General features: G+C 38.4%; 1 long non-coding RNA gene across 1 annotated transcript; it reads right to left on the reverse strand.

Moving 5' to 3' along the window:
* Positions 1–12,959: 12,959 nt before the first annotated feature.
* On the reverse strand, positions 12,960–15,594 carry LOC130707067 (uncharacterized). The gene is made up of 3 exons (XR_009007062.1): positions 15,372–15,594; positions 13,333–13,409; positions 12,960–13,032 (listed from the first exon to the last, which is right to left on the reverse strand). It is a non-coding gene; the product is annotated as an uncharacterized LOC130707067 (long non-coding RNA).
* Between the last annotated feature and the right edge of the window lie 56,495 nt (positions 15,595–72,089).

Genomic DNA, 72,089 nt, shown 5'->3' on the forward strand with positions numbered 1-72,089 from the left:
TAAGCTAGTGATTCTCAAGCGTTGCCCAGGAAACTTGTAGGGGGTCAAAACAGTCTTTATAGTAATACTAAGACCTAACTTGCTTTTTGCTTTGTGTAGACATTTGCACTAATGGTATAAATCCAATGGTGGGTAAAACTGTTGACGTCTTAGCACAAACTCAATATTATGTACTCATAGTACAAAAAAGGGCTAGTTTGAAGTAATGTCTTGATAAAGCAGTCTAAAGGATTAATTGACACATGAATAAACATCCTTGTAATATTCTGTGTGACAAAGTGGGAAGTACACAAACACTTCTGCTGCAAGTGAAGTATGATGGTTATCCTGAGGAAGAGACATCTGATTTTTTTTTTTTTTTTTTGAGTTGTGAGTTGAACTAGCACCTTCTTATTTTTAAGAACCGTATACTCTTATTTGAAAGTGTAACTGACAAACTATGGTTACTTAGACCTAGGTTTATTTTTTTAAATAAAATTTATGCAAAATACCACTTCAAAGAAAACAACTGACAGTGTTGCTGATGATAAAAATTTAAGCTTTCAAATAAAAATTATTTGAAAACTTCAATCTATCACTATGATAGATTCAAGTGGCATTCAAAAATGAGCTTGACATTTTTGAAATACTTAAAGCTTTTTCCTATGACATTGATGTTAATATTAACAAATGTGATTTCTATTGATAAGGTATAATTGATAAGGTATAATATGCTAACATTTGGAAGATCTACCTCTGAACACAGGGATCTAATATTTTCAAAGTGGCTGATGCGTGACTTCCAGAACCTATCAAGTAGATATAAAGGATCCATTCCAAGTGCAAGACAGACAAATGGATTTTCATATAATAAAGCATGAGAAATTAATTTCTATCACTTCAAATTTCCAAATTGCAACTACCACTTGCCAGGTTTTAGTGGGGTATCCAAAAATAATATACACAATTATTTTTCTAATAAGGCTATATTTTCTTACACTTCCATCAAAACAACATGTTGCAATAGACTGAATGCAGAAGCAAGTAAGAAAATACAATAGAAAGCTATCTCTTATTAATGCAGACATTGAAGAAATTTGTAAAGATGTAAACAGTAAAGCAATGCCACCCTTCTCACTAAATTTTTTCATTTTGAAATACTTTTTATAAAAAGATCTTATTTGTGGTAACATGATAGGTTTATTAAAATTTATGAATAAAAATTTTAAATAGTTTGTATTTCAAATATGGTAAATACTGAGAACCCATGTAAAAATGCTCTTTGAGGAGCCTCAATAATTTTAAGGATAAAGACAACTCCAGTCCAAGGAGTTTGTGGTATTAGCATGTGCTAGCAGGTCTCAGTTGCAAATCTTCCCTCCCATCGATACCTCTCTAAGCCCTGACTGCATGATTCGGTCTGAAATAAGGTCCCCCACCTCCCAGAGAGAGTTATGCTGCCTAATAAGGAGCTCCCATGAATTCCTGAGTTTCTCCTCCATGTCACATGGACCTCCCTTCAGGCTGCATTCACTCCTGCTGCCATCTTACTATGTTAAGGAGGTCTGTTTCTTGGGCTTCCTAAGTGTTTAAAAGGGCATTTGAATCTAGTTTTAAAATCTGGAGCAGAGGGCAATGTTAGCCTTGCTGTTAATTAAGTTTTAGATCCTCTCAGAATACATGGGTTTGGTTTTGGAGTATAATTCAAATACCAAACTGTGATGATTATAACTGATATGGTTCTATTTCAGCCTCACCTTATTCTGTTATTGGTCACAAAGGCTTCTTTCTTCCTTCTTCCCTCTACCCTCAGTAGTAGTGTTATCAAGTGTTGGAGTATCACAGCACAAAAAATGAGGTTCAGACTCATGGTGGTTAAGTCAAGCCAATTTGTATAAGCATCAGGGACTAGAGACTATTGCTTCTTACCTTCTCTACCGTCAAGTGCAGGTCACTTAGCAACCTGGAATAGGTGCTAAGAGTCTATGGAGAGAAAGCAATTGGTTAGTTTAGTTCTGATGATGAGATTACCATGAGTTAGCGAGGCTCTTACAAGGATTCTCTACCATCATTTTTCTTTTCTTTTCTTTTTTTTTTTTAAATATACTCCGTCATCCCCATTTCCAGCTTTAGGTTCTTTTTTTTTTTTTAAATTATTTATTTCTTTATTTATTTATGGCTGTGTTTGGTCTTCGTTTCTGTGCGAGGGCTTTCTCTAGTTGCGGTGCGCGGGCCTCTCACTATCGCGGCCTCTCCCGTTGCGGAGCACAGGCTCCAGACGCGCAGGCTCAGTAGTTGTGGCTCATGGGCCTAGTCGCTCCGCGGCATGTGGGATCTTCCCAGACCAGGGCTCGAACCCGTGTCCCCTGCATTGGCAGGCAGATTCTCAACCACTGCGCCACCAGGGAAGCCCCATCATTTTTCTTAATAAGCTTCTTGCATTGTGAATCAGAGGGCTCTCCCACTCTTAATGTACCCTGATAAATGAATTCGGGTGGGTGAGCACATTTCCGCCAGGAATAAAAGTCTCACTTAAAAGTGAAATGAAAACCGACCAATAACAAAGACATGATTAATTTCAAGTAGAAGACATAATTCACAAAGCTAACATCTGTCACTTCTCATGGGTAAAGTATTTCCTTTTATATACTTTGGTAACCCTAGTATATATTAGTATACAGGAACCAACCAGAATAATATTATTTAACGCTCTTAGATTTTCAACACCACCAATCCCATGAGCTGAAAATGCTACAAACTTCAAAGTGTACCCATAGGTACATCATTACTCTTCAAAACACCCTTCCTCAGTAGCCCACAAACTTCCCACCCCCTGGGTAGGTGAGCAGCAGTTACACCATATGTAAGTTCTTGTCTTCTTGGCAAGGTGCCACCTCCTGTGGTTGAAGGAAGAAATACAAAAACTTAATAAATACTTGTGAAACTGCATCACTCAGTGTTTTTTTATGATTTGTATGGAAATGAATCATAACATAGAGTACATTTTCCCTCAAATTCAAATTATTTGAATGAAATGAAAGAGAATTGTACATGGCACAGATGTAAGCTCCATGTAAATTCTTTCAATTAGTTTTTATGAAAACTCACCATTGTCTATTTTATTCACTCCCCAAGAATAAACTTAGAATATGATTTTTAAAGTCAACCCATAAGACTATTAGTTTTTTTTTTTTTTTTTTTCTTAAAGTCAGATGTACTGGTGTTTCAAGAACACTTCACTTAAAAATCTGAGTATCTTGGTCTTCTGCGTCTTACTTTGCTTTTTCAAAGGGGAAGATTTAGTTCATTGCTGAAAGTTACTTGAAAGTTGAAGACCATTCCATGTGGAACTATATGTTGTTGCACACATGTTTATGTGTATATGTATATTTAAAATATGCATATACATATAAATGTACAGTATGTATATTTTTCCTTTCTCTTTCATGTTTATTTCAAGGGCTTGATAAACCTTCCAATGTTAACTTCTAAGTATGAGCTTCCATAAAATGAAATGTCATCATAACAGATTACATACTCAAATCAAGATTTCTTATAAGCTTGTCCTTCTGAGTGTTTAAAGTATTTCTCCAAAGTGTAGTCTGTTTCCAATATGTTTCTTGCAAAGGCTGCAATTAAATGGAATATAACACATAGGGGATCTGAACTCTTTGGCTTATTATAACTCTAAAGGCTTTAAGACCTCCTTTTATACAAGTCAAAATATGCAGCATGGTGAATGGTGAGTGACACTTTGTGGTCTTGACGCGACTTTCCCCTGATCATCAGATTTTGAAATTGCTTTGCCAGAATTCTGAATAGCCCCCCACCCTTTTGCGTTTAAGCACCATATGGGGGAAGACTGGATGTTTGATACCCATACTTCTTGTCATCACGTTATGTACACTGGGAGAAACTGACTCTGAGGTTGCCTTTTTCCTGGATAGAAATAAGAGCTCACACATCTAGATGCCCATCATCTCTCTGCTAGAACTTAGATGGGGGCATATCTTTATATACTGACTTGAAAAGAGAACACAAACACATATGCTTTTCAGTTAAGTAAGTGTTTCTCCTGCACCTGCTTGATGCAATTCAAATCGTGAATGTATTGTTCGATGGCTTAATCTTCTTAGAATGTTGAGATTATGTCTCCTAAGTCAGTGTCAGAACTCCCTCATTACTGAACACGTAGGAAGTTGAACACAACTCCTGAGAAACTTATGTATTAAAAGGAACTCATCCAAGCGCAAATAAAAATGTCATGTGAGTTTCTCTGTGGTTACTGTGGGTATCAGGTTTGAATAAAAGGAGTTTTGGTGGCTGGACTGTACAGTAGGAAAAATCAGATCAACTCAAGAAATGAGGTCCTGAGAGAAATGGTTCTAAACTACGTCACAACAAACTAGGTTGGGTGGGTAGGATACACAGTTGACGATGTTGAAGAGCTTGGTTTTGGGACTGTCAGTATTAATACCAAAAGTTACTTTAAAAGAATCAACTTAATGCTCTTAAAAAACAAAACAAAGCCCCCCCCAAACTGAAAGGACAGCTCCCTTCTGATGGTCTGCTTGATAATTCTTTAATGCTGTTTTGAGCTTGACATATTTCTGGCTAAAGACACTCTTAAAAGAATATCTGTTCGTTTGAAATTTCTCATCCACCCCATTTCTTCCCATTGCATAGTTGCTCTCTGCCCAGGGAAGGGCATTCTCAGCTGTGGCTGACAGCTCTCTTCTGTCTTAAAGATGCTCTGGCGTCTCACTCAGGGCTTTGAGCCACTATGTGCAGGAAGGGAAATGCGGGAAGTATGTTAGTTAACGTGGGAGAAAAGAGATTATTTCAAAAGCAGCATGCTAGTAATTTATAAAAAGCTACTTAAGGAGCCAGTTTCCTTCAGTGCCTAAAACACTCCCTTGAGTGAGTTAAGAAGCAGCTTTCTGGTTTTGTGTATGTGGTTTCTTAGCCTGAAAGAGTTAAAAGTTTTTGAGGAAAAGCGGGCATGTGTGTGCTCACATGTGTTTTAGTTATACCAATTGACTGTTTTAATCAAATATAATAAATACCGTCTTAATTTCTACTCGACAACACAGACCTAGTCTTCTCTAACAGAATGTTTATAAAAGGTTCACATTTTATCAACTATCGTGTGTCATGAGAATTTAAACATATTTAAACATATTTAAAACCAATTATTTCACTGAACTGATACAATGTATTCACTATGTGCTAAGCACATGTGGGTTTTGATAATCTTCCTAATTTTATCTGCAAACTGCCTTATTTTTATAATCAGAACTCAGGTCAGATTAGGTAGAATACGGCTTGAAAAGCATTAACACGTGGAATATGTAGCTTCTTAGTAACTTTGAAATGAAAAACCTGTCTCTTCTATTTTACCTGTTGGTTCTAATTGTTCATAACCCCTCTGGCTATACAATAACAATGTTACCTTCAGCAGATTGATGGAAATAGAAGGTAGGAAATGCCAGTTTTACAATTGCCTTGAAGTGGATTGAAATAGAAGAGGGGGTGTAAACCATCAGCCATGCCTGTCTTTCCTCTCCCTTTGCTAGTGCCCTTTATCTCCCATTAGTGCCTGGTAGAAGTCCTGTATGTCTTGGAGCTGTCTACCATAAAGGTGCTGGCTGTGATCCACAGTGGTGAACCCAGCTAACAGGGGGAAGTGTGGAATGAACTTAGGTCTACAAAGTCTTATTCTCTACCTGAGGACATCCTTGTGGGTGCAGGTTGCAGAAAGCATCTTCAGTGAACCTGCTTTAGGTTATTCTGTCTTTTCAGATTTGTTGCCTCCACCGTGCTAATGACTTTAAAAAGCCAAAGAAGATTGTGTTCTCTTGTGTATTAACTAAAGATAGAAGTATGGGCTAAGAAAGCCAGAGAAACTTCAAATATTAGCTGACTTTTTTTGGTTTTTTTTTTCAGAATAGCACTCTCCTTCTGATTTGGTATCATTTTTGTCTATAGAAGTAGATCTTTCAGGGTCCAGTGACCTGAGAAGTGCTGTTCGTTGTGAGGTGGTTGGTGTCTCAGATCAGCCTTGTTGGCATGGAATGGAATGTCCCAGCGATGGCAGCTGTGCTTGTCTCTTTGCTTGGTCTACACAGTTTTTGCACATATATCTGGTGATTTATTGCAAGCCCAGCTGCTTTGCTTATTTTTTCATTACTTGAAATTAAAAAATTCATTTGTAATTGAAACTCAGAGAGAAATTATATTAAAAATGACTTTCCCTCAGCCAAGGAGCAGAATGTACAAGTTGGTCTCGTGATTTACAGCCATCTGCAGACAGATGCATGGTTATTTAGAGTAGACCTCTGGATGCTGGCTGGAATGCATTTTTAGCTGTAGGAGGTGCTTACTCTTGGGACTTAAGCTTAAAAACAACTGTATGGTTTTCTGATTAGCATGACTAGCACTAGCAATCCAGAAATAAAATGAGACTTTAAAACACATGTGCAGACATTTACGCCTACACACCTTCGCTCCTGCCTTTACACACACACACCCACATGCACACAGTTACGGTATTGTGTGGATTCAGAACTAGAGTTAAAGAGAACCAAGTAGAAACATTTCCAATAGATCTAAATGAAAGGAACAGTTGAGGTCAAAAGAAAGATGTCTAGGAAAGGAGGGGAAAAGCTCCAGAAGCCTCTCTCTTAGCAGTTTTTACAATTACTGTGTTCTTCACAGTAGAGAATTGGTGTCCCATTGGACTCCATTCAGGCATTTTTTTTCAAAGCACCATTCAGTTTCTTCATTCATCCATGATTTTCATTTGTTTGTGTATTTATCCTACTTTAACAGTTCATTTTAATGAGAGCCTTAGGTGTTCCTTCCTCTTTGCAGGCTCTGTGGTAGTATCTGGATGACCCAAAATTGTTAGGACTAAGCCCCTGCTTTGTGTGAGTGTATGTGTGAGAGACAGACATAATACATTATTTTTGTGATGACTGCATGTAACTAGGAGAATAAACAAAGTGTTATGGGACCACAGGAAAAAGAGTGACCAGCAGCTTTACGAAAGAGAGCAGTGGGTATGGTTCTTTTCACTGAACTTCCCTGAGAATTCACTTTTTCATACAATCCTAGGTCCTCTTTCCACTTGATCCTAAATAACAGGAGAACCTCTTCTATTTTCCTGTATCCACTCATTTTCCTTCTTCCCTTCCTTTCTCTAGGCTTTATTTCCTTTTCCCATTCATTGAAGACTTAAAGACTTAAGAATTGACTCTTCTTTTTTGGTGGATATTCTTAATATCAGCTTCCAGTATGGCCAACTTCTGGCCATGGCCTTTCTTTTTTAAAATAAATAAATAAATAATTAATTAATGTGGCTGTGTCGGCTCTTTGTTGCGACACTCGTGATCTTTCATTGTAGCGCAAGGGCTTCTTTCTATTTGTGGTGTGTGGGCTCCAGAGTGCGCGGGCTCAGTAGTTGCAGCGCACGGGCTCTCTAGTTGTGGTGCACGGGCTCTAGAGTGCACGGACTCAGTAGTTGTGACATGTAGGATCTTAGTTCCCTGACCAGGGATCAAACCCATGTCCCCTGCATTGCAAGGCAGATTTTGAACCACTGGACCACCAGGGAAGTCCCTGGCCGTAGTCTTTCAAACATCTTGTCAGGTTTCAGCCAGGACAAACAGTAAACATCCCTGGCAGAGTATTGAACAAACTCATGGATGCCACAGGCATCCTTAAAGAGATACAAAAGATGCTACCTTCCCAAGATCCAGAGCCACTCCCAGAGATAACCAAAAGAAAGACAATTCTCCTGAGAGCCAGCAACAGTCAGGAGGACCTGAGCCACAAATGGGGTGCAACCCACATTTCTCTTCCTATTTCTGGGCCCCACCTGATGTGCCAGGTCAAGTTCTCAGGACACAGAGTGAGGCCGGAAGGCAGCGCTGTCCCTGGGAGAGAGGATCCATAACCAGGGGGCACCCGAAAGCAAATTCAAAGGTCTAATTTTTAATTTTTTTTGGCCTGCCAATCTGAATTTGGGAAGGTAGGGACAAGTGAAATTTTACCTTCTTCTCCCAACCAAGCTCCACAGATAAAGATCTGGAGAGAGCTGACTTCGTTAAGAATTGTCACCCTTTGCTAGCTTCTGCAAGTTTTCCCAGGATCCTGTCTACAGCTTTTGAGTGAGTGGGGTGTCCCAGAGGGATTCCTCCTTATCTCCAGAAACTGTAGAGGAGGAAGCAGAATTTTCCTTCTGCTCTTTATGGGGAGGGCTTTGCTGAGACTCCTTTTTCTCTTGGGCACCTCATAAATGGATGAATTACCTGGGTTGAAAGTTCTTCACTGTGGCCACTGTGGTCCAAGATCATCCTTGGTAAGGTTGATCTGCTTCTTGAGGCTAAAATTTAAGGCTCCCTTGTGTTGGGCCCCCTTGTGTCATGCCCTCCTGTGTCAGCAAGAAATGCTCCAAGTTGGAAAGCTCATAACACAAAAACTGAGAAGTTAGGGTCCATGAGGGACTTGGCCACCACCTCCAGTGGCAGTGAGCAAGCTGTGAGCTCAAGGGGCTCAGCATGTACCTTCACCTGGTTGCTCATTGCTTGTGGGGGCCATTGCGAGTCTGATGTTTCTTCTTATAAAACTAGAGCTGTTCAAAGAAACTGAGGCATATTAAAAATCTTAGGAGTTTATTTGAGCAAAAATTAATTCAGTCAAGAAGCACCCCATCTAGCAGGTTGAAAGGAGCACTGACTGAGGAGCAGTATGAAATGGAAGACTTGTATAGGCAAAAGGAAGTGGGAACAAGGAAGCTGTCATAATCAACCTACTTCTGATGTCTAGGGTAAGGTTACTTTCTTTAGGGGATGGCAGGGGGCTATGAAGCAGATTACCTAGCTAGTGCTGATCGGGGGATTCCTGATGGACTCATTTAAGATTCAGTTTCTCGGAGAGTCAAAACTGTAAGTCTTGGTTTGGTGACGTGGGGTTTAGCATCAGTGACTCAATTTCGGGCCTGGTATCTTGTTTTTAACAGTATATATTTTGGAGATTAACCCCTTATCAAATACATGATTTACAGATATTTTCTCCAGTTTCATAGGTTGCCTTTTCATTTTGTTGATTGTTTCTTTTGCTGTGCAGAAGCTTTTTAGTTGGATGTAGTCCAACTTGGTGTTTCACTTTTCTTTGCACTTTTTGTGTCATATCCAGGAAAGCACTGTGGAGACCAGTGTCAAGGAACATTTTCCCCTTTCATTCTAGGAGTTATATGATTTCAGATCTTAAATTTAAGTCTTTAATCCATTTTGAGTTCATTTTTATGAGAGGTATAATAAGGAGCCAATTTGATTCTTCTGCATGTGGTTATCCAGTTTTCTCAACATCATTTATTGAAGACTATCCTCTCCCCCACTGAATAATCTTGGCTCCCTTGTTAAATATTAGTTGACCTGAAAAAATTCTGGAAAGCTATCACCAAGAGACTGTTGAAATAAGGAAACAAGCAAAACCACTATTCCCTATAATAAAAATAAGGAAAGGTCTAGAGATAAGGGACTCCTTTGGGTTCAAAGGCAACATCCCTGTCACTGTGTACCTACCCCTTATTAGCTACCTGAGAATGAGGAAAGCATTTCTTCAGCCTCAGTTTCTAAATCTCTTAACTGGGGAGCTTGACTAAATCAGCCTTGGAACTTACCTTTTCTGCAGCAAATGAGAAGTATGATGACCTGCCCAGTGCGAGTCTCAGGGCACTAACTGTACCTGAAGCTCTTTCTCTCCTATAAAAGAAATCTTAGCAGAAAGCAATCAAGTACCACTACTCTTGGATGGTGTTGAATTCTCATTAATTTATGTAATTGAATTGTGTGATTTTAATGATTATTAGTGCTAAGTTACTTGGGATCTTCTCACATTTTTACAGACTACTCCTGAAAAGGAGAACTCCAAGAAGCTGAAAGGAACATTCTAGATATCATATTTTATTTTGCCAGTGCAGAAAAAGGTTAACATAGCCAGGCCTGAGATTGCTGTTATTGAAAGGTCTGTTTGTAAGGGTGGCCTTTGGCTGGCATCTGGGAACTTGACTGAAAAAGAGTTCCCTACGCTGATTAGGAGGACTTTCCTAAATGGTAAGGGTGGCTCAATGTGTCTAGACTGTGCAAACAACACACTTTATGTGGAAAAACTGCTTTCTTTCTGGGAGTCTGGAATTGTGGTCCATGCTAGGTAGAGGGTATCTATGTGACCAGCCTCCAAAAAACCTTGGATGCTGAGTCTCTGAGCTTCCTTGTTAGATGACATTTGGTAGCTGTTGTCACAATTTGTTGCTGGTGGAATTAAGCATGTCTTCTGTGATCTTGCTGGAGAATTTTTGGAAGCTTGCACCTAGTTTCCTCTGGACTTTACCCTATGTGCCTTTTCCCTTTGCTGGTTTTGCTTTGTATCCTTTCACTGATGTCTTTGTGCTGGGTCTTGTGAGTCAGCTGAACCTGGGGTGGTCTTGGGGATACCTGACACAGGACAACTTAATGATTTCTGTTTAAAAAATCATTTCTTGAACAAATAATGCCTACGGAATTTATTTCGGGATGAGAAGACCGAGTAATGGGAGAAGAACAAAGATGAATAACACATAGACATGCCCTAGGTCAGTGGATGAGATTGACTTATTCGGGGGACAAATGCAGTGGGAACGATGGGCAGGTGGGCAGATGAGAGGGCCTGGGGGGCTGAATGTGGGCTGAGTATCTTGGAAGCTAATAAGATTGAAGATGGAAATAAGAGGGCTGTGATAAGTGCTTCTTTTAAACTTGTGCTACAATGTCTAAGTGATCTAGAAAGCCTGACCTGAGTTTGGGTATAAGGAGAAACCCCAGGAGATGTTAGGGGAGAGTAATGTTATGTTTCAGAAGGGCTACCCAGGATTGTATTTAGTCTTCTCCTACCTGAGAGAGAAGGTATTAGCATTTAGTGAGGAATACCTTTTGAAAGAGTCTTCAGGTTGGGGCCCCAGGAATTTCAAGTCAGCGGGAAAGAATCTGTATCCTGAAGTGCAATAAGCATTAGTTTGATGCTTGTGAAAACAATGACTAAACTTAGTGAGTGCTTGCTTTGTGCAGTTACTGTTGTAAGTTTTATACACATTAAATATTTGAATCATCTCAACAACCTAGGACGTAAATACTTTTATCATCTTCCCTATTTTATAGGTGTAGAATAGAGAACCAAAAGCTGTTCTTCCCTGGGTTATAAAGCCGGTAGACCCCAACTTGTAACTTCTGTGCTCGACTGCTCTGCTGGAGGTTAGCAGAGAGTTCATTCATGGGAGGCAGAACTTGTTTCCTGTCAGCATACGCCTTTCCTTGGAATACTCCAGAGCCCATGCAAGAGCAGTGGAGCGCTGGGGAGAAAGAAGCAGTCTCTCCTCCTGCCTAAGACCACGGTGATAGAGCTGTAGGGAAGCAGGCAGTGCAATGTTTAAGTGCCTGGCTTGGAGTCAGGAAGCTGGACTGGATCTACTCCGCTGTTACTGGCTGAATGATTTGGGACAGGTTCCCTAGATTTCTCTGTGTCTCAACTTCTTTCCTAAATCGAGGAAACCTAGTGTCTACATTTATGTGGATGATGGGAGGACTAAATGCCATAACATGATGGCTCTAAGTCCTTGGCACACTGCCTGGTACGTAGTAAACACTCAACAAATGGTAGCTCTTATTAATCCGTAGGGGATAGGTTATTCTCACACCAGTTTCCGTTTCATGGCCACTTTGAATTTACCACTAATTACATTTTGATGGCATTTGCATACAGTATTTAGTTGACGGAAAAATCCCATTAATACTTCATAACAAAGTACACAAATTATATGGGGAAATCATTGTTAGGATATTACAAAGGAAGGCCCACTTTTTCCTTTTATTAAACATTTACGTCTCATGAAGATGACTGTATCGCAACGGTAACTTTTATTTAGTGGGACCATTAGGTTCCTCATGAGCAAGGGATGCAGTCATTTCCTAGCCTTACTCCATTCTTAGTGTACCACCCGGAAAAGTGCAACTCCCCAATTCAACCCCTTCTCTACCCCCACCATTACCATGTCAATCTGCTCCCTCCCCTACGGTGGTTTTTTGAGTCACATCTTTGTTCACTTGTCAGCATTACTCTTAGCATTCCGTAGGCCATCAGCTCTCATCTTCTGAATCTTAGTTGCTGGTTACACACACATGAATTGGTTTTCTACCATCTTCATGCTGCTTCTACCAATGTCCTGAATGGTGTTTCTCAACCACATGTCACTGGCTGCCTTCTCCTCCCCATTCTCAACCTAGTCTTGAAAAAGGTGAGAAAAATTGTGCCTAGACCCACTCATGGATTTCCAGTTCTTTCTCTCCAGTGGCATTTGGTGACCTAAAATTGTGTGCCCACCTTTGAATCCTCGTCACGTGCATCAACATAACATTGCCTCTCACAAGGCTGGAGGGGAGGGGTGTGAAATGAGCTTGCTAACATTTCCACATAAAGGGACCTTTTGAATATCCATTCTTGCTGTTATTTAAGTCCACTGTGTTGCCTAGATATTTTCCACCTGTACTTCTGTATAGCCTTTATTTCTTAGTCTACTATTTGCACTGCAGGTGTTTGTCTTTAGGTATTACTTCACGCTTGTCCTGACTGAAATCCATCAATTGTTATTGACATTTAAAATATTTTCTGTTCCAGAGTTCTAACTATAGCACTTTATCAACTATAGCACAATATCAAAAATATTATATGAAAATTTTATGAGAAACACTGAGAAAATTTTATGGAAAACATTGTCTATTATTTCATTCATTCATATGTAACATCTTCCAAACTCTTTGCTGTATACACATACCTCCTCTACTATCGCTTAATATGTTTAAAGTCAAATGTCCCCGGGTGGGCAGAATTGCTGACGTGATTCACGCGCATGGGAGAGACCCAAGCAGATCTCCTTGTCTTGATACTTACTCTTTTAGTTCAAATCTCGGGTTGGTTAGTCACATCAACAAGACTGTAGTTGGACCATCCTTACTTGTTCTGTGATTGAAAAGGTCACATGAGACGTCAAATCAGACTGCACGTATTGTTTATGGAGGCCATCAATGCTGTCACAGAAGGAAACTAGATAGGTTTGCTAAGATTTATCCTCTTGTTAGCTATGCAGTATTTAAATCAGGGGTCTGTTCTTAGAGGGGCTAGAGAGGAGCTATTCTTTGTCTCACTTGATTCATCACAAACAGAATGGGACCCTGACATGGGGAGGTGCTACCGATTGCCTGATAAGTCATGGGAGGGGTAGACAGATCACAGATCAGCAGATGCTACTGCAGTCCTTACCTTGTTTCTAGGTTCTGCAGCTGTTCCTGTGATAAGGCTGATGCAAGGAAAATAATGCTCTTTCCCTCTCTCTGGTTCTGTATTGGTATAAGAATTTGAAGTATCATAAGAGAAACATACCCATCCATACAATTAAAAAATGTGTTTTTTTTTTTTGCTTAAGTCACATTTGGAAGTGGATTTGGGAGGTCCCCTGAGGCATCTGTTCTCTAAGTGCTTACTCAGGAATCTCAGTACTGCTGCCTTTTTGACTATGTAGTGAGAGCATCTTGGGTCAAGAGCTCTGAGAAGGTCATCTGGGGTATTTCGGGCCAGGCTTGGAAGTGGCAAACTTGACTTCTCTCCATAATTCATTGTCCAGAATAGTTTACCAAGATGTAATATGGGTAAAAAATACACTTTTTTTCTTTTCCTCCTCTGGAGGAAAAGAAAATTCTAAATAGATAGCATTAACCTTTACCCTGCTACCTCCATGTAAAGACGTGGTCTTGCCTCTGGGTTTGGGACTGATGACTTTAAAAGTCAGGGGAGAAAGGAGAAAGTGTAGTCCATACCCACAGTATAGACTCAACATGTATCTCATTCTTCTTACCGGCTCCTGCCATATAGCTGAGTCCAAGTCCTCACCTTGTAATAATCACAATGTATTTTCTATTGTCGCTGTAACGAATTACCACAAACTTAGTGGCTTGAAATAACACAAATGTATTACTTTATAGTTCTCTAGGTTTGAAGTTAACACAAGTCTCACTGGACACTACAACAAGGTGTTGACAGGGTTGTTCTTTCTGGGGATTCTAGGGTAGAACTAGTTTCCTTCTCCCAGCTTCTAGAGGCCACCCACATTCTTTGGCTTGTGGCCCCTTCTGTCTTCATATTCAACAATGTTGTATCTCTCTGACCTTTCTTCCATGGTCACATCTCCCTCCCACCCTGACCTTAGCCAGGAAGGGTTCTTTTGAGGACCCAAATAATTAGGTAGTCTAGGGTAATCTTTCCATCTCAAGGTCCTTAACCTTAATAATACCATCAAAGTCCCCTTTTCCATATAAAGTAACATATTCACAAGTTCCAGGGATTAGGATGTGGATATCTTTGGGTGGGAGCCTTATTCTGTCTACCACTCCCAGCAAACACTTACATAGTGGTTACTATCTAGCAGGTTCTTAATGTTCCTTATATATACTTCTCTCATTTAAACCTCATAACAATTCTCTGAGATAGATCCTAATTATATGCCCATTTTCAGGTGGATTTTTAGATGAGTAAACTATGGTTCAAAGAGGTTAACTCATCCAAATTCACAGAGCTAGGAAGTACAAGAGGTCAGATTCCATCCTAAGTAGCAGACTTCAGAATCCAGGCACTTAATCATAACCTTATACTAGCTATATACTGTAACATAGTAATGTATAGTATATAATATATACTTCATAGTGAGTATATAATAATATATAATACATAGTGAATCATACTAGAGATCTGGTATATATTCTAACTTATCACTGGAACCCTCCCTGTTTCCTCTTCTGCTACTTTGCTTCCATTCTTTTGCAAACCAGCCCCCTCCCTTGTTCTAGAGCCCTGCTTATCTACAGGCCTGGAGTCCTGTTACTGACTTGGTGTGCATGCAACGTGCTACTTCCTGACACGCTTGTTAATGCTAAGTCTGGAATTTCCCAAGTGTGGATTGGGCAGACTATTGATGGTCCACGGATGGGCATTGTCTATTTCAGTCGGCTTTTAACATTTCCATATAAATCCAGGAGAAAGTTGCTGCTCAGCTTATGTTTTTCAAACACTCTAAAACCTGTTAATCTCTTGTTCACAAAGAGAGAAGATCTCATTTTGTTAGAGGTCTATAGAGCAGGGTAAAGGCCTGCAGAAAAACAGGGTTGGCCAGCATTTAATAACATTGATAATTTTGGTTACCTACTAATGATGGCAGGTAATTCTGTGTTCTCATTTACAAACATAAAGTTCTTTAAAATTTTATTTCAATAAAGTATACCTATTTCAAGAAAATAGTAAGTACTTACAGTGTGGAAAAGTAGGTCCATGGTGATGACAGTAATTGTGAGGGAGGCATATGAGTGGATGCCATTTGCCAGATGAAGTGCCTACGGCCTCCCTGCATCCTGGCCTCTCCCATGCTTCTAGATGACCATTGCCTGTGGGATCCTCCTGACTATTCGGATCATAGGCTCTGGGTACCTGTCTGCCTGACAGGACTCCTTGCCGTGTCCTGTATTGCTTCCCTGATGTCTGCCCCACCTCAACTCCAAATCCCAGCCACTCCCACCCTCATCACTCAGTTACACAGTCCCTTTTCTGGTCCTCTGTGTGACAAGATACGGCAGCTGTATGGGCTCAAACTGTTCCACTGGGATTATAGTCTGCGATCTCAGACAATGAACCATGACTCTCCAAAGTTACAAGCCCAGACATTCCAACGAGAAGGAATGTTGGGAAATGCCTTCTCATGTCAGATGAGATTTTGCAAATGCGAGAATATACTTTGAGAGAAATGTGAGGTTTTATTTTTAATAGTATGCCTGTTAGAGATGGAGTTATAACTAAAATAAGGAGATTTTCTCCATCAGCAAAACCCAAAGCCACTCTCGCTACAGTCTGGTCACCCTTGACAAAGATGAAAATGTAAGAACAGTTTTGACTGTTTTCATTATGAGGTTTATAGCCAGGTATTTGCATAACATAGTGGACTTACATAAAAACGCTAAAAAACCCAAACAAACCCACAATTGTTTGTGTGAAGATAATGTGAAAGAAAATCTTAAACTCAAAAGTTGCATTTTTACTCTCTTCTCTTAGCAATGTTTTTTTCCTTCATGAAGAGGGCAACAGTTTCTCTGCATCTCTTGTACTCATCATACCTAGAAATACTGTTGTTGATGTTTTATATTTTGCTTAATCAAATAAAACTTGATGTTAAGCAAAATTGTGAAAGAGGCAAAATCTATATTCTAGCCACCCCATTCCTCTGCTTTTAACTACACGTCTAGGTTCATGTTTCCCTCAGATGCAAATATTCTAGAGCTGTTTTTGTAGGATGGGGATGCTGTCGATCAAAGGTAATGGGTGTGGTTTCTTTGTAATCCTCCAGTTTGTCTACACAGGGATTTTAAAGAGCAGGGTGTGAGCAATAAATGTTGGTCCCATTGATGTCTGCTTATCCCTTGCCTATTGGCTTTGTTTTTACTGCCATTCGGGGAAAAAAATTATCCAGTGAACCAAATATACATCAAGGTGTTAGGGGACTAATATATTGCTTCCCTTAGGAGAAAATTTTTATGTCCTTTACAAAACTAGGATGTTTTATTTCATGTTAAGCTATTTAGAAGAAAAAGCAAATGAAAACTCTAATTCCATATATGTATTGGAAACTGAGATGGCTCGGAGCACACCAGCCTATGGAGGTTAATAGACGAGCAGCAATCATAAGAAAACTTGAAGAAACATTTTTTTGTGGCAGGGAGGCACTTCACCCTCTCATCTTTGTATTCAGTAACTTTGGGGTTCCTCAGGGGAATCCTTCCAATCTTTGTCCTCATGGCCATTAGGCCTGCTGTTTATCCTGTTTCTGGAGCCAGTAAGGTCCTCTAAGGCCCAGTATCCGATACCCTTAGCTTCTGATTTTCGAGGTTTTTCCGTCCATGTTTTCACATGTTCCAATCACAAGCCCCAAGCAGAAGAGTCCTCTTCTTCCTCAGCCCTCTGAGCTTTGGAATGCTGTTCTTTAGTGAAACAGATGCTGTAGTGAGTTGAATGGTGGCCCCTGCAAAAGATATGCCTATGTCCTGATTTCTGTAAACTGTGAATGTGACCTTACTTTGGAAAAGGGTATTTGTTAAGGATCTTGAGATGCAACCATTCTGAATTACCCAAGTGGGCCCTAAATCCAATGACAATATCCTTATAAGAGACAGAAGACACAGACAAAAAAGAAAGGCCATGTGAAGACAGAGGCAGAAATCAGAATTTTGCTGCCACAACGCAAGGAATATCTAGAGCTGTTGGAATCTGGAAGAGTTTCGAGAATGTTCTCCCTTAGAGCCTTTGGAGGGAGTGTGACCCCGCGGACATCTTGATTTCAGACTTGTGGCCTCCAGAACTGAGAGAATCAACTTCTCTTTCAAACCACCGAGTTGGTGAAAATTTGTAAAAGCAGCCCTAGGAAAGTAATACAGGTGGACTTTTCAGACATTATTTATTTCAACCTCTTGGCTCCATTCCTGGGGATTGGGTTTAGGGCATGGTATATGACAGTCTCAAAATCAGGCCTCAATCAGATGCTGACTCCTTGACCCTGAGCCATACTATATGCCTCAGTTTTCTCTTCTTCCCTTAGGTTCAAGTTTTTGTGATTACCCTTCAGGGGCTTCCCTAGAACCTGTGAAGGGACTCTGGGTGTCCGTACAGGGGGTGTGTCCCTAGCAGCCATGGTCACTTACCCTGCTTTAATAGAGAAGTTCAGAGGTAGACACCTGACTCTGACTTAGCCAGTCAACTGAGATGGGGGAATTGGGACCCAGAGCAGTGGGCAGATGGAGTAGTCACATGTAAATTCAGGAGTGGGTAGGACCACACTGCATGGAGTAAACTGAGGCACAAAGGAAGTGTCTGCAGATTAAAAAAAAAAAAGGGGACCCACAGATAGGAGAATGAAGCATGTTCCCAAGGCTGTCCACTTTCTGGTCCTTCCTGAGGCCTGTATTTTGGCTCTTTGTTCCCAATCATGAATGTAACAAGTTCCCGTTTTTTTTTTGCTTACATAAACTTGATTTGGTTAATATTATTTGTCATGAAAGAGTCCTACAGACCCAAACTGTGGGTTCTTCAGTCAAGCCTAGGAACAGTGAGGCTCAGACCGGTTCCCTCCTGGCTAGCATTTGCAACCTGCAAAATATTTTTATCACATTATCTCATTCCAACCTTGCACGGGAGGATGAGCTACGAGGCACTGGGGGCAGGAGCTTTGACCCGTACTTGGCGTACGAAGACACTGAACTTAAGAGAGTGGTAGCAGCTCTGGATTCCCAGTGCATTCTGCTCAGTACAATTCTGTTGTATAAAACAAACACCCACAATAGAACTAAACAACCCCAGCAGGGCCGGGTTATGAAAGCTGCTTCACCATAGAAGGTTCTGAGCAGGAGAAATAACGGGACCAGTGCATTTTGTGACTAAATTCAGGTCAGACAGTGGGAAGGAAGGGGTTGGAGCAGGACAGAGAATGGCCCAGGCTGAGAGCTGTTACGAGCTCTCAGCCCCGCCCCCAGAAAGGATGACAGGGAGCACTAAAGAGGTAATTAGGCCCCTGATGTGAGAAGCAGTCACAAATAAGCCGACAAAGCCATAAGTAAGCCAGGGGCATCCAGCGAGGATTAAGTACCATTAGCTAACCTGTTAGTTTAGAAGTATCTGGCTTTTAGAAGACAGTTTTACTTTAACTCATGCGTTGACCTATACCAGTTAATTCTAAAATGGAAAGCAGGCTTTGTGGTTACATGTTTCAGGTTTTAACATTTTAAAAAGAGTTTGGGAGCACAAATGATGAATATCAGAAGGCTCCTGCAGTTTCTGTCCTACTCATTTTCAAACCTAGCTCAAATTCTTCGGGGGTTTTTTTTTTTTTTTTTTTTTTTACACTATAATTATCAGTCACTACTCTTTTTGCTACAGCCTGTTTTTCCTCTCTGAGCTTTAGATTTCTAGCTGTTCGCCCAGCAGGAACAAGGCAAGTACAATGAAGAATCCTCCCAGTGGTCTGGTCATTCATTCAACCAACTATGTGCCAAGCATTGTTCTAACAGCTCGGGATATATCAGTGAAGAAAGATTGCTGCCTTTTTGGAGCTTACATTAAAAAGTTTGGTAAAAAGGAAAAGTGCAATAGAGCAGGAAAAGGGATGGGAGAATGGGTTGGAGTTTTCCGTAGGGTAGGTTATTTCTATTTTGACCCACACCCACTCTGCTGATCTTATGTAAGATCTCCTTTGATCGGCCCTTTGATCTGCTCCTCTACAACCCTTAATGTTTTACGATGGAACCATTCTCCTGATTTTAGGTTTCCTACTTAAATCTATTGGAATTGAGGTAACACTTGCCAAGGGCTCAGGATTCGGGCTATGTGGCAAGTAAAGAAATTCTCAGCCATGAGGCTGATATAATATTGTGTCCATGTGTTACCTACCTGCATTATAATTATTCCAAAGGCTTAGAAAAGAAAAGGACAACCTTCTTTCCTCTTTATCATATTACAGCTGACATTAATTATGCTGCCTATTTGTCCTCCATTCACCTTATTAGGAAAATAATTCAGAGTAGAGGAAAAGTCTGTCTTAAATAATCAATCTGGCTATTTCTGACATGTTTAACAGGAACAAAATAACTAAATTATCTATTTTTCAGAAATAAAAAGAATTTTCCATTTGTTTTACCTTTCTTGCCTTCTCCACCTTCTGCAGAATTGATACTAGTAGGGAACTTCCTTTGAAGTCAAGCAAATGAATCCTTGAGATTTCAGAGTGTGAACTTTGTTAAACTTCACTATTTGGAAAGCCTTTCTACCTTTGAGTTCTTAGCTTGCCCTGGAGGACCAGCTACATAATTTTCAGAGCCCAGGGCAAAATGAGTACTTGGAGCTGGTGTTCAAAATTAAGAATTTCCAGATGGCAATAGCAGGGCATTAAACCAAATGTGGGACCCTGCTGACCTGGCCATCAAGCTGGCTGTACCAATTTGTATTACTACCAACAGTACACAAGGATTCCCTTTTCTCCACATCCTTTCCAACACTTGTTAGAATGGCTATTACTAAAAAGACAACTAAGAGGTGTGGGGTGATACTTCATTGTGGTTTTGATTTGTTTTTCCCTGATGATTAGTAATGTTGAATGCCTTTTCATGTACCTCCTGGCCATTTATACATCATCTTTAGAAAAATGTCTGTTCAAATCCTCTGCTCATTTTAAAATTTGATCACTTGAGTGGTTTTGCTACTGAGTTGTATGAGTTCTTTATGTATTTTGGATATTAACTCTTTATCAGATACATGACTTGCAAATATTTCGTTCCATTCAGTGAGTCGCCTTTTCATTTTATTGATGGCTTCCTTTGCTGTGAAGAAGCTTTTTAGTTTGATGTAGTTCCACTTGTTGAGTTTTGTGTTTGGTGTCAAATCCAAAAAATCATTTCCAAGACTGTAATCAAGGAGTTAACTGCCTGTGTTTCCTTCTAGAAGTTTTATGGTTTCAAATCTTACATTCAAGTCTTTAATCCATCTTGAGTTAATTTTTCTGTATGGTGTGAGATAGTGGTCCTATTCACTCTTTTGCATGTGGCTATTCAGTTTTTCCAGCACCATGTATTGAAGAGGTTGTCCTTTCCCCATTGTATGTTCTTGGATCCTTTGTCATATTAATTACCCATATATGTATGGGTTTGTTTCTGGGCTTTCTATTCTGTTCCATTGGTCTATATATCTCTTTTTATGCCAGTATCACGCTGTTTGGATTACTATAGTTTTGTAGTGTATTTTGAAATCACTAGGTAGTGTGGTGCCTCTCACATTGTCCTTTTTGCTCAAGATTGCTTTGTCTAGTTACAGTTTTTTGGTTTCATATGAATTTCGGGTTTTTCCTTACTTTTGTGAAAAATGCATTAGGATTTTGATAGGGATTGCATTGAATCTAAAGATGACTTTAGGTAATAAGGACACTTTAACCATATTCTTTCAATCCATGAACATGGGATAGCTCTTCATTTATTTGTGTTTTTTTCATTTCTTTCATCAGTGATTTCGAGTTTTTAGTATAGAGATCTCTCACCTCTTCAGTTAAGTTTATCCCTAAGTAATATTTTATTTTTTTTGATGCTATTGTAAGTTAGATTTTTTTCTTAGTTCTGTTTTGTATAGTTCATTGTTAGTGTATGGAAATAGATCTGATTTTTGCTTGTTGATTGTGTATCTTTCAACCTTACTGAATTTATTAGTTCTAAAGAGTATTTTGGTGGAGGGTTTTTCTATATATAAGATCACACCATCTTCTTCCTTTCCAATTTGGATGTTTTTATTTCTTTTTCTTGCCTAATTACTTGTTATGACTACCAATACCATGTTTAATAAAAGTGGCAGGAGTGGACATCCTTGTCTTATCTCTAGTCTCAGAGGAAAAGCACAGCTTTTCCCTGTGGGTATAATGTTAGCTGTGGACTTGTAATATATGTCCTTTACCTATGTTGAGGTACATTCTCTTTATACTCCCTGAGAGTATAGTATTTATTTATACCCAATGAGAATTTTTATCATGAATGAATGTTGAATTCTGTCACATGCTTTTTCTGCATCTATGAGATAACTGTGTGATTTTTATCCTTCGTTTTGTTGCTGTGATAAAGCTCATTGATAATGCAAATGTTAAACCATTCTTGCATTCCTAGAATAAACCCACTTAATCATGGTGTGTGATCCTTTTAATGAACTGTTGAGTTGAGGATTCAACGATTAAGGAACTGAAACTTTTCGTTTAACCTTGCCTAGGTGTTGGTTGTCTCTCCAACATTTGTGATGACCCAAGCAGCCTACTTTGTTGCTAGTAGTTGAGGGTGTGCCAAGACCTATCAGTGTTCCTCAGGGGAGGATCTCAGTAAGCATATAGACTCAAGCTAATTGGTTGTTGGATCCTCAGGCTGCAGCTTATAAAGTTTGCAAATATATCTATTTCAGGGCAAGACTGGGAGATGGGTGTTTCTGTCTGTTCCTTCTGCACTGAACCCTGGTCTAATAGCTGGTTAAGAACTGTTTCCTTGTTTGCTCCCATCCCAATGAACCCAAGTCCTGCTGGCCACCAGAGCCAGGCTATCAAGGAGTGTGTCTTTTGGACGGCAGCCACAGAAGCTAGGGTGCCAGATACATGTACAAGCTCCTTTCTTGGAGATACCACTGACCTGGGGTAAGGCAGAGAAAGAATGCAAAGATGGTACTTGCTAACCTCTGCTCTTTTGGAGAGTATTTCAGTAGGCCCCTAGTTGTGTGTTGAATTGAATGCCTGCAACTTGGGCCGAAGTGTTGAGATAAGCAAATAGGCTTCTTCCACAGAAAGACGGCACATTTCAGTGTGCTGCCTCTGTACTGGGCCCTGAGGGGTAGCCAGGTGAGCCCGTGCAAGCCCCTTAAGAACTGTTCCTCAGTTGACTACACATTCAGTTCTCTCATAGCATGTGCCTTTGATGTCATGTTGATATCACTTTTATTTAACTTTATTTAAAATAATTATTTAAAACTAGTTCATATTTATTTAAAATTTTAATAATTTTAAAATAAAATTTAAAAAATTCTTTTGGTAATCTAAGCATTTAACATTACTTAAAACTACATTATTCAAGTTTTAAAATTATTATCTACTAGGTCTGTCAAATGTGTATAGGGATCTGCTAAAGACTGTTTTCTCTAACTTTGTTCTTATATTTTGGGGCAAAACTATTTGAAATATGAATTTTCATGGCTTTTAAATTTTTTTAAACAAATTGTCATAGATGTATACACCTGTGTAACTACCACCTCAATCAAGATATAGGGCATTTTAATCATCCCAGGGAGTCCCTTTATTCTCCCTTGAAGTTGATCCTCAATTTCATGGTCAACTACTTCTTAACTCTATCACTATAAATTAGTTTTGTCTTTTTTTTTTTTTTGCTCAGCATGTCTTTAAGGATCATTCATATTGTGGTGTATATAAGTAGTTTCTTTTTATTGCTGAGTAGTATTCCTTTATATGAATACCATAAAGTGCTTATCCGATCTCCTATTGATAGACATTTGGGTTATTTTCAGTTTTTTGCCATTACAAAAAAATCTGGTGTAAACATTCTTCTACAAGACTTTTTACAGACATGAGTTTTCATTTCTCTTGGGTCAATACCTATGAGTGAAATTCTGAGTTGCAGGAAAATGTTAACTTTATAAGAAACTGCTGAAGATTGTTTTAAAGTTTTCACAGCAATTTAAAATCCCCACCAGCAATGTATGAAGGTTACTCTACATGCTTGTAGGTAAAAGACGCTTGATTCTGGTTGCCCTCAGAAATGATTCTCAGAGTGTTCTTTGTGTCAGTTGGTTCTTTTGTTGAACTCAACAGAGAGTTCTTGGTAAATTAAGGAAGAGGGAACACAGTCAACACTGTAAGTGGCTCAAAGAAGCAGTGGGATTGGAACGAGCCACAGTAACAGGCTGATGGGAGGAGCCATCAACTGATGGCAGGGATGGAAATTTTAACCACCCTCGAAGATAGAAATACCAGGCAAGAGTATCTAATTTATCCTAACTGAGTCATAACTTGCCTCTTGGCTAGGGACCAGCAGGACCCCCAAACACATTTTCTGCCACGAAGGTATTAGTTCCTCAAATGTTAAGGGGATCTGTTAAGGAGAGGAATTAGATCTTTGGTAGTCAAACCCAACAAATAGCCATTATAATCTTCTGAATTTTCAGGATGATAGTTCTCTCATTGTCCTAATGTATATTTTCTTAAGTATCTTTTTATTTTTGCTCTTTTCTTGCTTATTCATCCTGGAATGAGGGAGAATCTCTGCAGACCCAGTGTTTGCCAGTGGACATAGTAACAACTTTCCTTCCCATGTTACCACCAGTTCTTTGGCAGTCTGATCCAGCAGAGCATCTGAAAATACATCATCTCAGGAATGTCCTGCTGTGAGGCTTTTAAAAACTCTTGACTTTCCAATTCTTTGAGTACTCTTCAGGAATTAAACCTATGCACACGTAAGGGGACATGACCCCTTCCTCCCTTCGCTTCCTATTTTATTATTATGCGATTGTTGAAACTGTCCAGTGGCTATAAGAGGGATTTCTATTAGATGGTACTTCTCTAGCCACCTCTTGGCTGTGGGACAGTGGCTGAACTGACTGGTACAGAGCTGGTTTACCTAGTTAGGGGACAGGCAAAAGAATAGCCCAACCAAAGGAGTCTCTCTGACTGCTTTCAAGCTGGTGAATCAGATTGCTTTCTGCTTGGGAAGCCTGTGTCCGTTGCCAATAACTAATCCAAATTCACTCCATAGATTTTATAGCTCTTTCTTATTTTTACTAGTTTTTCTCCCAGTGTTAAGAGTTTGATCTCTCTCAATGATTTTATACCTGTTATATCAGAAAATTGGAAGGGATAGCAGTAGCTGACAACCATTTTGGACTGAATATGCATTTATCACAGATTGTGTATATTAATAGCACAATTAAACATAGTTGTTTAAATAGTCTTCTGTATCAATTAGTGGTACCTTCAGTATTGCAAAGAAAAGTTGAAAACTAAAACATTTCTACATGGGAATCTTCTAGAGTGTGTCTACTACTTCCCTGGAGAGTGCATTCAATGGTTCATTCACCAGACATGTATCCTGACAGGCCTGTGATCAGCTTTCCTAGAGGCATGAACACCAACAAACTATAACAAGATTTTGGACTCTAATTTTGGAGAGATGGTTATTTTCTGAAGAATAACAATTTATTTTAGGTACATTCATACAACTACCTCAATCAAATGGTGTGTTTATGCCATTGTCTTCCTTGTAACGGTATTTAAATCTGTTCTATTTAATAATAGAAGTCTGAGTATGTGTTTTTTGTACATATAAATTGCTGTAGAGGTTTATCAAAATAAGTAGGGCTACAAAAAGGGCAAAAACTAGACTGACAAACTCATAGCAGGATGGATGAGAGAGCAGCAAATGAACAAAGTGAAAAAGCAGGTTTCTCTGGTTTCCCTGACTATTCATAAGTAGCTAATACAATTTGTTCCAGTGCTGAGGATAATCAGAGTCTATATCCCTAAACTCTTTGACTGAAGTAAGCTGTAAGCAAAGAAAAAGAGACAAGATATAACTCAGAGAAATTTAATCCATTCATCAAAATTAATCCACATGAATAAGTAAAGCTAGGCATAAAGAAGAGAGAATACATGTCATGTTTATCTTTTTCTCCAAGTTTGCAGTCAAATGCATGGGAAGAAACTTGGTGCATTTCATTTGTGATGCTTTTGAAGTCTTTGCTTGAAACTGCAAATTATTGCTTTGCTTCTTAACATCAAGCTCTAGAAGTGATTGTTGTTAATTTTGAAAATATTTTGTTTATTTTCTCTTTCAAAGAAGAATAAATCCTGATTGACAGATGACAGGAACTACTGCTCCTTCTTATAGAGACATGTACCAACATGCTTCTGAGTAACCAAGTGACATCCAAAGGGAACTGATTAAAAATGTTCCATTATGGCATCCGACATACCACATTGGAGAGCTAGTTTGGTAGGAACCGTATTGGATATCTAGCATTTTTTTTCTGCACAATAACAAATAATAAAAATTATCTGATGTTTTCCATGGGAAGAACTAGAACTGAAGGATTTTCTGAGAGTTGAATGACATCTGACAGGGACTCCCTAATCCCTTCCCTCTAAATAACTTCTTGTGAATTCAGGGTTTTGACCCAGCATTTGTCTGCTTTGTGTGAGCTTCTGAATAGAAAGATGATATCAGGTAATATGTGATATGGGGATTAGCTCACAAAGACAAGGTGGCACAGGATTTTTGTAGCCATATATTACCATAAAATCTACAACTGAAGAGCCCAGGCATAGAGAGAAAGTTGATCATTTTTTTAAAATCTTTATTGGAGTATAATTGCTTCACAATACTGTGTTAGTTTCTGTTGTACACCAAAGTGAATCAGCCATATGCATACATATGTCCCCATATCCCCTCCCTCTTGAGCCTCCCTCCTGTCCTCCCTATCCCACCCCTCTAGGTCATCGCAAAGCACCGAGCTGATCTCCCTGTGCTATGCTGCTGCTTTCCACTAGCTGTTTTACATTCAGTAGTGTATATATGTCGATGCTACTCTCACTTCGCCCCAGCTTCCCCCTCCCACCCCATGTCCTCAAGTCCATTCTCTAGGTCTACATCTTTATTCCTGCCCTGCAACTATGTTCATCAGTACCATTTTTTTTTTTTTTTTTAGATTCCATATATATGTGTTAGAATACGGTATTTGTTTTTCTTTTTTTTAAAGAAGAATGTCTCATTATTTTGGATACACTCTTGGGAATCTGAGTACTAAGGTCAAGTTCAAGAAATACTTTTTACTTTGGTTCTGTTTTTTATTCAGTTATTTCAAATGACTTTTGAAAACCCTCTGCTCCATTTGAAAGGATTCCTTTGACCATGGTGCATGGGAAAAGGGGGAAGTTGTATTCCAAAAGGGAATAAATTGAAAGTACTTAATCCTAATTCATAAAACGTTAGACTAGAAGCGACCTTTGAGATCATGAGTCTAATCTCTTTCTGAAGATAATCATTTGGTCTCACTTAAGCATTTCTAGTGATTAGAAACTCATTATGTTTTAGAGGATTATGTTGTAGAGGAAATGGACTACAAGTTCTTACCTTGAGATTAAATCTGCATACCTGTAATTTCTACATCTCAGAGCAATACAAAAGATGATTAAGCTGTTCATATAAAACAGCAGTTGTTTTAGGGCTCTTCAAATATTTGAAGAAAGCTTGTGTCCTCACATAAGTGTGAGAACATAGCTAGCTAATAAATATATTACCAGGACTAGATGAGTCTTGAAAAAGTGTATTAAGCATTTTAGGAGAAGGTAGTATTTACCATTTATAAGAGGCGTATTCGGTGCCTGGCATCAAGCTTAAGTATGAATTCACTTAAATATAAAACTTAGTTACTTTGAGCCTCAGGTTCTTATTCCTAAGTGACACGATCAAGGTGATATTGCCAGGAACAAAGAGGCGAGGAGCTTCCACACCAGGCTCTCTGGCCCTTGAACTAACCTCCTTCCTGATCACTTGGCTGTGATCTAATTTGTATCCAGCACAGTGCTAGCCACTTAGACTCTTTCACTGTAAGCTCCTTTATGTTATACTCTTAAGTATTCTAGTTAAAACATAATCCATGTTAAAAATAGGTATATGTGGATTGTTAAAGGAGCACATGTAACTATTTTGCCAGATAAGACAGCTACAAATTCTTTGGTGCTCCTCCCATTGAGAGGTGAGGTCTTTGTTCCCTGCCCTTGGTTCTGGTTGGGCTCTGTGACTAAGGTACTGGCAGCTTGCCCTTCCGGTCTGGGAAGGCTTACGCTTGCAGTGTACCCTCTGGGCAGCCCATCTGCCATGATGTGGGAATCTCAGTTCACCTAGTGAGCCTGTGTACAGGTGCTTTCATCACCAGCCACAGCTGAACTCCCATGTGACAGCCAGAATTAGCTGTTGGCCATGAGAAAGAGCTATTTTCAGTGTTCTGACCAGTTGGACCTTTCCATGACTGCTGCCCTACTGACATCTGACTGCAACCTTAGAGGACATTCTGCATGTTAACCATCCAACTAGCCCAGTCAACTTACAGAAACATGAGAAATAATAAAAACAATCTTGTTTTAAACCACTAACAGTTTCAGTGTGGTTGTTATGCTAAAATAGATAACTGGTCTACTTATTCAAGTTTTAGGGAAGGTTTCTTAGTTAAAGGTATATTGCTTAACATGACCTTCTTCTACATAAGTTGGTCACTTATTTTGAGTTAGAAGATGAGTTTGAGTTATCCATAGAAGAAAGTCAAGGGAATTGGTAGGAGCAAAAGTACAGAGGTATAAACATTCTGATATGTTTAGGAAAATATAAGCAGTTTAGTTTTACTAAGACTGAAATGATAAAGAAGGCTAGAAAGTAGAAAGTTGATCATGGAGGTACCTGCGTACTTGTCTAGGACCCGCGTCCATGACCTAAATTGTCCTCAAGAAGCTAACAGTCTTAGGTCATCAATTAATTGGCTAATGAACCTATGGGCTCATTCCAAATTATCTACAAATATATTAATTAGCAATGAATAAGGCTCATTCATCCAGCCATCCAAAGATTTATAGAGCATTACTTTGTACTAGATGTTAAAGGGTTTAGGAAACCAAAAAGTCATGCTTCCTTGAAAAAGCTTGGAGTGTCTTTGAGATCTAAATGTTGAAGTAAAAACATACAGAACAGCAAATGATAGATGGAAAAATAAACCTTCTAAATGATCTAGGAGTTGAGAGAAGAAATCATGATTGTGAACTGCAGCCCAAGAGGGATTGTGGTTATTTATATCTTAGGAAGGAACTACCACCACCACCCCAAGCCAATACTGCAGCAGTACTCATCTCCAAAAAAGACTGACTTCCTCAATATTTTATGAAATAACAATGAAAGCCAATACTTAAATAGCATTAATAAGCACCATTCTAAGTGCTTCAAATTAACTCATTTAAAGATAATTCATATCAAAGCAATCCTATAGGGTAGTACTAGTATCATTGTCCCAATTTTAGAGAGAAGCCCCAAAGAGTCATTACCTCACCTAAGGTCACATAGCAGTGTCAGAGCTGGGATTTGAACCCAGGTTGCCATTACCAACCAGTACAGTACTGCCTCTCATTAAAATGCAATGGGTCTATCTAAATGTTTTATGAAAGATTACTTTTGAACTACAAGTTGGTGACCCGCTTTTGCTTCCTTTATATATACCTATGAATATTCTTAAAAAATAATAATAAAAATGCTACTTGGTCAAAGTATCAGTCAGTCTGACTCATTTATACCATTATTACCTCGTACTTTAATGCAGCACTAAATTGATTTTCATTGCTAAGAATACTTTGTTAAGCAAAAGAGAATTGGAACTTTGTTTTTATCACTGAGGGCATTTGACCCAGCGCATATGTCCATTTTTTTCATCAAACACTTCTTATAAAAAGCCAAAACTTTGATTAAGCTCTGAAGGCTTAAATGCATAAATGCTGAGGGTTAAAAGCGTGTCTGTGCCATGGTTTTAGTCTTTCCTTGATCCTTTTGTTTGAACATACCCATCAAGTTGGCCGATTTGGCCAAAGAAAGCAGCTGCAGTGAGAAGAATGTGGGTGAGGGGAGAGCACACACGTCAGTGGCAAGAGTGAGAAAGGATTGAGATTGCTTTTGCTTGTGTAGTAACGGTCAGCAGAGGCTGTTCCCAGAGACCTGTGCACACACGACTGGCTTTCTGAGTTCTTTTATTTTGTTCTGATTTTTTTTCCCCAAACAAAGCTACATTCAACTTAGTGGTCTTCAGAAAATCACTGCCTCATTAGCTTCCAAGGATAATTGGAAATAAGTAGACCACCAGTACTTTAACTTGTCATATGTACGCAGATTAGACCTAGAGGGATGAATTGTTTGGAACATACTGACAGAAATAATAAGCTGCGATTTACTGAGCATATACTATAGGCCAGGCCCTGTTCTAAGCATTACCTCATACCAACCCTATGAGATAAGAACTACTACAATCCCATCGTAAACAATGGGTTCAGAGACCGTCAGTAACTTGCAAGGGCCACGTAATTGGTGTGTGTTGGAGCCAGGTCTTGAACTGGTGGGGTTCTGAGAGGAGTGCTTTGTGACTCTCTGAGGACAAAGTGCCCATTAGAGTTAGGTCAGCCTGCCCATTCTCTTGTTTGATGCTGGGAACATTCTCTTTTCTCTGAATGAGGCAATGAATGCCACACTCACAGTTAACCTTACATGCATTTTTTACCTCCCCTCTCTGGAGGCTCCTCTTGGGAATTTTTTTTCGAAGTCACTGTCTGGTGATAATTGAATAATCCCCGTCTGCCTCAGAGTCTTTGTACTGGCATACCATCCTCCAGATTTTAAGCAGCCTATTCTTTAGTGTCTTCCAGCCCCTGCTAGATTTAAAGGATAGAACACGGCGTGCCCTTTCCCGGAAGAGTGCTTGAAAGTGGATCCGGCTGACCAAAAGCAAAGGAAAACACAAGAAAACAACAAGTGTCAACAGATCGGCAGGGTTCACTGAAACCAGGATAAATTTAGAGAATTGGACAATGGAAATCTAATCACAGAATTCAATGAGAAATCTTAGAACTCTTGCTGAAAATGTAGATACAAGTGATTAAAAAATGACGTATAAAAGTAAACTGGATTCTATGACCCTGAATTAAGAACTTGGAATTGGAAAAAAAGAGTAGGCTGCTTAAGCAGTGGTGATCAGAGCAGCTCAGGAGAACCCACAGGCTGAACCGGCAACCCTGTGCCTCATTGTGGGTGGAGGTGGAACCAGCGCTCCTAACAGAACACAAAGCAATAGGATAAATGGCTGTTTTGCAGGCTTGCCCACAATCCCCGTCTGAGATTTTCTTTACCCATCAATGCCAAGTGATGCTTTAATTGGGACAAACGGAGATCATGCTTTGAAGGTGCTCAGGTTTTAGAGCGTACCGTCTTCTCTGCTGTCCATCCTCTGATTCCTCCTCTTGGCATTTCAGAATCCAGTGGGCACCCTCCTCTTGATCTCAGACACTGAACGTGTGTATTGGTGGCAGCTGCCAAGGGAATAAACAGGAGATGGCAGTTGTGGCAACAGTTGGAATGAACTCAGTTCATTTTGAAACTGCTTTTCAAGTGAGGCTCAGCCAAACACCTCCCGGACCTATTCATGTGTGTTCCTTTGGTTAGTTAAGAGTGCAAGACATTTATACTTGAATTAGGAAGTCTTAGAAAATGTTTTAAAATGGAACGTTTTGATCTGAAGAACTAGATGGAAAAGTCAGGGCTTCCTAGCATGCCTAGCTCCCGAGGTGTATGTAATTGTCTATGTAGTCATTGATGCTGGTAAAGCTTTCCCTAGAGAAGTTTTCCTAGTTAGAAAGTAAACCAATCTTTGAGATCTTCAGTCTCCATATCACTTCACCTGGGTCTCTGAGAGCTAAACCTGGATTCCGTTCGAGCAGAGGCAGGAGAGAGTCTCATTTAATTGGGCTGGGGTTTAGCCTAGCCATCTGGATTTTCAAAGGCTCTGCAAGTGGTTCTTACGTCCAACCAGGTCTGAGAACCACTGATGTAGATAGAATTGTCATAGGCAATCATGATGCCCTGTTGCTGGGGAAATTTGTAATCCTTTCCGCTTTGACGGTTAGGTTTATTGACATCAGCGTGAGTTGGAAACTAAGGAAAAGGCTTAGAGAGAAAGAGAGACTTGGGATCCAAGGGTGTTTCCATCACTTTCTCTCTGTGTGATTTTGGGAAAAGTAACCTCTGTGGTTTTGTGTCCTCCTTTTAAAATGATGATAATAGCACTTTCCTGTATGGCTGCTGATAAACTAAATGAGATAATTCATGGAAAGTGTTAAGCACCAAACCTGGCACTTGGTATATGCTCGATACGTGTGGGTTTCCTAATGTCCTTTCCCCCTGGACAGCCACATTCTAAAACAGATGTGTATCTGTGTTTATGTTTATATTTAATATTTAGGTTAACTCTTTTCTAGAGCATGGGTTTGCTCTAGGCAAAATAATAACTCAAATATTTGTCGATCTGAAGTGGATAACGAAGTTGATACATAACCCCAGGTGGAAAATATGGCTGGAAGTACCCTAACATAGAACGGAAGTACTGCCTGGCATTTTCCCTACTGCTTCTTCTATATCTGCTTCTCTCTGATTAACAGAAGAATTCCAAGATGTTTCCTCAAAAATCAGCAAAAATAGTACTTTGCAGGATTAATACACAGCCCTCTGATTTTGGTGTCACGGTGCGTTTTATGTGGGATGAGTGGGCGCTTGACTTGGAACTGTCTTCCACATTCAGGTTTCATGTAAGACTCTGATTGGCAGTCAGCATTCTTCTGTTATGGAATTCTGATGAACATTTCTAGTTAACCTTACTCTATTGATGAGGAAACTGAGGCCCTATCAAGTTAAATGGTTTTCCAAGTTCTCTCTGCAAATAAGTGAAGGAACTGGGTGGTGAATTCAGCTCTCCTGTCTCCTCCCACGTGCACCCACCCACTCCCACGCCACACTTCCCAGTTGTTCTCTGTGGTCCATAGGGACCCTTAGCAGACTTGAATGTGTGTAAGGATGCCCTGTGGATTTTGTAGAAATGCAGATCCAGATTCATTAGGTCTGGGACAAGGCCCGGGTGTACTCCATTTCTAACCGGCTTTCGGATGTCAGAATGCAGCAGCCCTTTGACTGTGTGACAGTGACATCCAGGTGCTTCACTTAGGTGCTCCGTGGAGTGAAAGCTACACCTCCACCCCACACATACTCGTCTCTTACCGTTTCTAAGCAGGCAGCTCTCATTTGGAAAGTGTCTGCTCCTCGCTCCATGCATCAGAATCCCACTGTTCATCCACGCCTCCCTCACTATTCCAGCCTTGGGCATCTTCTTTCCTCTCCACTCTCACAAATTAACATTTAATAATTATCTTGATGTTTCATGGATGATTGCCTGTACAGTAGTATCTTTATAACTACATCATGAACCCCTTTAGATGGGAATTCTGTCCTGACTTTTCACAATTCTGCCTGTGTGTAAAATGACCAATAAATGTGTGTAGACTAAGAAAATGTACCCCGGTCAGCTTGACTGGCACCTGGTAGTGGGGAATTGCAGACCTTCTTTTTCACATGTGTATCCTGAAATAGACCCTACAGTCATTATTATTTTCATGAGCATTGCTTTATTATTTTTTTCTTTCCTCAGGTGGTCGGCTAGGTCTCTGCACGACAGTGCTTTTCTGTAAAATTCTGACACGCCATTCGCTTCACTCAGGCAGGGTCAGTTCTAGCCAGTTGTTGCTTAGCGATGATACTGACATGTGGAGAATCGTCTGAGGGGCTTTGAACACCCCGAGCAGAGGCTAGCCAAGGGCAGCTGGCTGGTTAATTGTGGCCTCCAGTCATCACCAGGGGACCAGCACTGATGAGGGAAGAAAAGTGCTGGAACCCCTGCAAAATGCATTTGAAATCAGATTGCTGGTACAAATACACATTTTGAAAAATTAAATGGTAATAAAATCCTTAATACATAGTAGATAATTTTCACGTGCCTGAAACAGTGGAGATCTGGCCTGAAATCACACGTTCTCCCCAACAGCCCAAGAGGTGATTTGCCGGTGTGTATGGCTCCTGCTTTCCAGAATTCTCTGTGGGTGATGGATGGTGAAGGCCATGGCACTGATGGCAGAATGGTCACCTGAGGAATAGTCACTTGTAAAATGTCACTTTTAAACAGTGCCATTTATGAACGATTGGAGTTTATGTTTGGTGCTCCGTTTTTTTAATATAACTCAGAATGAGCTGATGATGGTCCTACGCCTGGGGCCTTTCACGTCAAGTTTAAGTCGACAGTGGATCACAAGTGCCAAGTTATAAAATCCTGAAAATAGGGCTTCTATTGGAAACCTTGGAACTGCACGCTAGCAATTAGAGAGACTGACGAATGCTCTGGATGACCTCATCCTCTCTTTCCTCCTTCAAGCCCCAGAGCTTTGCAATCATGTTGCAATTAATGATGTAGTGATAGTGTGTGTACAGAACAGTTGTTATTACTGATGACTGTTTCTATTGTCAACCTGACAGTATTGTTACTACTTTTTGGAACATTGAGACCCTGCAGTGTCCATAGGCATAGGGCAGAACAAGTCTACGAGTCTGAAAGACACTTGAAATAAAAGGGAAGATGGACAAAATCCCAGAGAGAAAGACATCGGGGACTGATGGGAATTCCAGCAGGTGACCATCAGATGCAACATGCAATGCGGGGATGAGGATATGTTTGTTTTAAATAAAAATATTCTGGGCTTCCCTGGTGGCACAGTGGTTAAGAATCTGCCTGCCAATGCAGGGGACACGAGTTCGAGCCCTGGACCGGGAAGATCCCACATGCCGCGGATCACCTAAGCCCGTGTGCCACAACTACTGAGCCTATGCTTTAGAGCCTGGGAGCCACAACTACTGAGCCCATGTGCCACAACTACTGAAGCCCACGCACCTAGAGCCCGTGCTCCACAACAAGAGAAGCCACCGTGATGAGAGGCCTGCGCACCGCAACAAAGAGTAGCCCCTGCTTGTTGTAGCTAGAGAAAGCCCAGGCACAGCAATGAAGACCTAACGCAGGCAAAAATAAATAAATAAATAAATAAAATTTAAAAATATATTTTCAAGAGACTCTAGTGGGACAAAAGATGGCCAGTGACATTACATTTTGTGAGGTCTATTGCTTGGTTCTCTAGAGAAGTATCCTAATGAGATGTAGTTAACTCACACTTGGGTTAGCGTCGCTGCAGAGAATCTTTCTTGTGATTCTCTGGCTTCCCTTATTCTTTTACAACAAGGGATAAAATGTTTTAAGGTTACTTCTGGGCATTTTCTCATTAGTGGCTAGAGTCCCTGAACTCTGAAAATGAGATGTGAAGAGTCACAGATTATGTCTGCCTCTAGCAAATCCCTAAATAAATTTGAAGTTTGTTCTCAACCATCGCTCTACTTGGCTACAAAATATTTGTTACTGCTGTCATCACACCTGCAGCTTTTATTACTGTATTCCTTTCTGGAACATCAAGACCCTATAATGCGGGAATGCTATGCGTATGACAGGGCAGAGCCAGGAATCTCTAAGAAAACATCAAAGGAAAGATAGAAAAACCCAAAAGAGGGGAAGAGAAATTGTGCTTAAAAAATACATCTTTAAGAAAACGTGCCTGTCTCTCCATACCCAGTACAATCAGACCCATCCCTTTAAAACATTACATTTGTGAAGTCACTCTCATGCTCAAAAACTTCAATGGTTCCCCAAATCTATAGGATAAAATATAAATACCGCATTCAGCCTTCAAGACTTGCCCAGCTAATCTTCCTCGCCAAATCAAAATGCATCTCACCCCATTTTCACTACATGTAAGGTTTTAAATTTCTGCTGCGTATGTCTTTCTTTTCTAATTAGATTGTGATTACCTGGTCAGGGATCGGTTTTTATATACCTTTATGTCATTTACAGTGTCAATGTTTGCCTTCCTTTGCCCCTACTGGGAGAAATCACTTATGACTCCCTCCCTTCCTCACCTGATCAAAGATGAACCCATCCCCTTTCCTTGCCTGAGATGTGTCTCAGGCCATAGACTTTTCCTGTCCCAGAGTGTTCATGTGTACTTTGTACCCAGGCTTCAGTCTTGGTTTCTTTCCCAGTGTCCTAACGAATCACCCACTGGGTGGCTCAGAATTGTCAAGTTCCTTAAGTCCTTTAGCCTGCTGCCACCCCTTCCGCCCCCATACACTTCACCTTGTCAACTTGTTTTGACCTTGTAAACACTAAGACTTGTCTAGACCTGGTCCAGCTGGACACTGTGCTTTGAGCTGCTCTTCTTCCTTTGAAACTACACCCTGAGGTAAAGATATGTCTTTGCAAGCTGCTGAACTCTTTCAGGCTTCTAGGGTTTTGTTTTCCAAGGGTATTCATGTACTTTCCTCCTGTGAAGTGCGTAGCAGAAAGTAAGACTCTAGTCTACCCAAGAAAGTTTTAACTTGAGTTTGGCCTGGAGACAGGATAGGCATAATGCCTTGAATATGCTCTGTGTATCTATGGCTTAGTGACTGAATCCAAAAGGATCCCTGAGGTGTGAAATCATGAGCAGACTTTATAACATTCAAAGGTTTTGGACAATAAGGGAATTGTGTGTAATGTGGGAAAATTTGTTATAATGTGCTGTTGTTAGAATTGGAAATTTTTTTTTTCTTTTTTTAATTGAAGTATAGTTGATTTACAGTGTTGTCAAAGTGATTCAGTTACACACACACACACACACACACACACACACATACACATATATACATTCTTTTTTATATTCTTTTCCATTGTGGTTTATCACAGGATATTGTATAGTTCCCTCTGCTGTACGGTAGGACCTTGTTGTTTATCCATTCTATATATACTAGTTTGCATCTGCTAACCCCAAACTCCCAGTCCATCCTTCCCCCACCCCTTAGAACAGGAAAATTTTAAGAGGAAAAATAATGATTCATTGTACTTAGGGCTCTAATCATGGTGAGAGTCAATACAGAGACTCTAAATATTCTGAAATTCAGAAAATTCCTACACAGTTTGGTGTTTGCTTAAATTATGTACATGCCCAGATAAATGCCTTACTTCTGATTCATGTCTCCAAGAGAAGAATTATATACCTGAGGTTATTCCTATTTATTGACATTTGTTTTTACAATTATAATAAAACTTTTAGAAGACTTAAGAACAAAAACTATGAGCCAAAAGAACAAAATTGCTTACCATCACATAGCCCAACGATAACTTTGATCCTTTTGGTCTCTTACTTTGCCTTTCTCATTACCATATACGTAAGTTTTACCAACATTAGATCCTTCTCTCTGTACTTTTTTGTAACCAGCTTTCTTCATTGACAAAAATTCATGAATGTATTTTCACACCAATAGATACGTATCATCTCTTTTAATGGCCAGTAGAGTTCCTTGTATTCATGCCCTGTAGCAGGACTAGTTTCCTATGGCTGGGTATTATAGATATTCTTCATCTTGCTATTTTTAAAATGCTGCAAAATATCCTTCAGCTCACATCTTTGAAATCTTGTTCTTTAGTATAAATATACAGAAATTGATGGCTGGCACGGAAGAATATGCAGTTTTCAGCTTTTAAATACTTATTGCCAAATTGCCCTCAAGAAAGTTTGTCATTTTGACTTCTCTCCAGCAGTATGGCACTGCTCTTTTCTTTATGTTCCACTGTGTTCTTTAGATTAGTAGAGTTCTTTTAAAATTTTGGCAAGCTGATAGGCAAAACACATTGTGTATTTTATTGTGTTTATTCATTCATTTAATAGATATTTATGAAATGCCTACTATGTACCAGGGACTGTTCAAGGGATGGGGGTGTCAGAGTAAAACAAGACAGAAAGTTCCCTTCTTACGTGAGGTAAGGATATAATTGCAGTCAGAAGGGGGAACTGAAATGCGTGCAAAGTAATCTTAGATAGCGAGAAGTGCTATGTTGAGATTGGGACAGCAAATGATTGGGAAGCTGTATTGGAAAGGTGATCAGGAAAGACTCCTTTAAAGAGATAACATCTATGCTGAGACCTGAATGACAAGGAGCTGGCTTTGTAGTGATCTTGGAGGAGAGTATTCCAGTTAGTGCAACAGCTAGTGCTAAATTGCTGAGGTCAAAAAGGGAGAAATAATCCAATTGTTCATCAACTGGTGAATGGAGAAACAAAATGTGGTATATCTATACATTGGAATATTATTCAGCCATAAAAAGGAATGAAGTACTGATGCATACTACAATGTGGATGAACCTTGAAAACATTAGGCTAAGTAAAGGAAGACAGACACAAAAAAGGCTATGTAGTGTAAGATCCCATTTATATAAAATACCAAGAATAGGTAAATCCAAAGAGACAGAAAGCAGATTAATGGTGGCTAGGGTGATGGAGAGTGACTGCTTAATGGGTACAGAGATTTTTTGGGAGGTTGATGAAGATGTTCTGGAACAAGATAAGGGTGATTTCTGCAGAACATTGTAAAGGTGCTGAATGCCACTGAACTGTATACATTAAAATGGTTAATTTTATGTTATGTGAACATAAAAGGCCAGGGTGGGTACATGTGACAGTCGTAAGGAGGGAGTTGAGTTCTCTGTGCCTCCCCCAGGGCAGAACATTTTGCTTCTATCCCTTGTCCAATGGAAATAGATCCTTGGCAATATCCTGTGGGAAGAAGGGCTTCCTGACCCTCCTGGAAAGCAGTGGATGACTGCCTGGGCCCTGGGGATGGGAGAGACAAAGGTTTGTGCCCTCTGCCAGCATTCAGTTCTTAGGAGAAAAGGGACAGGGGGAGTAGGTAGTATTTTGTGCCTCTCCCCCAGCAGCTGTGGATCACCTCCCACAGGCTGGCCTCACACTGGTGGTGGGAGTTCTTTTGTCTCCCCCGCCCTGCATCCAGGCTTCTTTGTGGGAAAGGAGCTAGCCAGAGAATGCAACTTCCCATGAGTCTGGAGTTTCCAGCTATTTCATCTTGAACTCTAGCCCATCGTTGGCCTTTATGAATTTTTAGCAATATCAGATGATTTCTCCTTCCTTGCTTGTATGCTGGCTATTTCTTACTCTGTCAGAGCTGAAACAGTTGATATGTTTTGCCTCTCCTAGGAAGGGCTTGGTACTCTTTGGAACTTTTTGTTCATTTGTTTGCCTAACATGTTCAGCTCCAGAAAAGTTACTGGTTTGTAGATTATCTATCTTTTTCTCACTGTTAAGTTGGGAGTGATGTTCACATACAGCTTTCTGTATTCTAAGTTGAAATGAAACTCTGTGTGTGTGTGTGTGTGTATATTTAGTTTGTGCATAGTCAAATCAGTTCATTTTTTTCCTTAAAGATTTCTGCTTATGGTTACATTTTTAGGAAAGAAAAACCTTTGTCACCAAATATTATATAAATATTTATCTGTATGTTTTAAAATATTTCATAGTTTTCTTTTCATATTTAGATTGTTAATCTATCTGGAATTTACGCTAGGGTAAGATTTAAAGTAAATAATCTTTTTTCCCCCCAAATAATTAGACAGTTTTTTAAAGCATAACTTATTAAATAATCTGTCATTTTCTCTTTTTATTTGAAATAGTACTTTCATATATATACTTTTGGCCTGTTTATTGGTTTTCCATTCTGATCTATCGATATGTCTTCTACTTTTTTTTTTTTTTTTAACTGTGTCACTGAGTTTTAATTACTGTAGCTTTATAATATGTTTTAAGCAATGGGATAATTTCCCCCTCATTTCTCATCTTTAAAAAAAGATCTAGTTTATTTTTGCATTTCTTTTTTCTAGATGATCATGAATATTATCTTTCATGTTCTTCAGAAGTTGGAATTGTGATTCTGTTAAACTTTAAGGCAGTCTAGTGAGAAAATAACATTTTAAAACAATGTCTTTCTGTTCAGGAGTGTGCAACATTTATTCCACTTTCCTTTCTGCCTTTCAGCAAAATTTTAATATTTTTATATATGTATTTTTTTGTTACTTATGAACAATATTCCCTCCATATTTTCCACCTATGTATTGTTGGCATATAGGAAATTATTAATATTAGTAAGAGCTAACATTGAACTCTACTCAAGTGTGAAATACTATGGCAAGGAATTTTGTACAATTATATAATTTAATTCTGCCAACACTCTTGAGTTGGGTACAAATTTAGATCTATTTTGCATATAAAGAAACTAAAGTTTGAAAAGATTAAATTGTCTGATGTTAGAAATAAGTATATAACAGACTTTGGATTTGAAAAAGCAGTATGACTTTAGTGTTGTATTTTTAATCAGTCACTTGTTCTAATATTTTACTATGATGATGGTGGTTAATTCTATGAGTTTTTCAAGGATACATCATATCTGAGAATACTACTAATTTTATATTATTATTATAAAGGCTATAATTTTCTTTACCTTAGTTTCTAATTTCATTGGCTAGTACTTTTAGCATTATATGAGATAATACTAGACATGATAGGCAGTGTTGCTTTGTTTCTTCTTTTTAGATAAATAAAAAAGGAATAGGATAAGGTGGAGAAGGGCAAAACCAATATGTATGAACACAATTTTCCCCAGAGATGCAGTGAGCCATTCACTTTGCCTACACAGATCTTTTAGTTAGCTCAGGAAATTTTCTTCTATTGTATCTGTGAATATTGTTTTTGTTCCACTCATTCCCTTCTATTCTCTAGGAACGCAAATTATCCAGTTATTTTTATTTCTCTGTCTTTTATGTCTATAAACTTTTTTCCCATTATTTTCTTCTGAATTTGGGAAACATAATTGGAGTTTTCCTTTTATGTCTCAGATTTGAATTTTCACAAGCTCTTTTTCTATTTGTTGACTCCAAAGTGAACTTCAGTATTTTTCTTTTAAGACATTAGTTCCTTAGGAAAACATTCTTTTAAAAAAAAAACTTAAAAAATTTTTAATTAAAAGCATTTGTTAAAAAAAATTTTTTTAGCCCCATTCCTACCGTCTCCTCATAGGGCGCCAGCACCATATTGCCTGTGCCCAGCTCTCTGCCCCCGCACCAAGGGCTGCGCAGGCAGCCCCAGAGCCCAGCCCACCACATACTCAAAGCATTCTTTTTTCATGTATCTGTTATATCTCTTAAAAGTTTTATCCTCAGCTTTATTTTGCATTATTGTGAGCCAGCCAGTTTTTAGAAATTTTTATCTTGATGATACAGACCATTTTTTCAAAGACACTTTTTTCCTTTTGAATCTTCAGAATATTATTTCTTCTTTCATGGCTTGTACTTTATTTGAATAGACCCAATTCTTTATTTTGTCCTTATTGAGCTACACCTAAGGAAAACATATTTTGGTGTTTGTGAACACACATCTGTGGACTATCTACTTTGTGTTTATGATTGTCTCCTAAGCTTATTAAGCATTAACTGGAGAACAGGTTGATGTGCAAAACTTCTGGCCCAGACCCTGCATTCACATGGGAACCTGTGCACCACTGAGGTACCACTTATACAGCCTCCCACCCCCAAATTGAGTGTGTGCAATAGAATTTTTTTTTTTCCTAGTGTCAGCACAACTCACACCTTTTGATTTCCACTCTAAAACATACACTATTTTTCATTCTACTCTGAGTGTTCATGGACAGTAGGCTACTCCCTAGTGTGTCTGCATAATTCTGCTCCCTCCTGATTATACTTATTAATAATCAATTGTGCTTGCTCCCAAACCTGTTTATTCTAGTCGTTTGTGATTAAACTTATGTAATTTAATAGAATATTAAATAAACCAATACATATGTTTGGAAATAAAGACAATATTTTCTATGAAATATAATTTTGGAAAGGAAAATTGCCAATAAATAATGCTGCCAAAATAGATATTGGCAAGAAAATTGTGAAAGGTTGAAACTAGTAAAAATCTATAAAGATTTTATACTTAACACCATTTTACAAGGGTATTAAGTTTTTCAATGTTCCTTAACGAACTAAAACTTGAGATTATAAGTAATGTAATTATTCCAAGGTAGAAGATAGGGAACTCTAATCAGTGGGCTCGTTATCAAAGGAAAGGCTTTGGTCTCATATTAATATTTGTGAATTACTTTTTAAAAATACGTTTAAGTTAAAAATGCTCATATGTTCAACTTTTCTGGTTTTCTGCTCTAACCAAGGAATAGACCTGATTTTATCAAATGCATGAGCTTCTACACGTAGTAGCTGTTTACTATCATTGGCTTCTACTAAGGATCTTACTGATTTTTCCCTTTGTGTAGCACTACTTATGGGGGTATACCCTTCAGTTTACAAAGCGCCACCACTGATACTCTACACTCTTCTCTTGTCTTTGTTTTCTGGGAGCCACTAGAGCTTAATAAATGTCACATGACATGTAAAGAAAAAAGGTAAGGTTAAAAACATTAATACACATGTGTACACACACACACACACACACACACACACACACACGACTCTTGTAAGCATTTCTCCCAGCTCTGTAAGGGAAAAGGAAAGGTATGACCCAGATTTTCTTGGGGAGAGAAGTTTTTAGAGGCCAACTTCCTGTGATATGCAAAATAAATGAACTCAGACAAACTGCAATGCAGTGGGAGTTCTGCTTTCATGCTGTAAACTCATTTGTCAAAATAATAGATGCTATGTCTACATGGATGACCTATATGGCTTCTCATTAACTTGGTTTGATTAGGCAGCTAAACTATTGAGTCTGAGGAAGATTGTAAATAAAATTGGGGGCTAAATGTTGAATGCATGTGGAGAGGCCAAAACTGAGTGGTAAGAATGTAAATTCACTGTTCAAATAATTTCAGATATATAGAGCCACAGAAGAAATCAGAATTATCTCTGGACATCTTTGTGCTACATTAACAACCACTTATCTGTGTATATCGATAAACAGCTAAAACATTGGAGGGTGCAGTGTATTTAATAACTGTGTTAGAAGTTGCTCATAACAGCTGATCATATCTGTTTAATAATCTTGGTTATTTTAGGAACCAACTTAATAAGTGTTGATTGCTATAAAACATTAGGGATAAAATCATATATGTACACTTTCAAATACTTCATTGTTCTAATCATTGGGGCTGACTTAAATTGCATCTTCTTTTTGGCAAATGGCAGTTGGATTCATTGTAGAGAATACTCACATCTTTTACTTGTTAAAAAAATAATGACAGTGGGCCTGTTTTCAGTTTGTCTCTGTTGGTTGCCGTAGTTTCCTAGGATACAATGACTCCCAGTTTCCATGGGCACACCACTGGCTAGGGCTGAAATGCTCTCTATCACGATGCAAGGGCAAATCTGGGAGTATAGTCTGCCTAAAACCACATTATTGAAAGTTTCAAAATGGAAGCATTAGGGAAAAAAATAAAAGCAGGACTCTTTTTTTTCCCCAAAAAGGCATAATGTTAAAAGAAACAGCTGCTAATTGGAGGCAAGTAGAAATAGCACCAAAATTCGTAGAGAAAGTAAAAGGAGAGAGAGATGGGCAAAGAAGGAAGGAGACACAGACCAGGAGAGTCAGGAACTAAGGAGAGAAATCAAAACACATTGTTAAATAATGTGGGTCACATGAGTTAAACGGAATTTTTTAAAAGACGGTTTATTAGATATGCTTTAACAGTAACAGCACTGAGTATATCATTTGCTTTATATTGACTCTAGCTTTTGGCACCTTTTTACCTCTTCTTTTTCAGTGTGTGTCAATTACAAATAAACCATTACCTGAAGAATTCATGAGTATGAAGCCTGTTTCCTCTAGTTTTAAATCAAGTCCTTGTCTTTTCTATGAATTCCCAAGCTCACATTTTTTGTTTCATATGTGGATTTCCTTTGCTTCTTCTTTCCCTGTGTTTTCCAATTTTGTCTGTCTTTCCTTTGAGTTTGTTTCTAGTGACACTATTTTCCACCACTGTTCTAAAAAATAGTAGCTAATATTGTTAGATAAGAGAAATAGGGTGTAAAATATTTGAAATGAAGAGAAAAGAAATAATTATTTGCAGAGATATTATTTACATGGAACACATCGAAATAATTGAGTGGGGAACTATTTATAAGATTAAGAGAAATCCGTAAATTAACAGTTCTAAAAATCAATCTAAAAATCAGTTGCTTTCTGATATATAAACAATAATTAGTTAGAAAATATAGCTGAAAGATCTCATTTCTAAAAGCAACCTAAAAGTTAAAATATTACGATGTAAACATAACAAAAATTGTGAAGAGCTATGTGGAAAACTGCTTTGAACCTCTATTAAGAGTGTCAGCTGGGCTTCCCTGGTGGCGCAGTGGTTGAGAATCTGCCTGCCAATGCAGGGGACACGGGTTCGAGCCCTGGTCTGGGAAGATCCCACATGCCACGGAGCAACTGGGCCCGTGAGCCACAACTACTGAGCCTGCGCGTCTGGAGCCTGTGCTCCGCAACAAGAGAGGCCGCCATAGTGAAGAGGCCAGCACACCGCGATGAAGAGTGGCCCCCACTTGCCATAACTAGAGAAAGCCCTCGCACAGAAACCAAGACCCAACACAGCCATAAATAAAAAAAATAAAAAATAAAAAAAAGCACAGAAAAAAAAAGTGTCAACTTTGTCTAGATGAATTTATACATCCATCTAATCCCTATGAAAATATCGATAGTGATTTTTCAGAACCTGAAACAATGCTGAAATTTATCTTGAGAAGTATAATAAGAAGACCAGCTAGAAAAATTCTGAGAAGAAAATAGAGGAGAATAAGCTGAAAGATACTTCAAAAAAATGACTACAACTATATATTTGACCATAGGGAAGAACTAGATAAATAGATCACGGAAAATCAGAGTGCATTAACTGGGAATAGGCTAGGTTAAAAAACAAAACAAACAAATAAAAAACAACCTGTAATCCTAGGCACATACACAGTGAGATTTCTGTCTTTGCTCGTGCTCTGAGTTTGTTGTCGGTCAGCGGAGCAGTAAGGTGGCTTCTCTCAGGGACCCTGTCTCATGTGGACTCCTGTAGGTTCTAGCAGCGTTAGTTGCAACACAGAGCTTTTCTTCCGCCTCCACAGCAGGATGAGCAAGTCTGAGGAATGGCACATAGTTAGTTATTCTCCCTGTCTCAGCCTGGCAATGAAGTCCTTAGGCCTAACCTCAGGGAGTTGAGAAGCACTGGTTAGGAATGGCATAGATACTAGGAATGTCTGTGATGGAGAGGTCAGATGTAGTTCCAAATATGTATGGGAGTATAGTTTGCAATACAGGTGCCACTTCAGATCTTCAGGAAAAAAGGATATTACTCAGCGGTTTGGTTGGAAAGCATTCAGTGCTTGTGTAGATAGAAGAGAATCGAGCAACATTCCTTCCTCACTCCTATACCAACATAAATTCCAAATGGAAAAAAGTTAGAAAGGAAATGACTCTGGAAGGAAGAAGGGCCAAAGAACTTGCTAAGCAGGACATCGAATTCAACCCAATAGAAAATGGTGAGAGGTTTGAACTGGCAATTTGGTGTCGGGGGCAGGGGGGAAAGGTGAATCTCGAACTCATTCAGGATTAATTGCAAATCTAAACAAGAATAAAATGTCATTCTTCTCCTTTCCAAAAAAATGCAAAATTTGATGATACCAAGTACTAGTGAGGATTTGGAGAAATGTGCAGGTTCATGTTTCATTGTCAGGAGTATATGTAGATAAAAACATATATATTAAAAATAAAAATGTACATTGATACAAAATTTACCCTATGGATATATTTGCAAAAATTATCCCAGTGAACAATGTTCACTGAAGAATTGTTTAGAGTATCAGTAAGACTGATACAATTAAAGTGTCCTTCAGAGGGAACTGGATGAATGAATTACGCTTCACTATTCATGTAAAGGTGTACCAGATACTTCTTTTAAAAAGGAAGTAGGGGCTTCCCTGGTGGCGCAGTGGTTGAGAATCTGCCTGCTAATGCAGGGGACACGGGTTCGAGCCCTGGTCTGGGAAGATCCCACATGCCGCGGAGCGGCTGGGCCCGTGAGCCACAGCTGCTGAGCCTGCGCGTCTGGAGCCTGTGCCCCGCAACGGGAGGGGCCGCGATAGTGAAAGGCCCGCGCACCGCGATGAAGAGCGGTCCCCGTACCGCGATGAAGAGTGGCCCCCGCTTGCCGCAACTGGAGAAAGCCCTCGCACGAACCGAAGACCCAACACAGCCAAAATAAATAAATAAATAAATAAATAAAGTAGGGGGAAAAAAAAAAAATTAAAAAAAAAAAAAAAAAAAAGGAAGTAGATCTGTATGTGCTGGTATGTAAATATCTTCAAAGTACATCGTTAAATGGAAACATAAGATACAGAAAATTATGACTAATATACATACTTTTATATTGTGTGTGAAAATACATACATTTATACATATACACATATATAGATTATTTATCTGTGTTTACTCCCCCCCCCCCCCCACCCCCTAGATTTTACCTAGAAGGATTTATAAGAATCTTACAGTGGTTATTTTTTGGAGAAGGTCCTATCAGAGCTGTGTCTATGAGAGAGGAAGGTTTTACTTTTTTAAAAAATGAATTTACTAATCATATATACATATTTTTTACATCAAAACAGTTTATATGGTAATTTTGTGGGGTTTTTATTTCTTAATGTTTAATAGACACAATTAGAAATTTTATATGTATGTATATGAAACAAATGATAAACTTTTTCTCCAACATCATGGTTTTTCAAATATTAAACGGAAATAGGAAGAAAGTAAAAAGTGAAATTAGAAAATGATAGGTTACATTTAGATTAAACTATTAAAATCCTGAATCTCATTTCTCCCTGAGAATTTTTTCTTTCTTTTCCTTTCTTTTATTCTCCAGCTCTATTGGTAAATAATTGACAAATAAAATTGTATATATTTCAAGTGTACAATGTGTTGGTCTGTCATACATATCATACAAGTGAAATGATTACTACTATGAAGTAAACACGTCCATCACCTCACATAGTTACCATTTTTTTGGTGTGTGTGGTATGAACACTTAAGGTCTACTCTCTTTGATTTCAAGTGTACAATATGCTATTATTAAGTATAGTCACCATGCTGTACCTGAGATCCCCAGAACTTTATCTTGTAACTGGGAACTTGTACTCTTTGATCAGTATCTCTCCCTTCCCTCACCTCCAGCCCCTGGCAATCACTATTCTCTCTGTTTATATGAATTTGACTTATTTTCTTTTACACTACATTTCTTATCAATTTCAAGAAGTCTCAATAAATAAAGGCTGTATTGCAAGGTCAAAATTCTTTGGGTTTGCATACTTATGAACACTGATTTTTTAAATATATATATATAATTTACTACTGTAATACCAGGGTATCTGCATACTTACACAAAAATGTCTACATAAAGATATTTATTGATGCATTATTTGTAATAGCACAGTGGCAGAAATATCACAAATGTTCCTTTGTTAGGTACAGGTTCAATAAAACATGGTACAGCCATAAAATAGAAACCTTGTAGAGCTTAAGAGAAAGAAGCAGGTTATATACTAAAGTGAAAACTATCTAGGCTCTATTGCTTTGTGAAAAACAAGGTGAAGAAAACAGTGTATAGTGTGCTACCTTTTGTTTGAAATGATGCCCTCCATACATTCAGGTTGTGTGTGTGTGTGTGTGTGTGTATGATCTTATTCTGTTGGGATATGTAACTATATATAAGACGTGTTCTATGTTTATTACCTTAGGCATATGAGTTAACAAAATTAAGGTAAATAACACCTTAGTTTTTGAAATCTTGTCTTTCATTAACTTTCTGTAAGTAGTGACATCTATGTTTTTATCGTGTGGGAAGTCATTATCGTCATCATGATAAAGGATCTTATCCAGTCAAATTTCTTTTTCTTTAAACTCAATTTTCGATGACATAAATATGGTGGACAAATAAAAACCATGAAATATCCAAGGTCCACCCCTCGCTGACTCTCTTGGGTTAGGCAGACCATGTAGGTTGAGATTCAGGCTGTCTTGCCTCTGAAGTGGACATGTAACTCCCACGCTGCCCTGTTGGATTCAGGCGTGCTGTCAAATGTGATAGAAACCTACGTGAAGGGGCTTCACATAACATGATGTTGTTAGTGTAAGTTCATGTGCCCGATGCACAGTGAGGCCAAAGAAACCAAACATGGGAGTTTGGAGCAGAGAAAGCTTTATTGCAGGGCCATGCAAAGAGAGGGGTGGCTCATGCTCTAAAACACCCAAGCTCCCCAAAAGGTTTCGGCCAGGCGTTTTTAAAAGTCAGGTTGGGGGGGGTGGTGGTTCCTCACCAAGGAGGAGTGTGATCAGCTCCTGCACAATTCTCTGATTGGTTGATGGTCAGGTAACAGGGCAGTGTCAGTGTCACAAGGGTTAACATTATCAGTCCTTAGGCTCCAGGAAGCCTGGGGCTATGTGCTCATGGTCATCAAATAGTTAACATCTTCCATTTGGTGGTGGTGGGTGGATGGTGGTTCACATCTGTAAAACAACTCAGGAAATGTGCATCAAATTCTCTTTTCTCGGTACTTCAGAGAGGAGCTAAAGCAGAGCATATGGGGGAAGGCCTGTCCAGGGAAGGCCCCATAGGGCCCTGCTCGGTTGCAATTCCCCCCTTTTCTTTGATACTCCTCAATCTTGAGGAGAACAAGTTTTGCAACAGAATACAAAAGTTAAACAGATCTAATATGGAGTCAGATATGTTATTCCCTATTACAGTGTTCAGTTTCAACGTAATGAGGTGGTACTGATCTTCTTTTAATGGTAGTAGGATGGATGCTCTAGAAATGTGCATAGAACATGGATGTGTAACATTAGGCTGTAAGTTGTGACTCAAGATATGGTAGTCCTGTACTGTTATTCCACAGGAAGAGAGATTGAATGGCTACTTCATAAGAAGGCAGAGAAGTAGAGTGTCCTTAGAGGAGTTAGAAATCTGACTGCTAGAGGCTGAGATAAAAAGTTCCTTGGCAGCAAGGTGTTCATTCATAAGTCGCCTCCACACCGATGGAAGATCCAGGCATAGATCCAGAGAGGAATCACTCTCCATTAGAATTCAGTTACTGTTTATTTTGTTTAACTTCATAACCCTCTGCTATTTAATTCCAGTAGAAACAACAAAAGGCAACATAAATTAGCTTTTAAAAATTATATTTATATACATAAATATATATACACGCACACTTTTGTATTACCCGAGAGTTGGCAAGAAAGAGATAATGGTGCTAATTACCTTTTTACTGTTCATGTCACATTGTGTTTAACTTTCCCTTTTGCAATGACCTTTTGTTCGATAGCTCTGGAAAATAAGGGGATCCAGTCTACTTTAACATCCCTGGCACCTTACGAGCAAACGATGAGTGATATTTTGGGTGACTGCTGGGGTAGTTACAAATATGGTGATAGTATATGCAAATCTCATGTGAGAGAAATTATAGGTCACTGCTGTTTGTATCATGCCATTTCTGTGGTGATGAAAGAAATTGCTGTTAATTACCAGATTATTACCATCCTTAATTTTGATAATTCTAGGCTATCAAAGAATGTTTCGAAACACAAATCATATTATTTAATTTTTCCAGCAAGATGGCAGCACTTGGTTCCTCAGTCATGATCTCTGCAGATTTGTGTGTGTGTGTGTGTGTGTGTGTGTGTGTGCATTTGATAAATTCATAGCTATTATGGGGTAAACATGGATTATTCATGAATCTTGGGAAGACAGTTTCCTTTTCACTGGCCAACATACATAGTTCATTCCCTGGAAGTTTCACTCCTGAATTCTGCATAAATATTGCTTTTCTTGTAAGCTTCCCTGTCCCCTGGGGAGAAGTGAAATAAGAAACCAATGAGAGTGCATTTTGGCATATTGAAAAACATAACAGATTCTCAGAGCTTAAACTTGTCTGTGCAGTGGACTTGACCACTGGTGTAACCACAATCACTTTCTCATTAAATGTTGGTCAGTAACATTTTTACTACCCTAGTAAGTGGGTCAGACTTCACTCAGCCTCTGGCCTGCTTTTAAAGCACTTATCCGTGGAAGGTTTTTTACTATCTAGGGCTCTGGAATGACATGGATCCTTCTCACGATGTCACTGTTCGTTTATAAAGATGAAATCCTATGTTCATCATTTTAAGTGACGAGATAAAAGACATTACATACAAGGATTGGCAGCTTTATTTGACTAGATGTGGTTAATAAGGTAATCACTTTGGCATTTAAATTCATGTCTTTTCTTGTCTGAATATAATTATTGAAATAATTTTTAGTGTTCATGGGAGAAATTCTCACTTACTCAAGACTCAGTGACTGAGGTTTAGTTGCCCTGTTCCTAACAGATAAAGCCAAAAAGCAAAAATCTGCATAACTCTTTTGTAGAATATTACATGTGTAAATCAAACCACCTCATCTATACGTAGCAACTGCATTTGTGATGTCACTCATGAAAAAGGCATTTTAGTGTTTATAGAAGCTACAGTTCAGTCTTCCATTAATCTCTCAAACTTAAACTTTCTTACACTCATAAAGACAGCCTGGCTAGTCTATAAGTTCAACTTGTTTTCAAAACTCAGTTATTTACTCTTTATGGTAAAGTGATATCGTTCAGGGGAAGATTTAACTTCTGTATTGTTTATCAGAAATGTGACACATGCCTACGTGCCTTTATATTCCAAGAACAGAGAGAAGACCTTCATGTTTCCAAAGTGCCATCTTACTTACCTGTGTTCTCAACTATGCTTACTTACTGTGTGCATTTTTTTTTGAATTTTATATATTTCTTAATTTACAGGAACGTACCATACCCCTACTAACACGTTAGATGGGAAACATTTCCGAGATGGAAATCTTTGGATTCAAATCCTTTGGAGGCAGTCCTTATGGGTTCACTGATGATTTGTATCTTGGCAGATTTTCTCATGTCAAGTGTTGTCCCTTTTCAGTCTTTACTACTGGTGAGAACTTTTCAAGAGTCCCTCCTTTCTCCCCTAACAGACCTCGAAGTTGACTGATTTGAGACTGAATTTTTGACAGTCTGAATTTTTAATACCACTGCAATTTATAGTGTAAATAGAAACAACTTAAACTATTGCAGGTTGTGTAGGACACATGATGTTCTGCAACAGCCGCATTGCCTTTCCGTAATTTGAAATCCCATTTATATAAAGAGAAATTTGACCTGCATGTCATGTTTCTGGGGCATTCACACCTGTCTTACTATAAGCAGTGGAAGGAACAGCATGATGTTCACAAACCTGATTTTTTTTTCCTTCAAACCTGGGTCTTCAAATATGTCCTGATCCAAATGAGTTTCCTTATCCCATTTATGAAGACTTTTGCTAGCTATACATGGTCAGGTTGTCTGAGAAATCATGCGATTGAAGGAAAGAAATTTGTGTATCATTTTGCAACTTGAACTAGACACGTCAGTTAGTATAGTCACAAAGCAAAGGCTAAAGAAAAACCAAGTTTTCTTTAAAGAATGTTTATAGACAAATGTCTCCCTAGAAAGTGGCATCTTCTGCTAGATTTTCACTGACGTTTACTCAGTAATCACGCAGAGACTTATGGAAGATTTGAGTGTGAAGGCTGTAAATTTAATACATTTTAATGTAGTTCTACTTATTTTAAATATTCTTGAAATCGGTATTAGTAGGAGAATATCAGTCGAGAGCTCTGCCCTCCCTAGAAGGCAAAGACTATATTTACCATCAAAGGTTGTTGGTTGAAACTTGAGTGCAATCAGTAAAAAAGGTGTAACCTCACAAACAACCCAATCAAAGAATGGGCAGGAGAACTAAATAGACATTTCTTCAAAGAAGATATACAGATGACCAAGAGGCACATGAAAAGCTGCTCAATATCACTAATTATTAGAGAAATGCAAATCAAAACTACAATGAGGTATCACCTCACACCAGTTAGAATGGGCATCATCAGAAAATCTACAAACAACAAATGCTGGAGAGGGTGTGGAGAAAAGGGAACCCTCCTGCACTGTTGGTGGGAATGTAAATTGATACAGCCACTATGGAGAACAGTATGGAGGTTCCTTAAAAAACTAAAAATAGAATTTCTATGTGACCCAGCAATCCCACTATTGGGCATATACCCAGAGAAAACCACAATTCAAAAAGACATCTGCACCCCAGTGTTCATTGCAGCACTGTTTACAATAGCCAGGTCATGGAAGCAACCTAAGTGTCCATCGACAGAAGAATGGATAAAGAAGATGTGGTACATATATATAATGGAATATTACTCAGCCATAAAAAGCAACGAAATTGGGTCATTTGTAGAGACGTGGATGGACCTAGAGACTGTCATACAGAGTAAAGTAAGAAACAGGAAAACAAATATCGTATATTTACCCATATATGTGGAATCCAGAAAAATGGTACAGATGACCGGTTTGCAAGGCAGAAATAGAGACACAGATGTAGAGAACAAATGTATGGACACCAAGGGAGGAAAGCAGGGGGTGGGTGGTGGGGTGAATTGGGAGACTGGGATTGACATATATACACTGACATGTATAAAATAGATAACTAATAAGAACCTGCTGTATAAAAATAAAATAAAATTCAAATTTAAAAAAAGTTATAACCTCAAAGACATTGTCAAGCTTTAGTGTACAGAGCAATCACTACAGTAGCTTCTTTAAAATGCAGATTCCCGGGTTCTGGGCCTCAGAGGCTCTATTCAGTCAATCTGGACTAGGGCCTAGGAGCTCAGATTTCTAATTTGTCCCCCAGGTGACTGTGATGAGATGATTCCTCAAATACTTTTTGGAAACACCATTCTAAGATAATGATAATTTGTACTTCAATTTTCCTGACTAAATGTGGTAGAAACGTGTGCGCTCCCCACCCAACCGCTCATATATGTATATACCCATTATAAAAACAAATGAAGAAATTAAAGAAGTTTAGCACCTTTTATAGTCTCAATAATATACCCCTGGTCTCCATCCCAAGATTAGAACACATGACGTGGAGTTACTTCCTTCCATCCCCTAGATGTTGATGCATAGTTACCTTCTGAAGATACATATCCTTACAAGCCTTTTCTTACCAAGTCTAGTTTGGTTCTTTGAAATGATGATTCTAATTCAAGTCTTCTAGTTTTAAAAAAGATTACCCTTGTTAGGCATCCGATAGTATCTTGAGCTCCCAACATTTAATAGTTCTGCTTGTTTTCCTTTCCTTGGGAAAGGAGAGCAGAGCAGAGACCATGATTATGGGAGCCTTGGGTAGTTCATGGTCAGAAATATTCTTCAGTCAAGTGTGGCTCAAACATGGGAAGTCCTAAATCTACATCTGTAGATTCCAGGGATCTGCTAAACTGTTTCCTAACAGTCCCAGTAGGCAATCATCTGAGACTTCTTATAGAGTATTTGTAAGGTGAAACATTTCTTCACTAAGGCAATTCCCCTGTTTTGATGATCTTAGAGATGTTCTTGTCAGAGACCTAACAGTGGGTTAAAATGTAATATTTTATAGACCCAACCCTCCCCTGTCTCTCTCCATTCCCCCCGTAGAAGAAGTGAACAGATGAAAAAATTAGTCCAGGAATATCTTGTATGTCCTCCTAAAGTACCAGAAGAAATGGGCACTATCTGTCCCTTTGTGTGAGCAGGTTCTATGGGACCTTACAGAAATTGATTTTACAAAAGGGAGGCATGTATCTTCCATTTGAATGATGGCTGTGTCTTAATTTTCCCACTGGATGCCTGTTGTGTTGTTTCTGCATCAACCATGACCATGATTCTGGTTGGAGTTCTTCAGTTTATTCTTCATCAGCCTGGCCAAGAGAAGGATAAAAGGGTTAAAAGAGACACTAAAGAAACTTTGAACATGTGATTCTTATAAACCTGACAGGAAAAGCAAATCCTAAAGATGTACTATATCTTGTTCAAAGTTAGCCATTGAGTCTGAGTCAGATTTGGAGTAAAAATTTCAATAACTTTTGCTTCCCAAACCAGGACTGCAGCTGTCGAAAAAATCACATGACCCTATGAACTTAATGAGAAAATTCAATAGAAACTGGTTCTCATTCAGAAGACCACTTAACAGTGGTATAAACTAGAGATTTTAATAGTTGAAAACTGTTGTATCTTGGATTGAAAAATTGATTTACAGTAGATTTGAATGCTCACGGCAAGAGAATTTTGGCATTTTATGTCGTACTGTTTGTCACGCTTCTGTACTGTTTGTCACGCTTCTGTACTGACACAGCTGTAAATCTTGATTATAGCTCCACTTCCAGTTAATATAGACTTTATACATGTAATCTTCATCTTTTTTTTTTCTTGTGAAAAGTGAGAACATATTAAAACTAATCTTAAAGTTTTTGTAAAGCAAAAATATCAAAAGTAATCATAATGACATATCCTGTGTGGTGAAGGACAAAATAGTATTAAAAGAAATACCTAGGTTTGTGGAAGTCACAATGAATAAATGGCTCCATGAAAAATTGACCCTTACATTTCTAGTTAACTTGGCCTTATGTATTGTTTCTGCTCTGTAAGAAAGTACAATTTTTCCATTAAACTTTTTATTTAGGGATAATCCTAGATTCACATGCTGGTCAAAGAAATAACACAGAGAGATCCTATGTGTCCTTTTCTCAATTTCCCACAGTGAGACGTCTTGCAAACCTATAGTACAGTATCATGACCAGATAGTAACTTTGGTACATTTAAAATACAGAACATTTTTATCACCACGAAGATCCCTTACACTGCCCTTTTGTAGACACAACAATTTTCTTTCTGCCCTCACCCGCGCCTTAACTAATGGAAATCACTAATCTTTGCCTATTTCGATAAGTTTGTCATTTCAAGAATGCTTTGTGAATGGAATCATGTGGTATGTAACTTTTTGGAATGGGCTTTTTTACTAAGCATAATTTTTGGGAAATTCACCCACGTTGTTTTGTGTATCAGTAGTTCATTCCCTTTCATTATTGAGTAATATTCTATGGTATGGATATAAACCAGAATGTTGAATTTACTCACTGAGGGGTGTCTGGATCATTTCAAGTTTTTTAGTTGTGACGAATAAAGCTGCTAAAATATGCAAAAAGTAAAAATTTCATGTGCACATAAATTCTCCTTTCTATGAGATAAATGACCAGGAGTGCCATTGCTTCATCGTATGGTAGTTGTGTGTTGAGTTATAAAGAAATGGTCAGACTGTTTTCTATAGTGGCTGCACACTTTTACATTCCCACCTTCTTTACTTCTGGGTGGGGTTGGGAGTGCAGACTCTCCCCTAGGCTCCACTGATACCCCCCTGCCGCTTGGTAGGGACAGGAGTGTCTTGTTACTGCTCCCCACATGGCCTCCACTGACCAAAAGGGGCATATGATGGGGTGCGAGTGGCCTCATTACTACTAGGCAGCGGTGAAAATCCTTACTCCTTCTTAGATTTGTCTGATACCACCCAATCGGGGAAAGGGATGGCCACTTCATTGCTGCTAGGTGGGGATGTTAAGTCCAGGCTCTCTATTCAACCTTACTTAATGCCACTCTGGCAGGGGAATTGCGGTGCTTCGTTATGTTTCCGAACCAGGTCCATTTATCCCATGTGCAGAAAGCCACGTGCTGAGATGCCAAAGCCTGCATCCCAGAAAAGTTTATTCACAAGGCAGCCAAGCGAGGAGATGGGTGAACACGTCTTTGATCTGCCTCCCTGAAGGTGAGGCTGTTGGAATATTTATAGGATAAGAAGGGAGGGTGGTCTTAGGCGTGGGGAAAGGTTATGGGAGGCAAGGGGAAAGGTAAGGTAATTGGAGTTCTGTGCAAGTGTATCTAGGTGACATGCATAAGCGAAAATGGAGGCACTTAGCATGATCTGAGGGTGGAGTTTTCCGGCCCTTCAACATCAGAAGGCCATTCACTGGACACCTGCATTGGCCCATTTTTATGGTTGGTGGTCCCAAGGAGCTTTAGCCAGCTCACTCTGAACAAGAGCTGACTCTACGTTCCTGTAAAATAACTGTGCTATGTGAAGCCAGGAAAGCATACAATTAGAGGAGAAAACAAAACTAAACTAAAGGAAGCATACCAAGGCAGTTTACAAGCAGAGGGGTTCTAACAAGCTGTTCCTCTATCTGTTGCTCTGCAAGACAAACTGAAGAATTTGTGTTAGCCATCAGCTTTGTTAACTCTGTGGGGCACGGTTTCAATTATGACCTGGCCAGAGTGTAATCTCAGTGCCCTACTCAGCCTTTTCCAGCCTGGGTGTGGATCAGGACATAGTTTCCTGTGGTGTTTGACTAGAGTAAAACCGTTACTGATAGTTTCCTGTGGTGTTTGACTAGAGTAAAACCGTTACTGTCTAAAAGTTTCCTACATTGTTAGGCTGTCCCTTCCTGGTCCTTTGGCTTGAAAGAGCAAGCTTTATGTTGGGACTTGATTTGTCTGTGCCTGTTGGCATTACCAGCCATCTGGCTTCTTCAGCTCCAAGTCTGGGATATATGAAGGGAGAAAAAAAACCTTGGAAATCACCACCACAACTTTCCTTGGGTCTCTGAGTTCTCTGGGCTGTCTATCTTCTTCCTACTTTTCAAAGTTTTACTATGTTTGTTCTCTAACAAAGATAAAGGTATTTCAGTTGTACTTGGTGAGAGGCGTAAGGAAAAATACATCTCCTCCATTTCCCTGGAAGTGAAAATCCTCATACGTTTTTAACACAAATGTTTGTTCAATTTTCTATAAGATCCTTGGGTAACTAGATTGATACCTTCATTCACCCAATTAACAAGCATTTATTGAGTTGCAAGTCTGTACCAGGTACTAGGCTACCCGAGGGAATAAGAATAAGATGCCTTCCAGGCCTCATGGAGCTCAGAGTCGAGTAGGAGAACAAGAAATACTTCAAAAAAAAAAACAAAAAGCAAAACAAAACGGGATTACAACAAGGCAATAACCACAGTAATAGTGTTGTGTACCAGGCATTATTTTGGGTGACATACCTTTTCAAAACCTCTAAACCCTCAGCCTATGTCTGCTACACCCAAGCAATCTTGGGACAATCTAATACATGGAGAAGACAAGGTCTATGAAATTTTCTTTTTAGATCTCTTGCCAGGTGATTAAATGGAAAAAAAATCAACATAAAAATAACAGGCAATTTAAGTCAGATTGTGGCATATGGAAGGTAAAAATGCCCCTTCTTGCTGGCAATATTCCGATCATTCAAACAACCTTCTAGTGACTAAGGGTAGGCAACAAGTGATTCTATTATGACTTCCTCCGAGTTTTTTTTTTTTTTTCCCTGTGCTTTCTGTTGCAATTTTCCTGCTTTTCTTGTCTCTTCCCAGATAGCACATGTGGGCATCATCATCTGCTCTAGGTGGTCCTCAAGCACGTACTTAGCCTGTGAATTATTCTGAAATTGATTACTTACATATTCCTATAAGATCTGAAGCAGAAATACTGACGTTTCTGGTCTCTGGGTTGCTTTTTGCTGAAGGTAACTTTACCCCTGTATGACTCCCTCCAACCCCACCCTTTCCTTCAAGACTTGCCCATCAACGTCCATCTCTCTCTTTTCTGCTATCCTTTGTTATCATAAACCAGGGTCCACTGTCCGGCGACAGTGGCCCTTATTTTATTCTAATTAGCTTGCTCTCTCATACCTACTTACATGTATTTCTTATCAATTCTCTTAATCCTGCACATTGTACTTTTGGTGTCTCTGCAAATCAGTACCTCCCCCAGAACAGTTTTTTAAAATACATGTTTTCTTCTTAATACCAGCATCTCTAGCTCTTCTTTCAACTTCATAAAAATGTATTTCTTTACAATTGAAAATCATTTTTCTTGGATGGACACAGCAATTCTGCTTCTCTGAGTTTGTTGCAGAGCCAGGAGCCTAGAATTGGGAGTGTCCTAATGGGCTTCCTGCCCAGTATCCCCCCAGTTCGCTAACTCCATATACAGTAGCCTTGACAAATGGCATCGAATATTATAGAAGCAATGCTTTCTCTCTGCCTTTCCCATGTTTTGGCAGACTGTAGTTTTAGTATCTCCAGTCCTTGTCTCTGGAAAATATGCCAGGTCTGAGTGTTTTTCTGTCTCTTAGTACTTAACATTTGCACCCAATTAAGTGCTTAGCAAGCAAACACAAGGGGGAAAAAAAGGAAGAACTGATAGCTGCAAGGAGAGACATGAGAAGGAAAAGGGCAAAGAAGGAAATTAGGACTAGTGAATTGCCATGGCACATAACTAAAGTGGCACTACTTGAGAGGAAGCTTTGACTACTCAGAAAGGTCTTCTTAGAATTTTCTCTTCTCATGAAGATCATTTCAGATAAATGCAGTTTTCATCAGAATAAATAACTTGACCTCTGAATGGGCACTTGCTGAAAGCGGATTTGTTTTGCATATCTTTTCCTAGAAGGTTAACAGCAAATAACATTTAGGTGTTTTGCAAAGCAGTTTGGAAACAAAATAACTACACTTAGTTACCAATAACAACGTGCTTTATTTTACAATGTTTACTTTGTCAAAGTCAATAACTCTTCAGCTCTCTGCAATGAGACACTGCGGTCATATGTGCTTTAGCATGATGTGTAAGCTAAGCCTGCAGAAACCAGATCCTTATCGGTATTGCTAACAGAATGATGAATCTGCCTTTGTGAACTGTAAGTTCATTGTTAGTGCTTGAGGAAACTGTTGAGTCGTCATTTTTATTATGGGATGGTATTTTGTAACGGCTTGCATTTTGACCCAAGTTTTTAGGTCTGTCCCAGTTACTCTCTTTCATCCCTGCTGTTACTATTTCTTAGCTATTTAAAAAACATCTTATAAACTAAACTGCTATAACAAATATATCCTCAACTCTATAATGGCTCAACAGAATAGGAGTTTAATTCTTGCTTGTGTCCAAGGCAGCTGTTGATGGTTACAAGGTGGCTTTTCTCCACTCAGTGATTTAGGAATCTAAGTTTCTTCCAACTTGCATCACTGCCCTCTACTAGAGCCTGACTAAAATTTGTAACTAGTTGAAAAGTACCTTCCCTCTTAAAGCCCCTACCCTGAAGTGGTGCTCACCATTTACACTTTCATTCCCTTTGAGCAAACAAAGGCATTTGTCTTACTGTAAGAGAGACTGGGAAATGTAGGCCGGCAATGTGCCCCAGACATACTCCTACTAAAATGGAAGCAGGAAACAGTGGTCTTTGCTACATTTCTATGGATTTTTCCTTTTCTAAAGAATAATTAACTATACCCCTGGAGATGAGTCCTTTTGCTGTATACATCTAGTAGAAAGTCAGTAGGGTTTTTCTATGTTCATAGTTTGACACAATGCAGAGATTTTTCTTCGGAAATTATCTGATTCTTTTCAGAATTGTGGTCTAATTTTATATCTCGATAAAAATTACTACAAAAGATACCAAATCTAAGATGTCTGTATTTGTAATTTTACTCTCTTCATATTTTTTGGTGCTGCTCTGAACATTTTCTCTGAGAAAAAACCATGGAATCATATATTTGAAGGAACTAAAAATTAGATGTGTAACATGAACTTGATTTTTACTGCACATGGAACCAATATTGTCAACAATTAATTTGTTATTTTTTTATTAAGAAACTATTAGGTTGTTAGCACTGTGCAAGGTGCTAATGGAAATAAAAGGCTCATCTTTTGCTTTGAAAATCCTCGAATGGGTCAGAATTTGTGTAAATAGTGGAAGAGAAAACCAAAAACAGACTGTTTCCATGGGCAGACCTAACATTAAAAATTGCTTCAGATTTAATAAACCAACATACCCACTAACCTCACACTACATATGACATGGAGTATTAAGATTCACAGGTATGTCACAGGTATTGACCAGCTCTGGGAGGTCTGGCGCTGGAATACTAAGGATGTGAAAAAGATCGGACTCACCTGGATTGAGTTAGTTTCTCAAGAGTCAAATAGCGGTAAAGGAAAGTTATCACATCAAAAGTGATTTTCAAATAAATCTGACAATAAAAAATCTCCACCATTAACAGTAGGTATTTCAGGTAAACAGCTTAGACATTTGCATTTGTTGTATTAAAGACTTCAAACTGGTCTGCAGACCTCTTGAGTAGCAATATTCCTTTTTGGTGGATCTGTAGTTCATCAGAGGCAGCTGCAGGTGGTACAGTAAACTCTGGGTCACCAGAAAAGCCTTTGCCCAGTGACAACACCAGGATTATGGATTTAATTGTCAGTGACATAATCCTCAGTGACTGTGTACAACTCCATTATTTTTAAAAATACATCTTTATTCAGTAATGTGTTGTACTATAATGAAAGTAAGAACCATTGCTGTGATAGATGGATTTTCTTTAATCAAGGTGAAATTCAAATAGCATACAATTAACCACTTTAACGTGTATGATTCAGTGACATTTAGTACAATTGCAATTTGTGTAACCACCACTGCTCTCTAGTTTCAAAACTTTTCCATCGCCTCAGAACAACCCACCCCATCCCCTTTGAGAAATCAATCCCCATGTCCTTCTACCCCAGCGCCTGACAACACTAATTTGCCTTCTGTCTCCATGCATTTGCCTATTCTAGATATTTTGTATAAAAGAAATCATATAATATGTGACATTTGTGTCTGGCTTCTTTCACTTAGTATAATGTTTTCGAGGCTCATCATACATAGCATATATCAGTACTTTGATATTTTTCATGGCTGAATAATACTCCATTTCATATATATATCACCATTTGTTTATCCATTCATCTGCTTATGACACTGTTTCACTGCTGAGGCTTTATTAATTCTATATAGGTTGGCTTAACTTTAAAAAAGATTCTGTGCAGTATAATCCAATTTTTTAAAAAAGTACATACACATAGAGGAAAAAGAGGGAATGAGGGAGGGAGGTGAGGGAGAAACAGAAAGAAGAAACACACTTGGATAGATCTACAGTTGAGCCTTGAACATTGTGGGGACTTAGGGTCACCAGCTCCCTGTGTTGTCAACAAACCACGTGCAACATAGTCAAACAGCATCCATGGTTCCCCTGCATCTGTGGATTCGACCAACTGCGGATCATGTAGCACTGTAGTATTTACTACTGACAAAAATGCACATAAGTGGATTCACACAGTTCAAACCTGTGCTGTTCAAGGATTAGCTGTATTTCAAAATTCTTCTCTGAATTTTCGGAATGTAATCAGCATATATTAATTTTATATTCAAAACAATTTAAATCTATTTTATAACCACCAAAAAAAAATAAACTAAACCCAAGACAAGGATATGGTTTAAGGGCTTTTTATAAAAGTTGACAGATTTTATTCACATAGTTTTGCTTTTGCTGTCCTGTTTATTATGCATTCTGAAATTGTAAGTAAGTCGCTATATATTTTTGGAATTGGGGTTTAAATTATAAACCAATTAACAATACAGAATGCAAGCAGAATAAACATTTAAAGGACACTTTATCTGAATATGGGTTTAAAAATTGCAGCTAAAGTTATTATGTGCTTTTAAAGTCTTCTCACATCCTCCTTAGGACTTCAACATTTTTCTTACCTGTCGTGAAAATATAGTAACTGTATAGCCTATCATCTCTGAGTGTCAGAGGCAGATAATGAACTTTTTGGAATTTGAATAGGGAATATCTGAGTAACATACTATTTTAATTTGAAGGAGTAAGTAATAATATAACAGCAGTTAACATTTATTATTTAAGCATGTGCCGGAGACAAATTCTAAGAAGTAGGAGTACATTAGCCCTAGACTAAAGACAACCCCAGATACTCTCAAAACAAAGAATAAAAGGAAGCCTAGAAAGGAGTCAGCTTATTTCAAGTAACTGCATCTCAGAAAAATTCTAACACTATTTAAAGTAATACAAGAAAATCCAGCAACCAAAAATAAAAAACTGAAACTGTACAACATCAAATTAAACATTTCCATGTGTTGTGTGTGTGTGTGTGTGTGTGTATGTGTGTGTGTTGTGGATTTACTGGGCTGCTTATGTCTCTGCATTGTTATTTTTAAAAATCATGTGTGAGACTATGTTGACTTTTTTCTTTAAATTTTTTTCTATCTCATTTTTTTTTTTCTTGCTCCTGAATGCCAATTGCATGTATGTTAAACTATTACTTGGCATTGTTTTTCATGTCACTGACACTCTGCTCATTTTTTCTTTCTGTACTTAAGTTTGGATAGTTTTTATTGATCTGCCTTCAAGTTCACTGATTTTTTCTTCTGGCGTCTTCCATCTGCACTCAAGTGAATTTTCCCCTTGAGATATTTTTCAGTTGTAGAATTTACATTTGTTTGTTTCTTTTAAAAAAAAAATTTCTGTTTCTCTTTTGAGGTCCGTTATCTTTTCTCTTGGCATGTTCATCTTTTCCCTTAAATCTTTGAACATAGTCATAATAATTTTTAAAATTGCCTTTATCTGCTAATTTCAACATCTGTGTCATCTCTAGAATTGTTTCTGTGGATTGATATTTTCTCCCTAGTTTTAGGTTATATTTTTGGCCTCATTTGTCTAATAATTTCATTTTTTATTATCATTTGCTCTTTGTTATAGATATTATGTTATTGAGAATCTTGATTGTGTGATCTTTGTTTAATGGTTGTTGGATCTTACTCTGGATAGCAGTAAATTTATTGGAGGCTTAACTTGAACTTGTCAAGACTTGATTTTAGGCTCATTTTATGGCAGTTCTAGAATAGCATTTAGGATGAGGGCAACTCTATTCAAAAAGTACATCCTCTTTGGAGTCTGAATTACATCTTTGATGTGTTCAGCAAGGATTTTCCACCATGGCTGGTCAGAACTCCCACGTCTTAGTGCTGTGAAACCTCCGGAATCTCTTTTAAGCTCCTCAACCACAGTAGTGGTTGTTTTATTTTGGCTGCCATGCCTTATGGAGTATTGCCTACATGTGCATGCATAGCTTAGTATTTAAGCCTAAGACTCAAGCGGACTCTTAGGCAGACTTTTGTGCAGCTTTTTTCGCTTCAACTTCCGGTCCACAAACTCCAGCCTTCTCAGTAGCACTGAACTCAGAGCTCTAAGTCCTCTGCCTAGCCAGACCGCTCCTGTCTCCTTCTCTGTGTTATGATTTGGAGAGTGTCCCTGGCCGAGAAACAGGACGAAGATGGAGCTCAACCCACATGCCCTCAAGGATCACACACAAGTGCCGTCCATTGTGCACTGACTGCAAAGTTGTTTTACATAGTTTTGTCAAGTTTTATAGTTACTTACAATGGGAGTTTTAAGTCTGATACCCATTAGAACTTTATAGCCAAAATTGGAGGTTGCTTATTTAATCTTTTCAAACATGCTAAATTTGTATCAAGTCCCTTTCTACTAAGTATTTATTATTTCTAGAATGCTTTTGCCTCTGTATCCTTTTTTTGGGGGGCGGGGAGTGTGGTGTTCCTTATCATTATTCAGATCTCCTTTCAGATGTCACCTTCTGTGATCACTGGATCTAAAGTACTAGGAGACCCTCTAGTAACTCTCTATTTCAGTACACTGTTTTATTTCTTCATGGCCTTCATTACCACCTGCAATGATCTCATTTGTTTATTCATTGTCTCCCCGTTCTCACTAGAAGTTCAACTCCTTGAGAGATGTGAGCCTCTCACTGTGGTTTGCCCCTATACTTGGCTAGCACAGCGACTAGCGCTGAGGGGTACTTAAACAATATTGCTTAAATGAATAAAAAGGGAAGGAAGTTGCTAAGGTCCTTCAACCCTGGGTTAAACACCTATCTATTAAATGATACTGGCTAATGTGCTACAGAGCAGCTCACCTGAAATGGCTTTAGGTTGTAAATATAGAAAAGGTTATTTCAGCCTGAATCTTCATGAGCGTATGCCCTTGTATTGGCCTTGGAAAAATGTGCTTACCTTATTTTGTAGAAATTGAACATAAAATACTTACCCTCAGTTTATTTAGTTGTATTTCATTTAGTAATTAACCTTTTAACTCTGTATTATGAAAACAGAGTATATCAGAAAACCACATTCTATAACTGGATGTGTTAGGAGAAATTTTATGAAGACTTCCACATGATTCAATGATTATTTCTGCATTCTGAATGAATATTTGGTAATTACATAATTCATTTTTGACAAAATGAATTTTGTTACTGAAACTTCTTTCTAAGGTTTGAAGAATAAGGAGAAAATATGTAGAAATATTTTAAAAGAAATGTAGAAAAATGAAAATGTAGATAAAAATTCAAAATTTATTTTAATGTTTCTTGCTATTATAACTGAATTATCCATTGAATCAAAATCTATTTTATTCTTTTCAAAAATTTTAATTTATCCCTTTATAAAGTCATAGATTTTGTTTCCTTATATGTCTGATCGTTTCAACTTTCTTTCCAAATGAAATTATCTTCCTGTTTTAAATAACTTGTACACCTGTATAGTCACTTAAAACATTTCTTTCAAATTTACACTTATTTCACTCTTTTAGGACTAAGAACTTGCAATGAATAAAAATCAAATAAAGGTAAGTAATTTTAGCACATGCTGTATATTTGACAATATAAATACAGAAGATATTGAAAATATCTAAATCTATTTTTTAGATCTAATTCTTAAAAAATGGTATAAATGAACCTACTTACAAAACAGAAATAGAGTCACAGATGTAAGAAACAAACTTATGGTTACCAAGGGGGAAAGGTAGGGGGAGGGATAAATTGGGAGATTGGGATCGACATATACACACTACTATAAATAGAATAGATAACTAATAAGAACCTACTGTATAGCACAGGGAACTATACTGAATACTCTGTAATGACCTATATGGGAATAGAATCTAAAAAAGAGTGGATATATGTATATTTATAACTGATTCACTTTGCTGTACAGCAGAAACTAGCACAACGTTGTAAATCAATTATACTCCAATAAAAAGTAATTAAAAAAAGAAAATAACTTTTAGTCACAAATTAGATCTCAAAAAGGTACGAATATGCTGTAATATTAGCGTGTATAGAGAACTATTCCATGTACATTTCTAGCCCATGATTTTTCTTGTAGTAGATTTACTGTTGAGAAATACACTTTTCAGGGCAGTAAAATGGAGGAGCCTGTAAACAGCTATGTAAACTAAGGATTTAAAAACGTATGACTACAGGCGAAATTTTGGCTTTCTTCTATGTACTAAATACCTTGGAGATCAGTGCATGCTTTTGTAGCATCTGTTGAATAATGGTGTGCTCTACTTGAGACATACTGAAGAAAGTGGAACAGCGTTTTCAGGCCTCTTGTATGCCCTGATGAGAAACCACAAGAAAAACAATACAATGTGCATCCTAGGATAACATGATGGTTTAAAGGGTTTGGAAATATTGACATGAGCTGTCCTTGGATGTGTTTAGTGAAGCAGGAGCATCTCAAAAGTTTTAATGTTGGGACATTGAGATAAGGTATAGATTCTCCTCACAGCATGCTGAATGGGACCAGATGTGCTTATTGTACAAGTTTGCTTAATGCACATTGCAAGGAAAACAATTTTCAGAATTTAAAGCTTTCTTTCATGAAGCCTCCATTTCAATAAGATAAAAACAGAGTCAGATTTGGCAGTGATTCAGCAAATGAGAGCTAACTTTGCTTTCAGTGGGGACCTAGCGCAAGAACCCTGGAATTGAGGTTTTATTAAGACTTACATTCTTTGCCTATCACCTTTTTGGTGGTTAAATCCAGCAGTTGTTTCTCTTTCTGAAATTTTTTTGAGGGAGAGACCTAGTTGATATCAGTTTAATAGATACAAGTCTCATTAGAGAGGCTGAAAATATATGTATATGGCATGTAAGAGACAAATGAAAAATTTTGTATTTAGATCTCCTGAAGTCACACTGAAAAATACCCCAAGCTCATTGATTTGTCATGGGACGGCAGGTTTGTGTTTGAGAAAACTGGATCATGCCTGTCAGTATATTACAGACATAAACTCACCACCTAATCAACATTCTAAAGTTCCTCAGAACTGATGAGACACATCTACATGACCTTCATGGTGGAAGGATAGGGAGTTATTTGTGCTGTGTCTGTTTTGTAGTGTACCTTCTGCTTCCAGATCAGCTTGCTAGAAAATTGTGTAGCGATGCCAAGGTTGTCTGGTTCAGAAGCATCAGCAGAGCTATTAGTCAACCTTTTGGTCTTTCTTTGCTTATTTCTGTTGTTTGGTTAATTATCGATAAAATGTCCAGTGAGGCCCCACTGAGAAGCGGTCTATGAGCAAGAACCTTAAAGAACTCAGGGCACTGGTCTCATAGTTATGTGGGAGAACAGCATTCCAGGCTGGGAAAGTGGCAAGTGCAAAGGCCCTAAATCTAGTAAATATCACTGGTGTTAGATTATGCATCATTCATTCATTCATTAGTTCATTCATTCATATATCCACTTATCTTTAGGCACATCTTGAGCACTTAATATTTATAAAGCTTTGAATTATGTTCTAAAGGAAACTAAGGTGAACCATGGATACTAATTGTACTAAAGTATACAAGCTTTTAGGCTTGAAAATAAGCAACACGTGAATAAAAATACGAGTAGGTCACTTGTTTCCTCTGCTACAGCCACAGTAAGCTCTGTACTATTCCTAGAACCCACCAGGCACAATCCTGCTTCAGCCCTTTGCCTTTGTTCCCTCTGTCTGAATCGCTGTTTCCCCAGAGAGCACATGCTTAGTACCCTAACTGCCTTTAGGATAGTATTTAAAAAGTACCTTTTCAGTGAGGCCTTTATTTGTCACCTTATCTAAAATGTGACCCCTGCAATACTTATTTTCCCTTATCCGCTTTATTATTACTGTTATGTTAAATTTAGCACTTAACCTCTAACGTACTGTATATCATATGTGTCTTGTTCCTTGTCTGTCTCCCTCATTAGAATACTAGCTCCATGAGAGTGGAATTCTTTTCATTTATTTCAGTTTTTCCAGTGCCCAGAACAGTTCTTGATAAACAGTATGTGCTTTGTCAGTGTGTGTGGTTCAAGGGTAAATGTATTAAGTGAAAAACGCAAATGCAGAGCACAGTATACAGTACGACACTAGTTGTGTGAAAGGTGGGGAAAGTAAACATGTGTCTCCTTGTACATACATAAAACCTCCCTGAAAGGGATCATAAGGAAAAAAATCACGGGTTGATGGAGGAATGAACAGGCTGGCTGGAGGGAGAGCTTGTTCACTGTATCTTGAAAACTACATTTTGACTTTGAACTATGGGAATTCGTTGTTTAAAACGTTAGTTAAAATGAAAATAATTCCAGAAAACACTGGGCAAAAAGTGACACATGTAAAGAAAAAAAGCACATAAAGTGTTGTTTTCTTCTACTTAGAGTCATGGCATTGTCATTGGCTTTGAAGGATGGGTGGTGTATGTGTGGATGTGGGGTGATGCCAGAGGAAATGCATTTTGTGAAGAGAACAGTATAAGCTGTCCAGATGCTGAAAAAAAAAGGCTACAGTTTTGGGAACAGATGTAGTTTTGCTCAATTGGAATCAAGCATATAAGGAACTGGAAAAAATGTGTTGATAGTTTGGAATAAAACTGTGGCCGGCTCTATCTCCAGGTTAAGGAGTTTGGATTTGAATTTGTCAAATAATTTGACTCCTAGTAATAATAAAATTATGTACACTCTGGAATTCTATGGTATTTTTAAGCTAAAGATGAAAAAATGTACAGAAATTAAAGATAGAACTAGATAAGGCCATCTTGAAGGAAGGGTAGGAAAGAGACAAAATCAGACATTTAATAAACACTTTTTTTCCAGATTTGCATATTTCTTACAAAAGTTGTGATACATATTTATTGTAAATGTATTAGTTTCACAGAGGTAACCATGTCCTTGTAGGCACATGTTTAGATTTTTTTTCTCTGAATTTATAAATATATATTCCTTTAAAAAATGAGATCCACACTGTGCATACTGTTTTGCAATTTAATTTATTATATTGGCATCATTCCATATCAATTTTTATAAGCTAAAACATTCCTTTTATAGTAAATAATGTTCCACTGGGGGGATATCGTAATTTTATTTTGACCAGTTCAGCATAAGTGGATACTGATTTTTTTTCTGTTTTTGTTATTTAAAGGCAATGAATATTTTCAATTAAAGAGATCTTTAGATATTGCTCTACTTTTATTGCTGTTGTCTTTGCATTCTCATTTTGTTTTCGTGAAGTTGCTAGATGACTTAGTACTTGAAAGGTAGCCTCTATTATTATTTATCCAGTTTAGAAGTTCTAACAATGCTGGAGAAGACTGAAAATGAAATTATGTGTTTCAGTTATCTATTGTGGTATACCACCCCTACCCCCCAAATTCTGGGCCTTGAATAGCAATCTGTTACTCTTTCTCTGGTTCTGTGGGTTGACTGGGCACTGGTGGGTGATTCTCACTTGGGATCCTTCATGCCGTGTGGGCAGATGGTACCCGTGGCTGCAGTCATCTGAAAGCTCACCTGGGCTGGTGTCTAAGATGAGTTTTTTTTTAAATTGAAGTATAGTTGATTTACAATCGTGTGTTAATTTCTGCTGTACAGGAAAGTGATTCCTCTATATACATTCTTTTTCAATATTCTCTTGCATTATGGTTTATCACAGGACATTGAATATAGTTCCCTTTGCTATACACTAGGACCTTGTTTATCCATCCTATATATAATAGTTTGCATCTGCTAACCCCAAACTCCCACTCCATTCCTCCCCCTGACCCCACCGGCAACGACAAGTCTATTCTCTATGTCTGTGAGTCTGTTTCTGTTTCATAGATAAGTTCGTTTGTGTCATATTTTAGATTCCACATATAAGTGATAATCATATGATATTTGTCTTTCTCTGTCTGACTTACTTTACTTTACTTGTCTTTCTCTGTCTGACTTACTTTACTTAGTATGATAATCTCTAGTTCTATCCATGTTTCCGCAAATGGCATTATTTCATTCTTTTTCCATTGTATTCCATTGTATATATATATATAGTATATTTTATATATATATATATATATATATATATATATATATATATATATATATATATACATACATACCATGTAAGATGACTCCTTCATTCACTTGTCAAGCGCCTCAGTGCTCCTGGCCCTCACACTATTTATTTCCTCATCATGTGGATTGGGCTTCTTAAAGAATGGTGGTCTAGCGGTTATACTTCATGTAAGGTAGCTAGCTTCTAAGAAGGAAGAAACAGAAATTTCCAGACCAGTTAAGGGCTATACTCAGAATTGGCACAGCATTAAATCTGTCATATTCTTTGGGTCAAACCAGTCATGGGGCCCACCCAGGTTTAAAGACTTAGACGTTCCAGTTCTTGACGGAGGAGTGACAAGGTAACAACGCAGAAGGCCATGCCGGATGGGAGAGATATTTAGTAACATTTTTGGAAAATACTGTCTGCCATAGTATGTTACATGTGTTATCTTTTGGGAATGAAGGTTCTACCCCACCCTCTGTTAAGACGTCACCCGTGTCACCCTATTGTGCTATGGCTACAAAATGAACTCGGCACCGTTGCTTACTCTGTCACTGTATTGTTCATGCTCAAGTTGCTCGACAGTTTCTCCTTCTACATCATGTATCCAAGCTGTATAAATGTAACATATTTTTCAATAAATATTTTTTAAACACCTACCATGCATCTAGCCCTTGGGTCTACGGAGGTGAATATAACATATTTCATGTCCTTAGAATGATTACAATTAACAAATGGGGTAGGGAAGACAGATATCCAAACATACATAGTGGAGTGTAAAGACACAATGAAAGAAGAAGTCATTTCTGGGTGGTTTGGTACAAAAGCAAGGACGGGGTGTGGTCACCAAAAGGTTAACAGTAGAAATGACAAGAGATGAGGCATGGAAATAAGTGAGATTATCCAAGAGTTAAAGTGTGGCAGGGTATTTGAGATAGAGGGAAAGAAGCCATGGTGACATGAAACAGATGGACGTAGGGGACATGAACAGCTTTGCATTTTAGAAAAACAAAATACCATGGCAGTGATGTGGAGAATGAATTGGAGGAATTTGAGATTAGAGCAGCAGATTATATTAGAATCCATTTCTTGGTGAGAGCTAATGGCCTATATTAAAACTAAAAGGCATGCACAGGAATAGAGATGTGAGGTTAGATATGCAAAAGGCTTAGAAGGTAGAATTTACAAGATCTGCTCACTGACTGCTTGGGTGTTAGGCCGAGAAAAAGGAAGTTAAGAATGACTCCTAAGTGTCTGGCTAAGACACATAGTGGATGGAAGTGCTAGTCACAAAGAAAGGAATGAAGCAGAAGGAGCAGTATTAGAGGAATCTGTGTTTAAAACATCTATGGGAAATCCAGGGGGGAGGTGCCCTTGACTCCATTCAAAAATCTTAAACCGGTTGTAATGATTTGGGACTAAGCAGACCAGCAACTAAGTAGCAACGGAATGCATGAGCTCAATTAGCTCTTAAGATATTCAAGAAGACTGAGCAATAAAGACTTGGGAGAAGAGAACCAGGTAAAAGTGAAACAGAGGAACTGGGGATGGACAAAGTTGCAAGGTGGATGTAAGCTGTGTAGAAGCTCCAGATTGGTTAGGCAAGTTAGATCATTGCAGTGTAGTTACATCCGTTTCAGGTAGTCAGTCTTGGGTTAAATGGGTGAGGGAAAGATGAGGCAGGACAAACAATTTCTAAATGATTAGTTGCCTTCAATATTTACCTCAGTGTTTTAGTATACGTTTGTTTCTTTGGCAGTCTTTTCATTTCTAAATGTACAACATACTTTATAATTTTAAGACTTGTGGCTTTAGTTATTTAATTTAGCCAAATTATTTCCTGCTAAATATTTTTCTCTAAACCTAAAGTTCTTATGTGTTTGTGACTTGTTTGGTGACCTATTTCTCTTTCTTCACAGTCTGTCTTAACATCTAGGTGAGTTTCATTGCCTGTCTCAAAACACTTGCCCCAATTGTGCTTAAACTGTCAACTTTAGGAAATTATTCTTATAGGTTTAAATGTTTCTATTTTAAGTGACCCTCCTTAAAATAGAAACTGCCTCGGTAGATGTAACACCTTGTGAATAAAACTACATTGAGTAGGAATAGGGACAGTTGTAATGGTGAAGGATATCATTTTTGAGCATGATCATGGGAAGATGGGCTATGCTGGGAATAGAATATAACTTGAATTTCTAGAGGCTGTGTAAGGATATTGGCAACGGCACTTGTGGAAGGGAATGAGGAAGAGAAATAGTTTATGATAAGCACTGAGCAATGTGCTTACATACATTTTATCTCATTTTATATTCATCAATACCCTTTAGGGTAGGTACTATTCTCCCTACTTACAGATGGGAACATTGAGGACCTAAACGGTTGAATTGTTTGCTCAAGGTTACATTGCTAACTAAAGTGCCAGAAATATATATATATATATACACACATATATATATATATATATACATATATATATATATATATATATATATATATATATATATATATATATAAACTTTCCCCAAACCCTTAACCTTTCAAATCCCAGAGCTTATCCTCTTTCTACCAACATGTGAGTCTTTCCTACATTCCTAGATTTTATGGCCCAATGCCTCAGATTAGAGCTCAAAGTCCTCTATCATCAGGTTTCCCCCATGTCATGTATATATTTCATTGTATCAGTCAGGATTCTTTGGGTTGGTAGTAACAGAAACTCAATTCAAATTGGCTTAAACAGAAAAGGCAGTTTATCGGCTCACATAATCAAAAGATCTGGGGGATATTGGAATACAGGCATAGTCGAATCCAAGGTGTTTGAGGAAAGCTGTCAGGAAACTGCCTCTTTCTATGCATGGTTATTATTTAATTTGTATTGGCCTCCTTCTTGGGCAGGCTGTCCCCTTGTAGTGCACGGGTCAACGCTAGTAGCTCCAGGTTTATGCATAACAAGATGAAAGAGTGTGTGTATCCCCAAACTTTACACTTCTTCCTGGTATTATTCTTATGGGTTGGTTTCAGTGCCATGCTCATCCCTGAACTAATCTCTGGGATTTTGAGGGTGTGTCGTTCCCATTGGCCAGGCCTGAGTCACATGCTAACTTTTTGAGGCTTAGCCTTACCCAAACCATGTCAATTACAAGTGGAGGAAGGGTGTTTGTCCACGGGAAAATCAGGAAGCTATTAGAAAAGAAAATTGGAATCCTGGACAGTCACAAACAACAGATGTCCACTATCATTTTCACATTATTATCCTACTTGGGCCTTCTGCTCTAGTCAGTAATGCAGACATGATTATGAGATGATTTTCTCATTTGCACTTGCCTACCTGCTGTTTCCTTTGCCCTTGCTATTCCATCCCGCCAATCCTTCTGTTCTTTCAAAGACTTTCTCTCAGAAGTGCTCCCTGCATTCTGGAAGCATTAAGAGATCTGCTCATTTCCCTGAAGTATATGTTGGTAAATCTTAGTTTTTTTAATATATATAATTTTTGCCATATATCCTTGTGGAGGGTGTATCTTACTTCATTTATGTAACAATTCAGAGCCCAGGGATAGGGATAGGAATCTATGGACAAAATGGGTTAAAATCTAACTGGGAAACTATTATCCTTCCACCAGGCCATCCAATGAAAGTGAAAGGCTGAATTTAGGGAAGTCCCTTAGTAAAATTCTTTGTGGTTACATAGAAAGAAAATATTTCAAGCCCAGTAGGAAGACATGAATACTGGTTCCCTGTGGGGAGATGAGTACAGCATACCCCTACTGTCATGTTTTCATCCTGATTCCATTAAGGTCTTTATGTATGTATGTG

This window comes from Balaenoptera acutorostrata, chromosome 2, assembly GCF_949987535.1.
Source record: "Balaenoptera acutorostrata chromosome 2, mBalAcu1.1, whole genome shotgun sequence".
NCBI lineage: Eukaryota > Metazoa > Chordata > Mammalia > Artiodactyla > Balaenopteridae > Balaenoptera > Balaenoptera acutorostrata.